This window comes from Prenolepis imparis, unplaced genomic scaffold (genome assembly GCF_030444845.1).
Source record: "Prenolepis imparis isolate NDT839.2.m4 unplaced genomic scaffold, iyPreImpa1.0 SCAF_89, whole genome shotgun sequence".
NCBI lineage: Eukaryota > Metazoa > Arthropoda > Insecta > Hymenoptera > Formicidae > Prenolepis > Prenolepis imparis.
Window position 1 is genome coordinate 72,511 of NW_028141247.1, and position 63,531 is coordinate 136,041.

General features: G+C 48.6%; 1 protein-coding gene across 1 annotated transcript; it reads left to right on the top strand.

Annotated features, from left to right (window-relative positions):
- The first annotated feature begins 36,857 nt into the window (after positions 1-36,857).
- LOC145947481 (uncharacterized) lies at positions 36,858-37,247 on the top strand. Its single transcript, XM_083057261.1, has one exon. It carries the CDS (start codon positions 36,858-36,860, stop codon positions 37,245-37,247), a length of 390 nt encoding a protein of 129 aa, XP_082913387.1.
- Positions 37,248-63,531: the final 26,284 nt, after the last annotated feature.

Sequence of the window (63,531 nt, forward strand, 5' to 3'; positions counted from 1 at the left end):
GATAAGGACTGCGGCCTATCTGACTCGCCTCGCGGGTATGTTAGGTCCGGTTACGTCCTTTTAATGAGGTGGCGTTCGTTATCGTCGTTGTCCAGTGGTGGTCCTTGGACCATTAGTTGTTTCGGATGCAGGGGTGATTGGCATAATTGCCGGTCATCCCTGCTCCCATTGTCTATGTGTAGGGAACATGGAGGATGCGGCCACTCTGGTCGGCTAAGGCCGGCATGCGTGGTTTCGGTTACACCTTGTGACGTGACGGTTTTACGCCCGTCACAGGGCCGGAACGGCCCGGCCGAGAAAGGGTCGAGAGGGAGGAAACGAATTTTGGGTCGGCGAGCGACGAACTTTTCTTCGTCGACTCGCCTTTAGTTAGTTAAGTCCCGTAGGTTTACCGAGTGGAAGTGAGTGGTCGGAGAAGGCTCTAATGTATCAAAGGGAGCAGCCATCGTGGGATGGCGGAATTTGCAGCAAGAGTGGACGACCTGGGTGGAAGCGGTGCGCTCGGGGACGCCGGATAACACGATCAAGTAAGGTATTTATTGTCAAATAAATAGAATAAATACGCAAGGGCCCGTTACTTCCGGATACGTTTTACAGCCTCGGATAGCGGACGGAACTAAGCGGAGCAGCACATAAAAAGGTACCGACATCTCGAGACAGGGATGGCTACTCCAGTGGGGCCGCCGGCATCGTCCCGAAGAAAGCGGAACCGTCGGAGACTGATCACCTCTCGGCGGGTTCCCCAGCAAGTCGACAGCCATTAAAGAAGGAGAGAAGCAGTTATTCGGAACGTGCAGCGAGCAGCTACATTATCCGCACCAACATTCCGAAAAGTACCGAGAGCAGTTCCGAAAATACCGGGGCCACGAGGCCCACAAGGATCGACTATCGTCGACAGAGGATCAAGGATCGATTATAGGCGGCGCGCGCAGCGCCACCGACGCCGGCTACCGGCGTGCCGTGAGTCGTACACTGTTCGACGAGACTGCGGCGTGCGAACCACGTGAGACACTGACGGACCTCCATATATTGTAAGGCCACCACTTTCGAAATCTCGGTAAGAGCGAACTCGGCGGGGACTCGCGTCTCTAGTAACACGGCAAAAATTGTTACCTAGGTTATTGTTAATTACTTTCGTTACCGAGCACTCGGGAGTGTGCAAAACGCGAGGCCCGTACCGAGATTCGCCATTAATGTAAGAATTGCGCCGCCTCTCTCTCCGTGGAGAGTCGTACCGAGTCGACAGTCCAGAATTTTGTGTATAAATGTTAGTCTAATTATTTATCGAGTTTCGTCTCTCTGATTGTCTTGTATCGAGTATTTGAGTCTTGTAATTTGGGAGATGTCTTTCTCCCTCGCCTCCTCGATTGAAATATAATACGGGATATGTTCCCCTCGGTAGCGATAAATATCAGACCACAATTGTTTTGTAATACCTCGAATGTCGAGGATCTACCGAGTCACGAGGCCGTAAATGAATAATATGAAGCATTAATCCATTTTCTTATACGAAATATATTTTCTTAATTTTTATTGAAAGATTCCGAGTTGCTGATTTAATGACTCTCCTTCTCTCCGAAGCCCCGAGTACGATTCCCCGCATTAAGAATCCCGCCCCTCTGCCAATTAAGAAACTGAGTTACCGAGCTTAAGCCGTCACTATCGTAGAATTAATTATCGTGTTATTTTGAGTGGTGCGGCCTGACCGTACCTGGCGCCCAAGCAATCTGTCGAATTTTTGTGTATAGAGATACCGAGAAAAGTGACGAAGTTGCGCGGCACTAGGAAGAAAAGTCCGTTGCAAATTTGGCGCCCAACGTGGGGCCCAAGGGAAAATTATTTTTAACCTCGGTTAATTAAGAAATTTGAGACTTGGCTTAAGCGACGGAGATAAGGAGAGGAGTCAGGAGAGAGATAGGAGATTTCTTTGCGTTGGCTATCGCCATCACGGCCGTTCCGTATTTCCCAAACATTTTTCGTTTGCCTTATTATTTCCTCAAGATTTTTTTCTGTTATCTATGTGTATTTCCCGCCTGTATTTATTGATATATTTTGAGCTGGGAAAAAGATTTTCCTGTGAGACGGTTCTTGCCGAGACGAGTAAACCCCGAATTTAGAGTGCCATCGCGTATACATTGTTTCTCCCTCGAGGCGGAGAACCGCTGCGCGGGCTCGAGCACGCATTCCATTGAAGCTCGCGCGCGACACGGTAAACACCGCGTATCGGTTACATACAATAATGTTGTGTATCCTTATACGTTTCCTTTGCGACTCGGTGTGTGATATAGATTATTCGGGTAAAACCTTTGCGGTGTCGGAGATTGTATAGATGTCGCACAGTGGTGCCATATACGTGAATCACGGAAAAAAATTATATAATTTATTAACTTTTAGAGATCGGGCTTTTTTGATGATTTTAATAGTTTTCAATTGCACACATATCAATATTGTTATATGAGAAGAAATAAAACATCAATATAGATCTGATAAAAATTAGTTATATAATATATTTTTATTTAATTAGTGATGACCAATCTAAACGCGTGTTCAAAACAAAAAAAAATATATTTTATAACAAAAGAGATATTTTATAATATCTTTGAACTGAGCCTACTAGCCCCGGTCTCCTCTAGTCTTCTCGTTATGCATTTATATTCAAATAAAACAAATATAAACATTTTTCCATTTTTTATTATAAATATAAATAATCGCACTAAATCGCAATTGTAATTAATTGCATACGATAATATAGTATGATTTTAAATTTATATAAATTTCTGATTGAAGGGAAATGTAGATAAATGGTGAGATTTATTCAATGATCAAGATTAGTAAGGGGATTTACGATTTTATAATATTATTCTTTGCATAAAAAAAATCCGATTTAAAAACGAAATAAATACGCTTTTATAAAGTTATTATGTCAAATTTGTGAATTCCGTACAATAATTTTCAATATAAGATCTTCAAAAAAAATTGTAGGAATATATGGAATAAAAGCATAAAAATTTCATATTCGATGATACTTTAAAATTTTCTTCGGAACGACTCTAATGATGTCCACAGTTTTATAAGCGTTGGACCGCTAACAATGCGAGTTCATACGATTAACAACGCCAAACTCATAAGTCTCGAATCTTCAAATGTATGCATGATGATGATCGAATCGACGTTACATCGTATGTTCGATCTCGATCCATGCATTGATGTATCTTTTGATCGATTGGTTAAAATTACCGAGACAGTCGATGTTAAATTTACACAATTTTCAAATATCGCGTCCAATGTAACGAGAATCCTAAAGAAGTATCAAATGTAATACGCGCTAGCGACGCCTTCAATAAACATCAACTCATCGATTGTGAGCTGACAGCTTTCATTTTTAGTCCATAATATGTAAGAAAAAATATATAAATAAAGAGTTTTTAAAGTCTAAATTATGATGTAATTTTTGCATGCATTTCCATTCTCCATCTTTCTCCCACCCGTAAGCAGCTCTCATACATAACTTGTTGCGGGGTCCTTGCGGGGTCTGACGTCATACGGGGAAGGGGAAACGCCAGGCTAGAGACTGAGAGGTAGCGTGAGAGAGAAGAAAGAGATAGCGCATGTGAAGGAGAGATATGTCGCGGCGAGGTACACGAAAGAGTGACAGATAGCGCGAGACTAGGAACCGTGAGAGAGATAACGCGAGAGAGAAGAAAGAGATAGCGCGAGGTGCATGCGAAGGAGATTTTTTTTTTAAATATTTTTTTCCAATATTAATAATAATAATTCTTTTATAATAATATTCTTAATATAAATGGGAGGAAGGAGAGGAATTATTCTAAAGTAAAATATGTGTTTTTATGTTTAAAATAATTTTTTTTTTATTCATAAAATAGGTATGTGTAATATTTATAATTTTGTGTGTGTGTGTGTGTGTGTGCGTGTGTGTGTGTGCGTATGAATATGTGTGTATGTGAATTTAAAATTTAAAATATAAGAATATATAAGAATATAATAATATAATATGAATATAATATAAAAATATAAAAAATATAATAATATAATATGAATATATAAGAAAAATACAAATAATAAGATAAATAGATAAACAATATAAATTTAAAATACAAAATATAAAAATTTTTAATGCGTCGGCGGTTGAGTAGCGGCTGCGAGGTGGTAGGGCGGTGGCAGCGAGGCGGTAGAGGACCATTATGGGACAGCAAGGGGTCCCTTCTGCATAACAGAAAATTTTTTTTTATTAATTTATAAATATTTTAATTTATTTAAATAAATACTTACAAGTATTACATACTACCTCCATGACAGGTTAGGGAGAATATGGTTCCTCAATATCTCGGTCTGAAAAATTATAATGGTTCCTCAATATCTTGGTCCGAAAAATCATAATCTGATGATTCGCATAATGCCGATGGTGATGGCATATCCATTCGACCAATATATGGGTCCTCAGATCCTTTAAAGTAAACCACACAGCTTTTATAGCGACGTCGAAAGCATTTGATATTGTTGTGTGCTCTGAAGCATTTAGATAAACCTCCAGTTGTTTTTAAAATATCTTCATGAATTTCTATAAAATGGGCCAAATCTTTTGTTTGGGGTTTCTGTACACCGAGTTCACGATTTCGTAGAAACTGTACCACCGAAGACACCTTCGATTTTTTCTGACTCGCCATTTTCACAACACTTGTAGAATTCTCACTTTAAGTGTCCCAGCACAATCTCCAAAAGTTTATTTTGTGCAAATAGGACACATATCACATGGAAATATCTGACACAATGATTTTCTACAATAGCAACACCATCGACAATCCACTGCATTGTGTAATTTAATCACATGCTTTCGTACAGCATACATGTGTCCGAAATCTTGAATAGAGATCATACATGAAGTACATAAAGCCAGAGCACCACCCGTAGAATAATAAAAGTATATGGCGCAAACTTTTGTACGTCCGTTTAGCGCAAGGATTTGTGAATTAGACACTACCTTGTCGTGAATATCCGTAAGGTCCTCACTGCGATCACTAATATAATTACTGTCACTCAACAACAATGATCTTCGTCAGATTCGTCTACATTGTTATCCGACAACTCGTGATCTTCATCAGATGACTCGTCTAATATTCTCTCGAAATTATTATTTTCCATTTCTTTTTAACTCACTACACTGTGCCACTGACACTTCGCATAGGACACTTTAACTCGTCGAATGCTAAAGACTTTTTGACGCGGAGACAGACTCTCTCCATAAGTTTCAACTCCCATCCCTCTCAAAATTATCGCAATTCTTCCTTAAAAAGATATTTAGGAAGATGTTTCGCTCTCGTTTACGACCGATTTTCTGCGAGGGTACAAAGCAGCCGAACGTTGGCGCCGATACGTTGCATTCTTCCTTAAAAAATATTAAGAAAAATGTTTCGCTCTCGTTTTTATGGGAGATTTTTCGCGAGGGTACAAAGCTGCCGAACGTCAACGCAAATAGGTAGAGGCCTATTAAATCACGTTTGACATGTTCGTCGCAGCGTCGGCTTAAAATCTTCATTCCTTTCCTAATGATAAAATGTCCATAAAATGAAAAACATAGTTTTAATGAACTCTAGAACGCTCCGTTGACAAGTTCGAGCAGCCGGACATCGGCGCTTCCGTAATAAAATTATATTAACGAGGGTACAAAATTGTTAATCATCGGCGCTTGTTCTATACCTTTTTGGGGAAAATGTCTAAGAACCCTCATAAAAAAGTCGTAAAGATACCATCTACAAATATTGCACTCAGAAAACTCCCCCTCCTTTGTCGAAACATCCCCCTCCACCCGCGTGACGTCAGCCCCCGCGCCTACGAGATACCCCCGCCCCGCGTGACGTCATACCCTCGCCACGGAGAACCCCCCGCGCCCCGCACCCCCCTCAGAGGACCTGAGTTAGAACTCTCATAGTATCCCTACTGACGGCCAAATATTTAAAGCGTACTGGTTCCGTCTCTTATCGCTCGGCGACGTCCATACTGGGTTTAATAACGAGAGATGCGCGTTGATTATCGACAATATTTCTTTCTCTCGCGATATTTCGCAACAATGACCACTAAGAAGAGCCTGGGATGGATATGCGCTCTTAAGGTGGACGAACTAAAGAAGGAACTCGCGGCTAGGGTTGTTGGGAACAATTGTCAGTAAAAGGGATTCTCCCCACTCTCCGGAGTAGACTGCTTAGATTCGAGGCCGCGAACTTAGCCGGGAAGGAACACGTGTCTACCCCCGAAATATCCGATAATTCCTCCGAAGACGAACCGAAAGAGGAAGAGGGGGCGATCGGGGGGGAGCCTAGGCAGATACCGAGACGACCCCTGACACGGGTGGAGGTCCCGACACCTCCAGAGCAGTGATGCAAGATTTCACGCGCGACAGCCACTTCGCGACAGCCATCTTGCAGTGGAGGGGGTAGGTCGGCAGCGCAGAGCGCACCGAAAAGATGAGAACCCTTGTCCTTCGAACATATGTAGAAGAGGACAGGTATATATCTTTTGTCCTTTATTTTCTTTTGATAGAATAGAGCTCTAACCCCCCTACAGAATTATCAAGGCGAGAAAAATATAGATCCGAAAGTCGCTGAATCGGGAATCGAACCCGAGACCTTTCGCTTGCCGGGCGACTGCTCTCACCATCTGAGCTATTCAGACCCTTCGACCCTATATTTTTCTCTGCCTTAATAAAATAACTATTTGTAAATAACGCCTTTTTCTCGCCTATAATTCTGTAGGGGGGTTAGAGGGGATCTTTGGAATTAAAAATCTCGAATTGAGATTGTTCCTTAATAAAGTCTTGGCGGTGTACCAAGCAAAATGTGTGCCCCGTGCACAATTAGTTAATTCCAACGAAAAATTAATTTTCGTTGGAATCGACGCACCGACATCCGCGTATGGCTCGAATAGCCAATCTAGTCCCGATTTATATTTGATATATATCGAGCCTTTATATTCTTAGTGTTTAATTCACGCCGGCTGAAAAAGGCGTTATTTACAAATAGTTATTTTATCAAGGCAGAGAAAAATATAGAGTCGAAGGGTCTGAATAGCTCAGATGGTGAGAGCAGTCGCCCGGCAAGCGAAAGGTCTCGGGTTCGATTCCCGATTCAGCGACTTTCGGATCTATATTTTTCTCGCCTATAATTCTGTAGGGGGGTTAGAGGGGATCTTTGGAATTAAAAATCTCGAATTGAGATTGTTCCTTAATAAAGTCTTGGCGGTGTACCAAGCAAAATGTGTGCCCCGTGCACAATTAGTTAATTCCAACGAAAAATTAATTTTCGTTGGAATCGACGCACCGACATCCGCGTACGGCTCGAATAGCCAATCTATTCCCGATTTATACCAATAAAAAAATCGCGTAAATCAATATTTAAAAAAGAATGGTTAGATATTGAAGAATTTAAACTTTGGTTGCGTGAAGTGCCACATGACGAAAGTTTATTTTTTTGTTTGATTTGCGATAAATCTATCGCTAGTAGTTTATCGCAAATCCATCGTCATGCAGAATCCAAAACACACATAAATATATATAAAAAATATCTAGAAAAAAATCAATCAAATTTAGAAGATTTAAATATGCAAAATAAATCTCTTTTGCCATTTAATGAGCGTAAAAAATCCGCGGAAATCAGATATGCAGCATTAATTGCTGATAAAAACATTTCTCATCAAAATACAACAGAGATTCTTACATTTTTTCAACAAATAGGAGAAGATTCTGACGTATTGAAAAGCATGAGCATGAGTCGAACGAAATGTAAAGGCATTATTACAAACGTTTTGTGTCCGATTTAGACGGATCGTGTCGTCAATAAAATTCAAAATACAAAGTTTTCAGTTTTTATTGACGAAACATCAGACAATGGATGACTTTTTTTGTCCGATGCGTTGATTCGGAGACATTAGATGTTCGCTCGCAATTAGTCAAATTAATCGATATTGATGCCAAAGATCCAAGCGCAGAAAAGTTGTTTCAGGCATTTAAATGTGAAATGTGGAAACTGCAGATACCATTTCCAAATATTGTCGCCTTATCGTGCGATAACGCATCTGTGATGACAGGGAAATATTTATCGTTCAAAAAAAAGTTGGAAGAACTATGTCCACGTTTACTAACTTTAACATGCCCTTGCCACTCCGCTGCATTAGCAGCGCATACTGCATGTAATAAAATACCTGCGTATTGCAATGAATTTATTTAAAAAATTTCTAATTATTTGAACAGCAGCCCAAAACGTACAGCAATTTTCAAAGAATTTTGTGAATGTTTCCAAGAAACAAATCGCAAAATATTAAAATTATGTGATACACGCTGGCTGTCTCATTATTTATGTGTCGAACGACTTCTTGAATCTTGGGATACAATTAAATATTTTCTTACCGAAATGGTTGTAAGGGAAAAAAAAAATTCTGGAGAATATCTACTGTCTATGATGAACAACGTTGAACTAAAAGCTTATTTTCTTTTTTTAAAATATACTTTAAATTTCTTTAATGCATTTAATGCATTTTTTCAAGTATTAGAAACCAGAATTCATTTATTACAACTAAAATCCAAAAAATTTCTTTTCCAAATCTGCAAAAATTTTTTAAAAGAAGAGCATTTAGAACCATTTTCTGAAAATATTGCATTCTCTCTAAAGGAGAACCAAAAAGATCTTAATGAAGTTACTTTGGGTTCAGAATGTGAGGAATATCTTAACGAATTACTACTGGAAGGTCACGTAGACATTGTTAAAATTATTCGAGAAAATTGTTTAACATTTTATGTGACTGCTGCAGAAGAAATTCGTAAAAGATTACCAATAAATGACATATTTTTATCACAATTAATAGTTTTTCAACCATTTGTAAGCTTTTATAATAGAGAAACATCATTCAATAACGTTTCTTTCGTCATTAAAACTATTAGCGGTTTTGATGAAGATGCTTTAAAAAAAGAATGGATTGCATTAGCATCAGATTTTACAATGGTAGAAAAACAAAGCCTCACTAAATTAAATTTTGATAATGCTTGGAAAGAAATTTTACAACGTCGAGACACCAATAATAATGCTAAATATCCTAATTTAAAAAATGTTATAAATACTATTAGATCGCTTCCAAATTCTAATGCCGATCCGAAGAGAATGTTTTCTCTTTTAAATAATGTAAAAACAAAAAAACGTAATAAATTTTCGTCGGCTTCTGTTAATGCTATTTGTGTATTTAAATCTGCATTAAAGACGAGGGGAGAAACAGCTATAAACATGCAAGTTAATGAAAAACATTTGTTTCTTATGTCGGCGGACAAATTATATGCTACTGCTGTAAAAAAAATAAAAATATTTTAAAGCTACATGCTGCAGACGCTGATGTTGCCGACATACCTGGTCCCTCGTCTTATTAATAAACATTTTATTTGAAAGACGTCATGCTTAAAAGCATGTAAGAAAATTGTGTATATAAATATATATATACACACACACATACACATAATATATTTATATTGAAGTATATTGGGATGCAATTCACTTTTTATTAATTAATTATATATAATTGACTTTTTATTTCTTTTTTATTTATTTTATTAATTTTTTTATTAATTTTTTTTTATTTTAAATATTTATTTATTTTTATTATTTTATAATTTTAATATTTTTTTAATAATGACATTTCCCAATATACATTTTAAATTTTTTGACTGAAGAAACCACCACTTTCTCGCGGTTTCCGTTGAGCAACAATATGTACGTCGTACATTTCTTCTTCTTCCTCGTCGTATCTTCATGCCTGAAGAATCGTGACATTATGGTCATGTGCAGTGGCGAACCACCGTCGTCCAACGTTGGCGGTCTTCCGCCTCTCGGAGATTCTTTTGCAATGGTTGGCCCGTGATCTCTACGTCGTACATTAATACAAAATAAATAGGGAATAAAAAGAATAAAGTCTTAAACAATATTTATAAATTAAAATATTATTTTATTACAATTATTTCTTTAAAGATAAAAAATCTTTTTTAATAGAAAGGCGTAAGTAGTGATATAAGGAGAGTTCTAACCCATGGAGCAATGAGAGGGGTGAGGGGCGAGGGGAACCCAGGGCGCGGGGGATGACGTCACGCGGGGAGGGGGAATGACGTCACGCGGGGAGGGGGAGGCGTCCGCGGGGAGGGGGAAGCGTCCGCGATTTTGGTGCCTGGTCCGCGAGGGGTCCGCGGGGAGGGGGAGGCGTCCGCGAGGTTAGGGTCCGCGAGGGGTCCGCGGGGAGGGGGAGGCGTCCGCGAAAGACCGCATGAAGCTTTTTGGATAAGGGGTCCGCGCGGAGAGAGGAACGCGAAGGAGAGCGCGAGGCGCACGCGAGAGAGATGACGCAAGAGCGAGAGAGATAGCGCGAGATGACGAGAGGTAGCGAGATGACGCGAAGGAGAGCGCGAGAGCTGATGCAGCGAAGGAGAGCGCGAGGTGCACGCGAGAGAGATATCACAAGAGCGAGAGAGAGATGTTGCGAGACGATGCGGCGATGGAGAGCGCGAGAGCTGATGCAGCGAAGGAGAACGCAAAGAAAGAGGTGGACGCGAGAGAGACTTTTTTTTAATAATATTTTTTTTTTAAATTAATATTTTTAGGATGAGGAAGGGGAGAAGATCTAATCTAAAATAAACTATATATTTTTAATATTTAAAATAATTTTTATTATATAACTATGTGTGTGTGTATATTTTACAAAATGTTTGTGTGTGTATGTGTGTGTGTGTGTGTGTGAATTTAAAATTTAAAATATAATAATAATAATATATAAAATATAAAATATAAAATATAATATAAAATATAATATAAAATATAAAATATAATATAAAATATAATATAATCATAAAATCTAAAATATAATATAATAATATAAAATATAATATTTACGACAGCAACACATGGTTAAGCAATGCCTGTCTGAACGAGAGTGTCTGGATATGATGAGGCGGTCAAATGTTTGATGCAGCGCGAAGCGGAGGCGACGGCTGGGCGGGGACTCCTGCATAACAGAAATTTGTTATTAATTAATTTAATAATTTATAATTAAAAAGAAATACTTACTAGTTCCAATTTTCCACCACAGGTTCTGGTGGATATGGCTCTAGGCCAAACAGTTCCCGAAGAGCATACATGTTCTCCCATAGCCAACTGTTATTGGCATCCATTTCCCGCGCCTCTGCAGTTTCGCACCACATTTCTGCAAACATTTATCGATGTTCCCACCTCAGCATTCTCACCCAGTTCAGTTAAATCTTGCTCCACCACGTGTTGCGGCCGTAAATTTTGCACAATGTTATAGATCATCTGAAAAATATGAATATTTAATATATATCTAAACATATTGCAACATTCTGTACAATAGTTTTAAATAAATTGTACAACTTACTATTTCGGGAAGCGTACGGCGCAGAAAACTTCCAGTCATTTTTTTTGTTTTTTTTCACTCTTTTTTAAGATACTAACGTGTCAAACGCTAAAAACTTTATGACGAACATCGCGGAGACAGACCCGCTCACGTTAAAAAGAGTAGGGGAGTAGTATGACATAATAGCTTGAACGCTTACTCGGCACATGAGATAAGAAAACAGATGGTCCGAGACAAAGATTCCATGATGAGAATAAGCATATGAATAATATTTAAAATTGAAACCACCTTCGAACGTCAATAGAACCACGTTCGAATCACAATCGAACCTCGATCGAACCACGTTCAAACATCAATCAAACACCTTCGAACCACTTTCGAACCACATTCGTACCTCGATCAACCACGTTCGAACATCGATTGAACGTCAATCAACCACCTTCGAACCACTTTCGAACCACGTTCGAACATCGATCGAACGTCAATCAACCACTTTCGAACCACTTTCGTACCTCGATCAACCACGTTCGAACATCGATTGAACATCAATCAACCACTTTCATACCTCAATCAACCACTTTCGAACCACCTTCGAACCTCGATCAAACATCAATCAACTTCGATCGAACCACCTTCGAACCTCGATCAAACATCAATCAACCTCGATCGAACATCAATCGAACCACGTACATACATCGATCAACCACCTTCGAACCACTTTCGAACCATGTTCGTACCTCGATCGAACATCAATCAACTACAGTCAAACCTCAATCGACTACATTTAAAAAATTATAACATAAGAATTCTGTCACATGCTGAAATTAATACGAGCACGTGACATATAATACTTGTATGCGTATGAGGAAAATGAGCGAACAAAGATAATATTATTTCAATATTAATTTATTCAAAAAAAGTGTGTGGCGAATCATTGTGATGATTTGACTACCAATTAAATATTTTAAATACATTTTCTAAAGCACAATTTTTTACATGTTTATCGCAACGTAGGCTATAGGTAGTATCTAAGTTGTTTAATGCAGGAATATCTTCATAGTTGCATCCAAGGTCTCAATAATGAAACCGTTTCTCGCATCGTCCATTATATTGGTCAACTATTCTCGCTTTTCATGGCCTTTTACGTACACAAGAGAGGATGTCTCTTCTTCTTCTTGTATCATACCAGCGATAGCTGTTGTAATCAAACGCTGAGCCATGCAGTATGGAACGCTTCCATCTTCCCATTGCAATCCATGATGATTTCGAGTCAACCAACGAAGCTTGACGTCTCTCCGATTTTATGAGCATGATGATTTCGAGTCAACCAATGAAGCTTGACGTCTCTCCGATTTTATGAGCACACCCCATGGTACGGGGCATGCGAAAAAATAATGTGAAACAATGAATCCTCTTCTCAGAATCGCCGCTTCCTTCACGATAAATCGTTTATTGAGAATAAATCCTTGCAGATCCACAAACGTCGGTACAACCATTTTGTTGCAAGAATGTTGGACGACTGATGTAGATTGTTAAATCTCAATCATTTAAATCTCAATCATTTATATTACATCGGAGGAGGGGATAATTGCTGATTATGTAATTTTACGAACTACGTTGGACAAAGGACAATATTCGACAACACGATCAGCAAGATGAGACAATATGCTGTAGTATTTGCCGGTACATCTTCCTTACATTCAAACTCTATTCTCATGTCCACGGTAGAATTTTTGACAGAATCATTTTGTCGCGAACAATCAATAACTGCGAGAGGACCGCAATGTAGAAATTTCGCGATAGTTAGTACATTCTCAATATCACACCCGTAATAAGATTTACGAAAACGAGAGTACATATCAAACAAGAGGGCGAATCTATTTTTTTCAAAATCTAAATTTAAATCATCATAGGGATAAGATTCAGAGTTTAGATACAGCTTTACGTTGGCTAATTTACAATGATCGAATACAGTAACATCTTTTGTCATAATATTTTTTCTACCAGTCTGCAGTGCAAAGATCACATATCGCGGCTTTTCCAGCTGAGAAGCAGTTTTCACAGTCCATGAATGCTTGGTTGTACTATGTAGCAGAGGAAATTCGTATAGATCCCATGCGCGAAAACTCATGTTTAAGAATTGCCCGCTTTCCAATGCCAATAGCAAGGACAGTTTATTAACCTCATTCAATAGTACATGAGGCATACGCCATTGTATCTTGAGTAATTCAATAGCAGCTTCAGCAGGTCCATACAGACAATTGTTGTCGCTGCGCGAACGTATCAAAATTAATTCATGGCGAGCATTAATCACAACACGTTTGTAATCTTCGCAAAATCTCAATAGCATGTTGAGCGGCACGCAAAAGTTGAACATACAAATTTCATTACATGACCCATTATGTGTCATATCCCATCCAGCATTCTTCAAGATTTTACTTCTCTCGGTTGTTAAAGAAACATAATTTTTCATCGTTGAAGTTATTCCAACGTTTCTGTTGCGATCAATCTCCACACCATTGAGTTCATATCGAATTTCATCAAACATGAACGCAACACAATTATTTGTTAATATCATCGTTTCATTTGCATCTATTTTAGATGTCATCAACTTTCCCTCGACATACAAAAAGCTTTCGCACGGCAACGTGTACAAATCCTGGTGGTGTATAGGTATCCGTATCTCGTCGCTATGTCCAAGCGATGTGTTAGCATATGGATTGTATGTATGTGTCTCAACCTTGACGATACGATCATCAAAGACTGGTTCACCACCAATATTCAAAATATCAATCATCTTTTCGTACGATGAATCCCAATGATTTTAAAAATTCGCGATTCAATGCGCTGAGTTTCTTTTTAGTGTAACGAGATCTCTGATTATTGTCGCTCACTGCCGCAGCTGCTCTCGCAAAAGTATTGTCCCTCGTAATGTCCCTCGTAAAATTATTATCTCTCACGTGCTCCGTATCATTTAGCACGAGCATCACACGCTAATTTTGTCGACGCCGTACGTGCAATCTTACAGTAACTTCCTCTCCTCGAAAATCCAACAATCGTCCTTCTTGATCAACAATGCGTATCGTTAGATCAGTAATGCTCCGTACGACGATCGGGAGATAAATGATCTGTGCAGGCGTTTCCGATATCTTATATCCTGGCGGCACGCTCGGTGAAAATTCATGTATCGTGTGTACGCGCTTGTCATTACTGTACGCACCAGTGGTGACGCTACATTCTATACGGATAATATTCACGCTAATAATATTTATAGGTAAATCCGAATCATGCCATTTGTGAGGTTGCAATATACGATTCGACGAGAATCCCAACAACGATCCTATATTGTATGGTTTATTAAAGTTTATTCTATAGATGCATTTGATTTCGCTCTTTAGAGTATTATGATTGGCGCCAAGCGCTATTGCATCTTCATTCTGCTCTTTATTGGAAGGATATTGTGAAATTGCACGTCTCAGATACTCATCTATAGCATGTATTTCGTATGATCCTTCGGGTATTGTAATTTCCTTGTCATCGTTATCAAAGTAAAATTTATTATTCTTAGAATTTACATTCGGAATCGTATGATAAGTTTCAAAATCTGTTAAACCGAGCTCATAATCACCATTCGATAAATCTATAGCTGGAAAGTAGCTTACAGTGAGAACGCTACTTTTGCCAGTCAACGTTAGTGTTAGCAACATGTTGTCAAACTGAATCGTGATGATGGATTGACAGGTTTTATATCAACCGTTTGAAGAAATCGTAAACACAATTGTCCACAATTATTCTGATTATTTTGATAGGATGTGTGATTGTATTCTATTTTCGTAACATTTAAATGTTGCACCAATTCTTTGGGTGGTCGTAGATTACCAAAACTATCGAAATATATTGATCGATTTCCCCTCTTTACATATGCTACCCAATGGGTACCGGAACCATCAACGTCATCCAAATTTACAATACCGCTTTCATTTTGTCGTATACCGCTTATCGGTAAATTATTGCGCATGAAAACACCTCTAAAGAATGGTATACGTATACATCTTGCCAGTTATTCTAATTGTACATTAGTTGTTACACCCACAGGCATTTTTAGCGTTTTTTTTTACGTTTTTTTTTCTTAGTTGAGAATCCCTGTCCACGCTTGTATGGAGCGAGATAAACTCCACAACCTTCCATAGCGCGATTATGACGTTGCATTTCTTCAAGCTGACGTTGCGCAGCCTTGCTATCATTCACAGGGATACAAGGACTCAGATGCCTGGTTTACTTAGACGACATTGTCATCTATGGATCCCAATAGAATGTCATTTTTGGGATATTTCAATTTTGTATACGGATGCTGTTTTGTAATTGCCTGCAGACGTTTGTACCGCTATCCGTTTTGTTTGTACTTTTATAGGCGTAAATATACCGAACTTTGTTAATTGATGTTACAGCTAATAGTGTCATTTTTTAAGAAATTTTAATTCTGTAAACAAGTGTTTTGTTACCGTCTGCAGACGTTTGTATTGCTTTCCGTTTTGTTTGTACCCTTACAGGTGTAAATATATCGAATGTTCAAAATTGATGTTAAAGCTAATTTTGTCATTTTTGGGATATTTCAATTCTGCATACGGGTGCTGTTTTGTAATTGCCTGCAGACGTTTGTACCGCTATCCGTTTTGTTTGTACTCCTACAGATGTAAATGCACCGAGTTTTAAAAATTGATGTTACAGCTAATAGTGTCATTTTTTAAGATATTTTAATTCTGTAAACGGGTGCTGTTTTGTTATCGTCTGTAGATGTTTGTATTGCTTTCTGTTTTGTTTGTACTCTTACAGGTGTAAATATATCGAATGTTCAAAATTGATATTAGAGCTAATAGTGTCATTTTTGGGATATTTCAATTTTGTTTATGGGTGCTGTTTTGTAATTGCCTGCAGACGTTTGTACCGCTATCCGTTTTGTTTGTACCTTTATAGGTGTAAATATACCGTATTTTGTTAATTGATGTTACAGCTAAGAGTTTTTCAAGTGTCAGTGATCAAATAAAAATGCTGGTAAGGAGGCATACTCTGTCAGTATATTTGTCAGAGGTTCAGCAAGAGCATCTCAAATATGGCACAATTGGAAGCAAGTTTGTTGGAGCAAGCCACAAGGGTGAATTCGGTGGAAGAATATATTGTGTGGGAGCAGCAATGTGACGAATACATCGAATCACTAGAAGAACAAAGTCGAATAAAATAAAACGACCACGATTACCGATCGGAGTTCGACAATCGCTTGTCTCCCAAATCGCGCGTCTCGAAGGGTTGAAGAATTCGGTACGCGGACGTTTTGTACATGCAGATGCCGGAAGCAGTTCGCGAGACATCGGACTCATATGGCGAGAGATTGATACGGCGTTCGAGAGCCGCATCTTGACTGGTGCGGTGATAAACAGCAATCACATTGAACCTCGTCAATTTCTAGAGGAGGCCAAAGACATTGTGATCAGACACGTGCAAAAAGTGTTGCAAAAACACACTAGTGTGAAAGTGAACACTATATTTAATGGCGAGTTCATGTCGGGCGATAAGCGTGCTAATAAAAGTATCAATACGAAAAACTTTGAAATCTTTCGCACCTCCGATTTACATGATTGGTACAAACGCCGCGTTATCGACCCCACACTAGCATCGCTAGAAGAGTTTCAAGAACGCGATAGTGGTTGGGCATTGTCGCGAATAATCAATTTAATTGTAAATATAAACAAGTATAATGCAATGCGTGCGGGATGCCACATTAAATTACCGCGAGAAATAATGAACAAAAGAGCAGTGGTTAATGTGCAATCAAAAGACAATGCATGTTTTGCATGGGCGGTGGTCGCAGCTCTATACCCCGCAGAAAGAAATGTGGAACGGGAATCTTCATATCCGCATTACACAACAGTGCTGAATCTCCAAGACATTGAGTTTCCAGTGACTGTGAATCAAATTAAAAAGTTTGAACTATCAAACAACATTTCGATAAATGTGTACAGCATCGAAGAAAAGAACATTGTCTCGATACGTCTCAGTGAGCAGAAGAAAGACAGACACGTCAACTTGCTGTACGTGGAAGACAGCAACAACATTGGACATTTCGCATGGATCAAGAATCTCTCCCGGCTCGTGAGCTCGCAATTGAGCAAAAACAATGACAGAAAATATATCTGCGATCGGTATGTATATTTAATTAAAAACGCAATATATATATAATATAAAAACGTAATATATAAGTTATATATGGTGTTACGTCCAGACTCAAGGAAGAAAGAGTCGAAAGGAAGGACGTAACTAAATTTATCTTTTCGAACGACGGCAGACTATCCGTCTGTTCGACCCGAACGAACGTCTGGGCCCAAATAGGTCAACGACCGCAAGGGTCGCTCTTACTCTATTTAAAGGGCCGTTCGCTCGGTGGTCCCTTTTTGGCAAGAGAATTTAATCTCTTTTACGCAAGATGGGACCTTGTGCGATCTTAATTTACGGGAATGAGTGGGAACAGGTTATTAATAAATGAAAATCATTTGTGTTGAAATTTATAAATTTATTCCTAATATAGAGACGAAAGAATTTATATACATAATAATATAATCGACGGACTTAGTTGCTAATGAAGAGTGAGTGTATGTGTATGGGTCGCGGGTGATACATTAGTACGGAGGTCTTCAATCGGGGCAGAAAGGGGTAAAAGTTATTGTTTAAATTTTAGAGTCCCAATTGGTGGTTACAATAATCTAAATGCTAATAGATGTATAATTTTGTGTCCATGTTTGTGCGTGTGAGAGAGAATGCTAGGTTATGAAAGTTCGGTAATTTCGACGGTGGAAGGGAAAAGGAAAGCGCGGAGGATATCGACGGGGAATCCGATGGGCTTGGGATGGATAGGAGTAAACATAGGGATGAGGGCGCCGGGGAGACTTCCCGCTACAATTCTCATGAACTGCTCTTCATCGGGAACGTCTGGCCCGCAGGTGTAAACACCTTCTGGGAGTGGGAGCTCTAGTATAGGGAAATTAGAAAGGAGCCATCTATTCGTCTTCGCGTTGGAATGGAATTTGCCCGATGTGTCTCCTTAAAAAGGAATAGGCCTCGTTATAAATGAAGGGGATTTCTACTGCATCTTGGCAAGTGCAACCTTCGTCACACTCTATATTAAGTGGCGAGGGGGAGGGAGAATGATTGAGACGAGGAGAGGGAGGGTGAGAGAGAGAGAGAGAGAGAGAGAGAGAGAGAGAGAGAGAGAGAGAGAGAGAGAGAGACGGTAATCACGAATCTCGCCGTTATCACGGGAAATCCTGAGTGATTTTTTGGAGATGGGTGAAATCACGGATTTCGCCGTTATCACGGGAAATCCTGAGTGATTTTCGGAGTGAAGGAAATCACGGATCTCGCCGTTATCACGGGAAATCCTGAGTGATTTTTGGAGATGGATGAAATCACGGATCTCGCCGTTATCACGGGAAATCCTGAGTGATTTTTCGGGATGAAATAGAGAGGGAGAAGAAGGTTTAGGGTTGGATATGATAGCACTTGCGCAAAAGGAGATAAAGAAAATGGCTTTATCTTAAATCCAAGAATTATTTTGATACGGGGTGAAAATTGTACTTTATCTTTTTCCCTTGTTATATACATATATGTGTGTCTTGACTTACTGTTAGTAGAGTGCGTTGTTAATAATTGCTGCAGGGTTCTAGTCTGGTTGTGTGGTCGTCCGGACTTCCACTATGTCTTTTTTCTTCACTTGCACTCTAACGAACGTCGAAATTTGAGTTGAAAGCGGATTTCGAAATTGAAAGTATAAAAGTCCGAAGAGTATAGATACGATCTCGGATAGCTTATACACGGCAAACTGCGCTCGAAAGTTCGGACAAAAATCTCACCTCTCGAGGGATATCGCGGGTATATAAATCTTCTTGCTCCTCCTTCCCGTTAGTTTGTTAACATTTCCTGACGAATAAGAAATTTTTCAATGACGCCCTTTCAGTCCCGGATGCGTCTCTTGACTTTAAAAGTTTATCGGGATTGGTCAGGGCTTTTGTTTAGGGCCCTAGGTTTTGACCAATGGAGAATTTGTTGAGGTTTATATTTTTATTATCCTCTCGAGATTATCTCGGTGATCTGTCAGGCGGCATTTGTTTGGATTCGGTTATCGTTGTTAGTCTGGTAAAATTTTATTCGTTTTCAAGTGGAAGTTTTCTTCTAAATTTTTATTGATTTTCAAGTGGAGATTTCCTTCTAAAAAGTTTTTATTACCTTTTAAGTAAAATTTTCCTTTAAAAGAAAGATTTTTATTGCTTTTCAAGCGCGAGTTGTCAACTAGTCAAAGCGAGAATTTCAGACACCGCGAGTTACATCTGGTATGTATCTCTCCCTTTTTTTTATTTTTATTTTTACGATTAACCGTCTCCGGTCAGCTGCTTCGCCTGCCAAATCATAGTCTTATTCCCACGCCTGTGATTTTTCAATCATCGCCTTGCATTCTTTGAAAGAAAAGAATCGTGGAGTCCACAGGACGTAACACCCCCCGCCTTAGATAAATGTTGGGGTGTAAAACACGACATTTGCAAAGAGAATTATATGGAATAATCCGATTCTTTTCTTTCGGAGGAATCACGACTTGTTGATTGGAAGGGCTCACATTTAATTTTTATTTTATTAAATGTATTACCTTGAATTATTAATTGTCTTCTTAATTGTGTAGAGAAGGAGGAAAGACAAGGCGACCTCCAAAACCCCTTCCTTTGTTCTTTCGTCCTTCTTGTGTCGTTTTATTCTTTACTCATAGCTTATTTTTAATTGTACTTATTTATTTAAATTTATTACCGCTAATACATGTAACGCAGGTGTGGAGCCCTTTTTCTATCGTATAAAAATTCTAATGAAAATAGAGGGATACATAACATATATATATATATAAGAAAATATATATATGTTATATATAAAGAAAAAGAAAAGAACTAGGCACGTTTTTATCTGCCTGATTTTCGTCAGTAGTCTCTGGTGTCAAGTAGCAGGTCCCTTCCTTTTATTGCTCTTCTATCCCTCTGGGGATCACAGCTTGACCCCAACCTTCGGCCTAGTATGTCTGGTCAACGTATAGATATTCTTCTATGCAGTCCCTGCAGTTTATCGCCGGTTTGATTGTTACTATTACTTTATTGCATTTTATTCTCGTCGTAGTGTAGATTGCGTTGCGTGGTTTTCCAAACAACTACAAAATTTAGCGATACGCGTAAAGAATATTTTGGCAACTAACGTCCTCATGGTAAATTTAACATCAGACGAGTGGGAAAAATTTCATAGCGCGACACATTGTCATATATGTGAGAAACCATTCACGCAAGATGACGATACACGCGTACGCGATCATTGCCAGCTGACCGGGCGGTACAGAGGTCCAGCACACTCAAATTGCAACTTAAATTATAAAAACTCTTTTTGTATTCCAATAGTATTTCATAATTTATCCGGTTACGACTCACATTTCATAATTAAGGAAATAGCTACAGCTTTCGAAGGGGGAATCGATTTACTTCCAATAACTAAGGAAAAATATATATCATTTACAAAAACTGTCAATAGTACCAACGATGACAAAGATTGGAAAGCTTGCATAAAATTATGATTTTATCGATTTATATAAATATCTCAATACTAGTCTCGACAAATTGGCATCATTTCTAAGTAAAGAAAAACTCAAAATTTTACATTCGGAATTTCAAAATTTATCAACCGAAAATTTCAATCTATTAACACGGAAGGGCGTCTTTCCATACGAATATATCAACTGTTTTGAAAGGTTGCAAGATACGTGTTTACCGCCCCGCGAATCATTCTACAGATCCTTGACCGGCGACACAGTATCCGAGAGCGATTACGCGCACGCCGAAAACGTATGGGAGCGGTTCTCCATTCAAACGCTGGGCGAATATAGCGACTTATATTTAAAAACTGATGTCTTGTTATTAGCTGACATTTTTGAAAATTTCCGGGATAAATGTATCGTGAGTTATGGGCTCGACCCCGCGTATTATTATACTCTCCCCGGGTATACGTGGGACGCCATGTTAAAGCATACAAAAATTACGTTCGAATTACTTACAGACGTTGATATGGTAATGTTTATCGAACGGGGTATACGCGGCGGTCTGAGTCAACGTTCAAACAGATATGCACACGCTAATAACAAGTACATGCAGTCGTACGATTCATTGAAACCATCTTCGTATCTAATGTATTTCGATGTAAATAATTTATATGGATGGGCAATGTGTCAACCATTGCCTTATGCTGATTTTCAATGGGTCGACGATGTATCTAATTTCGACACATCATATATCGCGCTCGATTCACCCACAGGCTACATCCTCGAGATAGATTTAGAATATCCACGACATCTTCACGACACGCACACTGACCTACCGTTTTGCACTACATACACTACCGCAACCTGCAGCAATGTACGCGTCACGGCCTTCGCGTTGCAAAAATACATCGCATATTACAATTCGCGCAATCTCCCTGGCTTCAAAATTATATCGAACTTAATACGCAATTTAGAACACACGCGAAAAATAATTTTGAAAAAAATTTATATAAAATGATGAATAATGCAGTATTCGGCAAAACGATGGAAAATGTGCGTAATCGGATTGTAAAACTTATCACACATTGGGAAAGAAGATACGGTGCAGAGGCAATGATTGCGAAACCAAATTTCCACAGTAGAAGCATCTTTTCGGAAAATCTTATTGCTGTAGAATTACGTAAACTCGAAGTAAAATTTTACAAATCAATCTATGTCGGCATGTGCATACTCGACATCTCCAAAACATGTTTATACGAATTTCATCATGAGTACATGTCACCGCTGTATCGTGACAGATGCAGGGTAATGTACACCGACACAGACAGCCTAATATACCACTTCGAATGTGAAGATGTGTACGAGAATATAAAGCGCACCCCCACAAATTTGATACGAGCGATTACGCTGCGGACAATGTGTACGGTATACCGCTCGTGAATAAAAAAGTACCTGGTCTAATGAAAGATAAAAATAACGGTGTGATATGACCGAATTTGTAGGGCTTAGAGCAAAAATGTATGCGAGTGGATGGCAAGAAAGATACGAAAAAAGTAAAAGGAGTCAAGAGTAACGTTGTCGCGAGAACGATAACGTTTGATGATTATACGCGGTGTTTGAATGAAGAGATTGAAATGACACGTAGTCAGTCATGTATAAGATCGAAATTGCATGAAGTATACACCATTCGCGAGACAAAAATTGCTCTAAGTCCTCACGATGACAAGCGGTATATCATACCTGAAACCACTGATACATTGCCATGGAGACATTATAAAATATCTTTGTAAATAATATTTGTTGTAAAATATTTTGTATAAATATGTATATTATATGTATATTTGTATTTATAAAATTATTAGATAAATATATTGTAAAATAAAGAGTGTACATATATTTTAAGTAAATGTTTATAATATATTATTTTTATGAATCCATGAGTTGTGAGATTTATCCAGTCCCAACCATTTCACATAAACATCATCACCTCTTTTCCGCAAAACCTTTACCACGCGATATACATCGGGATTTGCAACATGATGTAACTCGTACTCGTAGAATCCTCCGGCGACGGAATTTCCGCGCGAATCTTCAAGTATATATGTCGCAGGATTAGTTTTCTGCACTTTGATAATTTTAAATATTTTCGGTAATCCAATTTGGTGTAAAACCTTTTTCGAAGATGGTCTTGAATTTACTCACGCGTACCTGACAGCCTACTTTGAATCTTGCCGGAGCAGCAATTTTTACGTTACTGTATATCGTATTTAAAAGTTTTTCGGTGACTTTGTATGTGACTGCAATTTGTCTTCCGAACCGAAATAATGCAAGCATCTGTAAAAACAAATAATTAGTTTTTTTCCCATATATAACTTATATAGGGTGTCCCATAATTCGCGAACCACCCGTCAGTTGTAGGTAGAGTAGGTTAAACTGAGTCAAAAAGTCCTCTACCATTTTGCGATTTTCTCAATAATTAATGAGAAATAAATTAAAGAAAATCAGCCAATTCAAGCGATGATAAGCGTGCAGCGAGAAGAGACAGCCCACTCGGGGGTCCAGAGTTAGCGCTACTCGTATGTAGTTACTGTCTTTTGTAAAGCGCTCCTCCCCGCTTCATCGCGCGCCTAGCAACCGTGTAACATTATACTGTTTCTTTTCGCCGCATGCTTAGTAACGATGTGAAACTGGGCTGTCTTTTCTCGCCGTCGTCACGCGAATTGGCTGATCTTCTTTAATTTATTTCTCATTAATTATTGCGAAAATCGCAAAATGGTAGAGGACTTTTCTATTCAGTTCAACGTGCTCTACCTGCAACTGACGGGTGGTTCGCAAATTATAGGACACCCTGTATATTACATTTTTATATTATATGTATATATATATATATTGCGTTTTTAATTAAATATACGTACCGATCGCAGATATATTTTCTGTCATTATTTTTGCTCAATTGCGAGCTCACGAGCCGGAAGAGATTCTTGATCCATGCGAAATGTCCAATGTTGTTGCTGTCTTCCACGTACAGCAAGTTGACGTGTCTGTCTTTCTTCTGCTCACTGAGACGTATCGAGACAATGTTCTTTTCTTCGATGCTGTACGAGAGAAGGGGGGGGGATCTCATGTGACGGGGAATATTCCTAATTCTGGGGGGGACACTAAGGACCTGGGTCTAAGGTTGTAGGTAGGAAGTCCGCGAACGCCGATAAGCGGCAATCGCGGGCTTCCAAGGGGTCTGCGGCTCCGACAGCCGGGGAGCAGACAGGCTCTGGTCAAGCGGCAAAGCCAGACAGAAAGCGCCGCAAGACAACAAAGAAGAAAAGGAAGAAGGGCCCGAGAGCTCCGGCGACCGCGGCTGTTACAGTCACCATCGCGGAGAAAGAGGGCAGTGGTCTGACCTACGCCCAGGTGATGAGCGAGGCGAGGGAGAAGATCTCCCTCCAGGACCTCGGCATCGTAGGGTCGAGGATCAGGCCATCAATGATGGGGGGACTGGTCATTGAGATCCCCGGTAGGGACCGGCTCTCTAAAGCTCGGCAGCTGGCTGAGCGGATGAGGGAGGTTCTCAAAGAGAAAGAGGAGGTGAAGGTCACGCAGCCCCAGAAGACCGCGGAGTTGAGGGTCCGGGGCCTCGACGTGGCCTCCACCTCTAAGGATGTCTCCTTGGCAATCGCCGCGGAGACGGGATGCCTAGAGGAGCTCATCAGAGTGGGGGAGATACAGCGCAGCACCGACAACGGCCCAGGCTCAGCCTGGGTCTGCTGCCCGGTCTCGGCGGCCAGCAAACTGGCCAGAGAAGGAAAGCTGCAGATCGGGTGGAACAGAGTCAGGGTGGAGACTCTAAAGGCTCGACTTGTGTTTTGTTTCCGGTGTCTCGGACATGGCCATGTCCGGGCCCGGTGCAAGGCAGCGGTTGACCGAAGCACCGCATGCTACCGCTGCGGTGATCTCGGTCATAGTGCGAAGGGGTGCACGGCGCAACCCAGGTGCCTGGCTTGCGCCGACCTGGGTTTGCCAGTTGCGCACCGAATGGGAGGTAGAGGGTGTAAACCCAAACCTCCCTCGAGAAGAAAAGAGGACGTGCCGCTTGCGGAGAGGATAGCCACGGCTTCCTCGAAGCAAGCGTCGACAAAGGCGAAAAAGCCCGGTACACTCGCGGCGAAGCGAGTCCCTGCCGGGCCAACAACAGCATCGTCCTCTGGCCGGCAGAAACCGGCCAGTAGTAGGGAGGCGGAGGCGATGGAGACCGACACTTAGTCGGCCTCGTAGACCACCATCCTCAGTTCGGAGGATGGAGTAAATCCCACAGTCAAGTGGGATTTACGGGGACTGCAGATCCACAAGTCGGGGGACTTGTGGGTCATTGCACGCTGTCCCCCGTGAGGAGGAGAGTGTGGCGCGACACCCACCTCTCCTCATGAGGAGTGAGACAAACGTCTCCCTCCTCGCGAGAAGGGCGCGAGTTAACGCGCAGCCTGAGATGTTCTTGGACGTCATGCTTTAGCGGTTCCCGAGAACATCTCGTAAGGCCGAGTGTCGCCGTCTGGTTTTTAGTGGGTCGGGGGTCGTTTATATACCCCCAGCCCCACATAACCCACCTTGCCTCCCCCGAGGCGGGTGGGTATGCGGTTGCGCATTTTCCAGACGTTAAAAAAAAAAAAAAAAAGGTTAGGTTAGGTTAGGTTAGGTTCCCTCTCGTGGGATGCGGCCTTGCCGTGGCGAGAGGGCTCACCCCTTGCAAGAGGATAGTCTTGCAAGGGGTGCTAACTGACTCTCAAAGGACGACGGTCCATGTGCCAAACCCTCCTCCACGTGGTGAGAGTTGGAAACGTCGAGGTACCCCCTCGGCGGCTAACGGGTCACTGGCTTCGGGCAGAGCGCATATATCGCTATGTGTCTCTGGACACTGGCGTGATCGCTTGATATCCCTTCGAATGCTGCGGTCACAGCCGAAAACTGGGCGAATGCCCGGTCGATAGGCTGGGGGTAATTATCCTTAAGCCGTGGCAGGGGATGTCGGGTGATCGCAAAGGTGTCATCGCGGCGCATTAGGCGCAATCTCGAGGAAGCTTGTTCCTCGGGATGGCCGACCTGAGGAGGAAGGAAATATAGCTTGGCTTGTTTCCGAATCTGAGGGAGAACCGGCTCGGGTGCCTTGCTTGCGGGGTGCTCACGGAGAGGTGGCGGCTTGGTGGGAGGCGAGGCACGCCTCGACGAGCCTACTGGGAACAGCCATCCTCTCCGCTAGTAGGTTGCGCCTCCGGGGTCGGAGATGCTCGGGCAGGAGCGGCCTCACTGCGCGTCCTGGCTGACGGTGATGTACCGGTGGGCTTTGGCCGTGCCGGGGTGATCTGTTGGCTGGGATTCGCGGATCGCCTGAGGTCTGCACGCGTTACCCGCTCCGCATGGGGCTCGAAAGAGACCCAAGTAGAGTGGGTGATGAGGGTTGTGCTTCACCCTCCGGAAATACGGAAGCACACTTACATCGAGTCACTTATGTCGAGACACGGATGCCCACCGGGGCGCGGTGATGTCAAGTGAAGGGGGATCCCGAAGCCTGACATCGCCAGCAACAGGGGTCCGCCTCCCCCTCGTATAAAAACTCGGAGGCAGGGACACGGGTAGAGATGATGATGGTTCTCTGGGTCTTTACTCAGAGGGCAATGCATCATACAAACAGGGGTCCGCCTTTCCCCTCGTATAAAAACGCGAAGGCGGCCGGTGCTGGGATGTATTCGAAATGGAAACATCCTGGTTAAATGGCATGGTCTGACCGGTGGACGGGCACGTGCTCCTGCGATTTCGGTTGTTCCTTGTGTCGGGGTGGGTCCCTGGTGAGCCCCCTCACCCCATATGACACTTGGAGCGGCCCACCTCCCCTCTTCTGTCAGAGGCTAGGTGCCAAGAGGGGTTTCGCAGGAGAGGCGACTCCCTGCCAATACAGACGTCTGTCTAGTGGGGATCACTCGGTCCACTATAAACATTCGGCGAGTGACACGCGATCGGGGGGGGATGTCTGTCTAGCAGGTGTACAGGCTCCTCCCCCAAACGAGAGGTATGTCCGGGCAGAGGGACATTTTGGGGTGGACGGTCTCTGCGGGGACCCGAAATCTATCGCACCCTCCTGGGTGGCACTCTCCCGTCGGTCGCCACCTTGTCGTGGTGGGAGGGCTCACCCAGTACACTGTCGTACTGGGTGCCAAGAGCGACCAGTACCAGGATTTCCTGGTACAAGGCCTTTCCTTGATTGGAAAGGCGGTATGCGTGTGTGTGTGGATGAATGAATGAGGGCAGGACGGGCTCTATAGGGTTGGTACCCAACCGTCCTATGGGTGGGATCCCCAGAGAATAAAGCCAACTTCTTTTACACTACTCATGATGGACACTAAGAACGAGACGATCATTACTGTCGCAGCGGGATCGGATACCGCAGCGGCCGGTGGGAGAGGCTGTATTGTCCCGGCAGCCTCCTCATCGTCATCGTACGTCGGGCCTCCACGGGAGTTGGAAGCGAGCTCCCGTGGTGAATTGGCTATCCGCTTCACCAAGGGTGGGCTTAAGGCCGTGCAAGTGCGGGGGAAGCCTAAGGCTAGTCCTAAGGCTGGCACCTCTCAGCCAACCGTACGGCTTACAAGAGTGGACCGAGGCGGAAAGATTTCCGCAAGCACCGCTCCCTTAACCAAAAGGGAGAGCGGAAGTAAAGCCACCACTGGGACGATGAGGCAGGCGCATGTCTCCCCGGACCCCCAGTGGGAACATTCCTCCTCCTCCTCCTCGTCTTCTGACGAGGAGGAGGACATGGATGTGGACGTGGAGGAGGTCCATAGCGATCAGAGGAAGGCTACGGAGGCGGTGGAGAGAGGCCGAGGTCGGCCCCCAACTACCCAAGAATATACTGGCATGACGGCGGCCCGCGCCGACCGCCTTGCCATATTAGAGAAGGAGGTCCGCCTGAAGGAGGCGCTCTACGTCCTTGACGCGAACGCCCCTCCAAAGCGCACCAGGGGAAGGGACAGCCTTCCCACCGAGGAGGAGATGAGAACTGTGCTCTCAACACAGAAAACATCGGAGATTTACGCGAAGGCTTGTCGGCATCTTATGGCTGTCGACAAGACCTCCGACGTTTCAAAGGGGCTGCAGTCGACCCTTAGCACGGCGCTAAGGAGAGCGGCGCGGGAGGTCCAGGTCGCGCTGGGCGTCCTGATGGAGAGAGCGCGCAGCGCCTCGGAGGAACCGGTCCCCTCCCAGGAGCTGAGCGCCCTGAAAGCGTACGTTCAGACGCTTAAGAGTGGTAAGGAGAAGGCGGATGCCGAGATCGATGATCTCAAGAGATCACTCGCGGCAGCCAAAGCAGAGCTGGCCACTGCGAGGGCATCCGTCTCTCCGTCGCGCCGACCCCCTGCTCTGAAGCGCAAGCTCAGAAACAGGGACGTCGACATGGAGAAGGAGGAGGAGTCCGACCCGCCTGCACGGGATTCGGAGTGGTGCCCGAACATTCCGGCACCAAGCTCTGCTCTGAGAACAGTGGACAGGGGGACCTCCCCCTGCCCAACCGTAGTGGAGGACAACGCGGCCTCTAGTGGGCTTAGCCCACAAGAGGTTGAGGCTCTTCTGTGCAGGATCACAGAATTAAAGCAGGAAGTCGACAACACGCGGGCCGAGATGGCGGAAGTCCTGGACTCCTCCATCTCGGCAATGCAGAAATGTCGGGATGAGAATAGAGAGCTGCGTGGGCAACTAGAACTCCGGGGGAGGAATAAACCTCCATCAGCCGGGGTTCCGCGGGGGGTTAAAACTACGGGGGGTCCGTCGTCTTCTGGGAAGGGGGGGGGATCTTCTGGGGTGAGGGACTGTATTGGCTCGGGGGGGAACACGAACGAACTATGGTCGAAGGTCGTAGGAAGGAAGTCCGCGAGCGCTGATAAGCGCCTACCGCGGGCTTCCAAGGGGTCTGTGGCTCCGCTAGCCGGGGAGCAGACAGGCGCGGGTCAAGCGGCGAAGCCAGATAAGGGGCGCCGCAAAACATCGCGGAGGAAAAAGAAGAGGGGCCCGCGAGCGCCCGCAACCGCGGCCGTAACGGTCACGATTGCGGACAATGCGGGCAGTGGTCTGACCTATGCCCGGGTGATGGGCGAGGCGAGGGAGAAGATCTCCCTCCAAGACCTCGGCATCTCGGGGTCGAGGCTCAGGCCATCAATGATGGGGGGCCTTGTTATAGAGATCCCCGGAAAGGACCGCCTGTCCAAAGCTCGGCAGTTGGCCGAGCGGATGAAGGATGTGTTCAAGGAGAAGGAGGAGGTGAAGGTCACGCAGCCCCAGAAGACCGCGGAGCTTAGGGTCCGGGGTCTCGACGTGGCCTCCACCTCCAAAGATGTCTCCCTGGCTATCGCCGCGGAGACGGGGTGCCTGGAGGAGCACATTCGAGTGGGGGAGATCCGGCGCAGCTCGGACGTTGGCCCAGGCTCAGTCTGGGTCTGCTGCCCGATCTCGGTGGCCAGTAAGCTGGCCAGAGCAGGTAAGCTGCAAGTCGGGTGGAGCAGTGTCAGGGTGGAGACACTAAAGGCTCGACCCGTATTTTGTTTCCGGTGCCTCGGACACGGTCACGTCCGGGCCCGGTGCAAAGCGGCAGTGGACCGCAGCACCGCCTGTTACCGGTGCGGGGAGCTGGGCCACAGTGCCAAGGGGTGCACGGCGCAGCCCAAATGCCTGGCTTGCGCCGACCTGGGTTTGCCAGCCGCGCACCGATTGGGAGGCAAAGGGTGTAGACCCAGGCCTCCCTCGAGGCGGAAGGAGGACATGCCGCTCGCCGAGAGGGTAACTACAGCTTCCTCGAAGCAAGCGTCGTTGACGAAGGCGAAAAAGCCCGGTACACTCGCGGCGAAGCGAGTCCCTGCCGGGCCACCAACAGCATCGTCCTCTGGCCGACAGAAACCGGCCAGTTGTAGGGAGGAAGAGGAGATGGAGACCGACACTTAGTCGGCCTCGCAGACCACCATCCTCAATTCGGAGGATGGAGTAAATCCCCCAGTCAAGGGGGGTTTACGGGGACTGCAGATCCACAAGTCGGGGGACTTGTGGGTCATTGCACGTAGTCCCCCGTGAGGAGGAGAGTGTGGCGCGACACCCACCTCTCCTCATGAGGAGTGAGACAAACGTCTCCCTCCTCGCGAGAAGGGCGCGAGTCAACGCGCAGCCTGAGATGCTCTCGGATGTCATGCTTTAGCGGTTCCCGAGAGCATCTCGCAAGGCCGAGTGTCGCCGTCTGGTTTTTAGTGGGTCGGGGGTCGCTTACACCCCCAGCCCCACATAACCCACCTTGCCTCCCCCGAGGCGGGTGGGTATGCGGTTGCGCATTTTCCAGACGTAAAAAAAAAAAAAAAAAAAAAAAGGGGGTGCTAACAGCATCCCGTACCCGAGTAACGTCGGGTACATCAACTCCCCGAGTCTGGGGAGTTTCCCCAGTCCTGGGGAGCCCTCCCTGTGGGAGGAGGGGGCCCACTTCCCCTATAGAGCTTCGGCTCGTATGTGGTAGAGGATGGCGACCTTGAATTCAAACGCCCGGTGGCATGGCACCGTTAGGATTGGGCATTGCACGGCGCTTTGGCGCTTGCCCTCCCGCCATGTATTTGCGGCCCGGGCCGCGGGGTTCTTGCGTCGTTTTCTCGGGGGGGATGTTTTCGGGGGTTTTCTCCCGGGGGTGTTCCCCCCGGGGTCTCGGGGTGGGGTCTCGTGCGGCTGGGGCCGCGGGGGTGGGTGACCATCCGTGACTACCCGAGGGGCTTTGCCCGGAGGGTTTACCCGAGGGGCATCGCCCGGAGGGAGTCACGGTGGTCGGTCGCCGGGGCCGCTCGGACGTATTCCGAGGCGGGGCCCGGCGACAAGTGCGGCCTCAGGGTGCTGGTTGGGGGTCTCCAGGCTGGGTAGCCTGGGTCCCCGTCCCAGCGTCCCTGGGGTCGGCCGCGCCCGGGCCATCGCCCGGAAGGTACCACGCGGGCCTGCCGCTGGGGCCGCTCGGACTTATTCCGAGGCGGGGCTTGGCGGCGAGAGTTTGTACTCCTGGCCGGTCGGGACCGTTTCCCGTTCCGAACCGGCCGGCCGGGAGAGGTGGGGTCCCTTCCACTGGATGTGATTACCGGTGGGGGGACGGCTGGTCGCCACGGCGGGCAAGGTGTGGACGGGGAGCGGCGTCCTCACCCCAACCGTCCGTGGGGCCCCCCGGGTGGCGCCACTTGCCGCGGTGCCCCCTCTGTCGGAGGAGGGGGACCCCTGAAAACCCACAGGAACGTTAAAATTCCTGTGGGCCGGTAAGGGGCTCGGAGTCCTGTGCCGGGGTGCGCGTATTCCCCCCGGCCAGAGGCATAAGCCGGCCCCCCGGGAGTCCCGGGGTTGTGGGGGGCGACTCCGTCGTGATTCCGGTCACGTTTCGGGTCACGCTTCGGGTCGTCTCCCCGGCCGGCGGGAGATTCGCCGGCCGGTCGAGCCGCGGCAAGGAGTGGGATACATTACAATGAGCATCAACAAATCTACAATCAAAATTGGGGAGAATGAGGAGGTGAGGGAGGATGCGCAAGAAGATGCGCAAGCAGTGAGCGACAGCCTTGCTCCTGCAAGAACGACGGTGCAGCAGGTTCTGCAAGATTGGTTGCCGGACGGTGAACCATGGGAGACATTGCCCGCCAACATAGTGGCGAAGGCCGGGAAAAAAACCGACGGGGAGGATGCCTCCCTGATTCGATCCTTGGTGAATCTTCAGCGAAGATTGAGTCAATCACCGGTCCATAATCAATCGGAACGGGATACACGCTCAGACACAGAGCCTATGGAAGAACCACAATCTTCTGTGGTTAATAACAACAATGGTGATGCGGTGACAATCGATGCACCGGAACAAAGTGTAATCGATGTCTTCCCTCAGCATTTTCTTCTGAGCAAGGGAGAGTTAGGTAACCTTAGTGTAAACAATCAGGTTACTGGATCTGAAGTTAGCTATAATCCATCGCAAGAGATGGAGTTTGAAATAGACAATGCCTCAGTGGCATCATCCTCAGCTCAAGTTCTGGGGAAAAGGAAGAAACCGGATCGGGATAGTGATACGGACGATCCGACTCCACAAATCAGGAGGAGTTCGAGAACGAGCAAAGTCCCATGCGTTGCCACGGACGAAGAAACTTCCAGTAAGAGGATCACGCGTGGTACAAATGCGATCACTCGGAGTACGCATATCAATGTGAATACGGACTCTGAACCGCAATCACAATCGTGTTCCGAGGCAGAGGGTAGAGGTGCCAGGAAACCTCCTAAGAAACCTGGAAGAAGGAAGAGGAGCGTTGATGAGCCGACAATTGAGCAGAGGCTCCGCCCACTCCCGCAAAACATTGAGGAATTGGACCCCCGTCTCACAGATAAGAGCGTCGGCCATTGAATGGCTCGATGACATTGAAACGATTAGGGTTAATAGTAGCTATTAGGGTTACCTGAGTGGCCAAATAAGAAAGAGAGTCAGTGTCATCAAGGAAATCTTAAGAGTCTTTGGTGAGAAAATTGAAGATTCCGGTGATCCTGGTTATTTAAGGAGACGGAACACAGAGTTAGCTGCGGAACTCGCCTTATCGAAAAGGGAGACCGCCAAGCTGAGACGGGACGTGCAAGATCTCCAAAAGATAGTAGGAGATCTAAAAAAGGCTGTAGACGGAGGTCGATTTACTGAAAAATCAGAAAAAGCAACCTCCCCGATCGAGATCCCCAATAAGGGTTCTAAATCCAAATCTAAATCTAAGGAAAGAAAGGACATATCTGCAAGTCCTAGTGTAAATGTGGCTAATATGCAACTTACAGATGTGGTCATGAGACCCCCGTTAAAAGGTATCTCTGTGCCGATCCCAGCAGTTGAGAGGAGTACGCTGAAAGCGTATCAAGACGTTGATGCAGAACTATCACGCCGCATTGTAGAGTTAACCTCACAAAGAAAAGAGCTGAGGCAATCCCTTAAGGAACATGGTCAGAACTCCGCTCCAGGAGCTGTTCCTGCTCAAGTTGCACAAGTGGCTGCAGCGAACAGACCTAAGATAATTAGCAACGTTCAAGTTGTTGCCCCCAAGGGAAAAGTGACACAGACTTTACTCGAGACACAATCAAGTGATTCAATGGTTGTAAACAGTAAAAAGGACGAAGCCTGGCAACAGGTAGAGTCGAAAAAAGACAAGCGACAAAGAAGGAAGAAGGCTAAACAGGCTGTCTTGGATAGCCAAAAGTCCGGCACTGAAAAACCGAAAGGAGCCAATAGCGGTGAAGCTAAGAGGAGGAGACCTCCCAGAACAGCTGCAGTCGCAATAAGAGGAGTAGCAGATGGCTTCTCCTACGCTGCTGCCCTGAAAAAACTGAGAGAGGAAATTTCGCTCAGTGACCTACAGATAGACAAGCCATCCATAAGGCACTCGGCCAATGGTGGCATTGTGATCGAGGTACCTGGCAAAGATAAGGCTCTTAAGGCTGAGGCCTTAAAAGAGAAAGTTGCCGGCGTATTAGGTGAAACGGCAATAGTCACAAGACCCGTAGTCAAGGGTGAAGTTAGACTAATTGGAATAGACGACTCGGTCGTCACGGATGAAGTTGCGGACGTCATCGCTATTGCGGGAGAATGCAAATCCGAGGAGGTGAAAGTTGGCATAATAAGACCCATGTCCAATGGTTTGTTCACGGTCTGGGCTCAATGTCCCTTAGCGGCTGCGATTAAAGCAACCCAACAGGGAAAAATAAAGATTGGCTGGACAGTAGCCAGAATAGAACTTCTTAAAGCCAGACCGACCCAGTGCTACAAGTGCTGGGGACACGGACACCTGAGAGGAAAGTGCACCGCCACTGTGGATAGAAGCAAGACCTGTTTCAGATGTGGCGAGATGAACCATTCTGCACTGGCGTGTCAGAACCCAGTTAGATGCATCCTCTGTGTAGAACAAGGGAAAGATCCCAACCACAGAGTGGGTTCAAACCAATGCAAGGCAGACTTTAAAACAAAGCCCGTTGCTGGTTTGGAAAAGAGACCGGATCGGAGGCCGGTAGCGATGGAGATCGAGGATGAAACGGAAAATCCTCCAATGTAATCTGGGCAGAGGCTGGCAAGCCCAGAATCTGCTGGATCAATACATGGCGGAGTTAAATGTCGCCATTTGCGCGGTATCTGAACCACGCAATATACCGGACAATATCTTCTGGTATGGAAGCTGCAACAAGTTAGCAGCCATACATTGGAGACCTGTGGGGGCTTTTCAAGCCTGCTCCTTAGTCTACAAAGCTCGGGATTTCGTCGTAGTGGAACACGGTGGCATCAACATTATATCGTGCTACATATCACCAAACAGCTCCAGGGAAGAATTCCTTGCGTTCCTTGATGAGCTGAGCGTGGCAATCAGAATTTTGAGTGGAAGGACCCTCATATGTGGGGACTTTAATGCAAAGTCCTCACATTGGGGGTCAAAGCGCACCGATCATCGAGGCGAGTTGGTTGACGAGTGGGCCGCGGAACATGATTTGCGACTAGTAAATTCAGGTACCCTTCCGACTTGCATCAGACCACAAGGATGGTCGATAATCGACCTCACATGGTCAACTGCGGATATCCGCAGTATCATTAGTGAATGGAAAGTTATGCGTGATATCGAATCTTTATCGGATCACGAATACATACAAATGTTGATCGGTCAAGATGACAAATGTTCGAGTATAAAGAACAAAGATCATAGAAGACTAATATACCCGAGGTGGAATGTTAAGAAACTGGACGAACACAAATTTCGAGCAGTTGTGTCCTGGAACTGTGCAAACGCCAGTGAACTGGATGCCGAAGAAACGGCCGAACAAATGGCTAAACGGATCGAGCAAGCTATCCATCAAGCCTGCGATGCAGGAGCAAACAGGATAAAGAAGCATCCATTGAAAGAGCAAACGTATTGGTGGAGCTCGGAAATCGAGAGATTTAGAAAGATCTCGATAATGAAAAGAAGAGCTTGGTCTAAAGCCAAGCAAAGAGGCAGACGCCCGGAAATGACAAAACAACTCAGAAATGAGTATATAGACGCCAGAAGGGTTCTGAAACATGAGATCGATAAGGCCAAATTTCAAGCTTGGCAAGAACTCATTCAGACGATTGAGGATGATCCCTGGGGGTTACCCTATAAAATCGTTCTGAAGAGATTAAGGAGGTCATCTCCAAGTCTCACCGAGACCTTAAATGAGGATATAGTTGAGACCCTTTTGGAGTCTCTATTTCCCAGTGGCAGAGAATCTAACCCAGCGGAGGCATGGATAGATTGGCGATGGAACGAGGAGGAAGAAGAGGTCAACCTCATAACTGGTCGGGAAGTTTTCGAAGTCATCAAGCGTAAAGCTGGTGGCAATACCGCGCCAGGACCTGACGGGATCAAGGCTAAAATCCTTGGGAAACTGCCAGGAGAAATGATCCTCGACATTGCCGAATGTTTCAATACATGTCTTAAGGAAGGCACTTTCCCCGTGCGATGGAAAAGAGCTATGCTGGTTCTAATACCCAAAGGCGGGGACAACTCAATCGAGGAAATGCCGAAAGTCCGCCCGATATGTCTCCTCGATGAACTGGGCAAGGTTTTTGAAAAGACCATTGTAGATCGGCTTAACAAATGGATGAAGGAAAACCCAAGGTTCCAGCTCTCGGAGGACCAATTTGGCTTCAGAGAGGAGAGGTCAACTTGCGACGCCCTTGCACAGGTTCAGACCGCAATAGAGGAAGCGATTCAGCAGGACGGTGTGGTAATTGCGATAAGCATCGACATTAGCAATGCGTTTAATTCACTCCCGTGGCCTGTTATTAGGAAGGCACTCGAACAGAAAGGCTTTCCCGAGTACTTACGAAGAGTCATTGACAGTTATTTACATCAGAGAACTGTCGAATATGTAGATAAACAGGGCGATATTATTACCAGGCCAATGACTGCCGGAGTACCTCAGGGATCGGTCCTCGGCCCGACCCTATGGAACATTGGGTACGACAGCGTGCTTCAGGACGGCTGTGAGTATGGGTGTCGGACCATTTGTTACGCGGACGACACTCTTATCCTGGCGACTGCCGACACGATTGCTACGGCCACAGCGAGGGCCAATACACAGACGGCTCTTATTCTTAACAGAATAAAAAGATTGGGTTTATCGGTCTCAGCTAGCAAAACCGAAGCGGTATTGTTTCATGGACGGAGGAAGCCAGATCAACATCCGAGCGTTGTTATCGGTGACGAACTAATCCCAACCGGAACGTCGATGAAGTATCTTGGAGTTATCTTGGACAACAGAATGATGTTCAAAGACCACTTTGAGTACGTAGAGACCAAAGTCTCCAAAGTAACTCGAGCATTAGGCAGGCTCATGCCCAACCTAAGGGGCCTCAGAGAAGCTAAAAGAAGACTCTACGCCAATGTTGTGATATCAATTGTGTTATATGCCGCGCCAATTTGGTGCGACGCCCTGACAACGGCGAGACGTAATCGCGAGAGGCTCGATCGGCTGATAAAAATCACCAATTTGAGGGTGATATCGGCATACCGGACAGTCTCTCTCGACGCGGCGAATCTTGGCGAGAATGCCACCGCTCCACCTGATGGCAGCAATGAGGAAACGAGTATATGCGAGGACGGTCGATCTGAGACGGCAAAATGACTGGTCTCCGAAGGCAGCAGAGGAGATCAGAGTTTCCGAGGCTCTGCTGACAAGGCGACAATGGGAGATTTATCTCCGAAGACCTATGATCGCTGGAATCCGCACCAGGGACGCCGTCCTGCCTAACTTCTCAGCTTGGTTAGACAGGAAACATGGGAGAATGGCCTTCCATCTGACCCAACTGATGACGGGACATGGTTGTTTTGCCTCCTATTTGTATAGAATAGGTAAAATGGGATCGCTAGTGTGTGAACACTGTGACGAGAACAAGGTGGACACAGCTGAACACACCTTACAGGAGTGCGTGAAGTGGAACGTGGATAGAGATGTCCTGAAGTCTGTTATTGGGAATGACTTGAAACTGGAAACGGTGGTGAAGGCTATCACCTTGGAAGAGACAGCCTGGAGAGCGCTGACTCAATTTGCTGAGTCAGTTATGCTCAATAAGGAAAATCGGGAAAGGGAGAGACAAGCGCGCGAGGCACTGATCCCACCCGAGTCCAGCGATGAAGAGGAGTCTGACACTTCCACAAGTGATTCGTCACAATAAGGAAGTGTCGAATAGTGATGATCTAATCTGTATATAGTTTAGGTGTAAATAAGAGAGGAAAGATCATGCGCGTATGTGTATATCGATATATATATATACTAGAATAATCTACATAGGGATGGCTTAGTCTAGCTAATAGTTGGACTGGATTGGTTTAGCTCTAATTAGAACTAAGCATATAGGGATGTGCGCAATACTGCTTGGTATGTGTGCAATGTGTATATAGGTTTGCAGATATATGTAAATACGTTATGTATATATATGTATTATTGGGAGCTATACTCTATGTACCGTATAGCTATGTATTTAACTTAGCTCTGAGTGTGTATGAGTGTAGTGTATGTGTGTGTGTATGTATAACGAAGATATGTGTATGCATATGTGTATGTAAATATGTGTGTGTATATATGTATTTTAAGGAGATTACCGTGAGGAGGGTTTCGCAGTGAAACGCGAAGCTGGGTTGGGTCTGGGAACGTAATGCCGACAGCAGTTCTCCTGGGCCCAACATTGACCAGGAAGGAGGAATGCCTTCCGGTCACGGGCAGGGGTTTAGTGGGTAGGGCCGACCGTGGCTTGTTGTCCCTCGTGGGGGATTGGGTATTAACCCCGATCGACCACTTGAGACGTGGAGCCGCGACCGGAGGAGTCCCACATAACCCATGGGGCCGGCCCCATGGGTATCCGTAATGGATTCCCCTGCCCAGCGCCGTATCGCTAAATTAAAAAAAAAAAAAAAAAAAAAAAAAAGGTTAGGTTAGGTTAGGTTAGGTTAGGTTAGGTTCTCTCCCGTCCCCTCTCGTCGGTCGCCACCTTGTCGTGGTGAGAGGGCTCACCCAGTACACTGTCGTACTGGGTGCTAAGAGCGACCAGTACCAAGAATTCTTGGTACAAGGCCTTTCCATGCCTGGAAAGGCGGTATGCGTGAAGTTCTCATGATTGTCTAACGATGATCCTGACGGGCCATGCCGGCGGGGTTCGCCCCGGTAGGGCCACCCATGCCGGACGGGCCGTCGGGGGAGTAGACAAACATGGGGGCTATGTATGAATGAGTGTATGATGGCAGTGGGCGGCTGCCTAAGAGCCTAGGCCCACCGCCCTAGGGGAGCTCACCCCGAAATAAAAACACAAATATGGGAGGCAAAAAGACAAAGAAGGTAGTACCGGCCCAGAAGAACTCGGATGCTTCAGGGCCCGGCAGGGAGGGGGGTATAGTCCCGGCCTCTACCCTGTCGTCATCGAACGACGGGCAGCAAGAGGCAAAAAAGAGGGAACAGCTTGGGGCCCTTCAGATGGAGGAGCTCTTTGGACCAGAAATGGGTACTTGGTACGAGGAGTCTCTGGCCGATCGTCCTTCGCGCGATATTACCGCGAGATGTGTCGATGACCGATGTGATGCGGAGGAATTAATCCACAAGCTCGTGGAAAATATGGACATTACGGTGGACCAAGGTAAAATACTAAACGCATTGACGGATAAAATCAATGACATAACGGAGGGGACGATGGAGCTGGCTCGCAGGGCATGCTTGTTTGAGAGCGAATGCGAGCGGCTCAAGCGTCGGCCCGAGGTGAGGGTTTGTGATGCGGCCACGATGACGGAAGAAGTCATCGGTCGGGCCGCGTCACCGGAGACTCCGCCTCGGGACAAAATGAAGGATGGGCTGGAGTCCAGGCTGGACGACATAATGTCCAGACTGGATTCCAACATGGAAAGGCTCGCCTTGCTCGAGAAGGGGATCGCTGAGAACAAGACGGGTGCGAGGAGGAAGAAAGAGAGGATGGAGAGGAAGGAGCCGGACTTGTCCGGTTCGTCCTCTGATGGGGGAGATAAGGGGGAATGGGTGGAGGTTGTGGGGCGAGGTGGTGGAAAAAAGAGGAGAAGGGTTGTGGGGATTGTGGGAGCGGGGGTTGGCGTTGGCGTCGGCGTTGGCGCTGGTGTCAGGGGTAGTAATGGAGATGGAGTTAGGGTTAAGGGTGTTGCGGGGGCCGTGTCCCTCGGCGGGGCCACGGCCGCCAATGCAATGGGGACGGCGAGGTGCTACCGGTGCCTGTGCCCTGGGCACGTGCGGTACCGGTGCACCTCGTTGGTGGACAGGGGCGGACGGTGTTATCGCTGCGCCGCCCCTGGCCACAGGGCGTCGGAGTGCGTGGGCGGCCCTCGGTGTCCACTGTGTGTGGACCTCCGACGACCGTCTGCGCACCAACTTGGGGGGCCGGGATGCGCTAGGGCGGCGCCCTCGCGCATCCCGGGGGGAATGAGGAGAGAACCCGGCCGCGGGCTCGGGGGGGTTCCCTCGGCGAAACAGCCGAGGTGGAGGCCCCCCGGGCGCGTGGGCCTGACTGTCTCCCCCATTAAAGGGGGAGTGGGGGGAGGAGGGAGGAGCGCTGTGAGTTCATAGTGAGTAGAAGGAGGGACGGGGGCGCTTGGCCGCTTGCCCGCCCGCCGGCGGCTCGTAAGAGTTGGCCGGTGGGATGGCGGGCGGCCCTGCGTCCCCGTCCAGCCGGGGCGTCTCCTCGGAGAGGCCTCGGCGTTAGTGCCGGACGCCACTGGCCGAACTCCTAACCCCTTTGGGGAGGGGGGGAGTCATGGCGTCTGGCAGTGGGAGGGTGCCGCAGGGGGTCCAAGCTCCGGCTTGATCCCCATTGCACGCGGTTCCCCCCCTGCGAGGTAGGCGGTGGTTTGTGGCCCTTCCACCGGGAGTATACCCCCTAGGGGTTCTCCCGGGGGGAGGGAGCGGCCGCCGTCGAGAGAGGGGGCCTCCTTTGTTGTCGCCAAATCTAACCCCCCTTTGGGGGCGGAGGGAGCGGCAACATTGGGGGCCGGGGGGGGCGGCAGGGACTTAGGAGCGGGGGCTCCCGGGTCCCATTGCACGCCGCCTCCCCACGGAGGGGAGAGGAGTGGTGGTGGTCCCCACTCCTCTCTGCCTGATAGGACATTGTCCTATCAAACGGAGGGGACGCACCAGAAAGTGGTGCGTCACGGCGCTTCGGAGGCCCCGTGTGCATGCGAAAGCGATTCCCGGGGCCTCCGAGTAGCGCCAGGAGGACCACCGTCAGGTTTAGCGGGTCGGGAAATGGGCCTTCCGCCCTTTCCCATCCCCGCATAACCCGAAGCCTCCCCCGAGGTGGAAGGTATGTGTTTAACACATTCCTGACGCAAAAAAAAAAAAAAAAAAAAAAAAAGGTTAGGTTAGGTTAGGTTAGGTTAGGTTTAACAATAAAACTAAAAGTACGAATACAAAGAGGGAGGCGGAAATCCCTAACAGCAAAAGGGATGAGTCGGGACACGACACCGAGAAGATGGACACGGAGAGTGACCATGGCTCGGGTCGGGATACACCGGCTATCGGTAAGGAGGAGAGACGCCCGTCTTCCGCGAGCATGAAGTCCTCGGGTAAAGTCGAGGAAATACGCTCCAGGGTTGGGGCCAAGGAGGCGATGAAGTTCAGCACGGAGCTGAAGGATGCTGCTGCATCGACTCCTCTTCCCCCGGACGCGGACTTCCGGATGGAAGAAGTTATCCGGATCAGTGGAGCGAAGGGAAGAATGAAGAGCGGCAAGGGAAAGAAGAGAAGGAGAATCAGGTCACCTGCTCAGTATTCCTCTACGGAGACAGAGGAGGTGGAAGTGGAAGTAGAGGACGTGGAGGAAGCCGTAGAGACGGCTAAGGGGCCGATAGATGTTCCCAAGAGAGGAAGGGGATGGCCTCCCAAGGAAGGGTACGGCCTATACATAGGACGCGCTAAGGCGAAGGAGGAGGAATACCTCCAAGTCGAGAGGGAACTAGAGGAGGAGTGGACCGAAGCGGCCAAGACTCGGTCGATGAAGGTTCTCAAGGGTGAGATCATCGAGGACGGTGAAGAGGCGGAGGTGGAGAAACGGGAAATCCCTGATCTCCCCGCCTCCGAAATTATAGCGGAGGTCAACAAAGTTGTCCAGGTGATTAGGAAAATTTCCTCTTTCACCAAAGGGTACAAGGGGACCTCCCGCAAAGTCCTCAAGGAAGCGGCAGAGGTGGTCACAACGGCTACTAAAGAATTATGTCGCCGGACGGCAAATGAGGAGAACCTCAAGCTGAGGGAGGAAAACCGCCAATTGAAAGCGGAAATAGCCTCCATGATCGGACGGTTCAAGGATTTCGGGTGGAAATTCGGAATCTGAGGGAGGAATTTGTCACCTCCGGAAAAGGGGGTGACAATCTGGCCGCCAAGGAGGACACGTCTCTAGCCAACCTCAAAACGAAGGGAAAGTGCAGCGACAAGGGCGTTGCCCTTGGACCGACTTTGATAGGACAATGTCCTATCAGGCAGAGAGGAGTGGGGACCACCGAGATCCTGTCAACAGGAGAGCGAACTTGCAATAGGCAACATAGAGGCCTCGATCATCAAACAAGTAGGTGAGATGATCAATGCAAGATTCGCGGCGGTCGAGGAGAGGCTCCCACCGGAAAGGAGCTTTCGACCTCCGGTGGGAGCTTCTGCCAATAAGACAGTACCGGCAGGGGCGAAGGCTCCAAAAACATATGCTGCAGCAGCGGCTGCAAAATCCGGCGACGAGCCCAAGGAGAAGAGGGTGCTGAGGAGCAAGACTTGTCAACCTCCGCAACCCCCAAAGAACTCCGCTCCAACAAAGAGCGGGCCAAAAGTTGGCGTGACGGCAGTGCAGAAACCGAGGATTACTTTAATCCAAGAGGTCTGCACTGACGTCAAAATACTCTCTGCTCCTCATAACAGGAAAGAGGAGCAGGAGTGGATGGTGGCGGAGGCGAGGAAGAAGGGGAACAAGAAGAAGAAGGGGACGAAGAACTCCGAGAATCCTCCTCAGCCTATCAGGAAGGAGGCAAGAGCTCTACCGATAGTAGCGGCAGCGAATCGGGGAGCAGCAGCGAAAAAGGGTACAGCGGCAAAGGAGACCAGTGGAGCGGCTGAAAAAGGATCCAACCAAAGGTCAACATCCGCCCCCCCAGGAGAGCGGCAATCCTAATTAGCATGCCATCTCATGGGGGAAACGAGATGGAGACCACGGACGCCGACGGAGTGGCGACCCAACGGTCTTTGGGCGAAGCGATGGCCGGAATCCAGAAGGAGATTCGTCTGCAGGATTTCGGCATTTCGTCGTTGAAACCAAAGAGGGCCGCCACTGGGGGCCTATTGTACGAAGTGGCCGGGGAGGGGAATGCCGAAAAGGCGAAACTGTTGGCGGAGGCCTTGAAGAAGTCCCTTGAACCCAAGGGAATCAGGGTCTCCGTCCCTGTAAAGAGGTCGGAGATGCGTATCTCCGGCCTGGACGACTCTGCGACAGCAGAAGGCGTCTTGGCCTCATTGGCTGGGGCAGGAGGCTGTCTCGAGGGGGATATCAGGATCGGGAAAATATCCAGGTCCCCCCGGGACGGCCTGAGTTCTTGCTGGGCGCAAGTCCCGTCTATAGCGGCCAGTAAGATAGCGAAGGCTAGCCCACTGATGGTTGGTTGGACCACAGTGAAAGTGGAAGTACTGGAGGCCCGCCCGCTACAGTGCTTCAGGTGCATGGGCGCGGGTCATACTCGCGCCACATGTAAGGCTGAGACAGACCGCAGCGGTCTTTGTTACCGCTGCGGTAAAGATGGGTGGATGCACAGAGCGGCCTTGCTGCCCGTATTGTAAAGATCACGGGCGCAAGGCCGACCACAGGTACGGGGGGAGGGCCTGTGCCTATGCGAAAATAAAAAGGGGAGGGAACGGAAGCAAGCAGGAGCAGCCGAAGAAAAAAGAAGAAGGGGGGTTAAGGGGAAGCAAGTACCCGAGAAGCCAGCTCAAGTAACTGCTGATGTTGGGGAGGCTGGCCTGGAGGAGGTGAGCAAGGTGTAATTATGCCTCGTGACAATGCTCATCTCCTCCAGGTTAATATTAACCACTCGGCCAGGGCACAAGACCTGCTCATGCAACACCTGGCTGAGTGGGGCATCGACCTGGCGGTAGTGGCGGAGCCGTACCAGATCCCACAGCAGGGAAACTGGCTGGGGGACACTTTGGGCTCCGTTGCCATTGTTGGAAAAGGAGAAAGGGAAGCCCTACCATTATCCCTAATGGGGAAAGGGGAGGGCTTTGTGTCCGGAAGATGGGGGGAAACCGTCGTAGTAGGGGTGTACTACTCTCCCAATAGGGATCTCACCCAGTTCGAGGAGTACCTGGGTAGGTTGGCGGACGAAATAAGCCGCCACCTCCCGGGCCGGGTCTTGGTCATGGGGGACCTAAACGCCAAATCGGACGCGTGGGGTTCCCCCGTGACCAATGCAAGGGGTGAGATCCTGGAAGAGTGGGGGGCACAACTCGACCTTCTGGTCATCAACAGAGGGTCGGAGTTTACCTGCGTGCGGGACAACGGGGGATCCATCGTAGATGTCACATGGGGATCCCCTCAAGCCGCACGTATGGTAAGTGGCTGGCGTGTGATGGTGGGGTCGGAGACCCTATCGGATCATAGAAATATAAGGATGGAGGTCTCTGACCCCTCCTTAGGACGCCGGCCACGCCCCCGAGAGGAAAGACGCGGTGCACCTCTGCCACCCCGATGGGCGCTCAAGCGCCTTGATGAGGACGCCTTAATGGCGGCCGCCACAGCCAAGGCGTGGGAAGAACCTCCCGCGCCTGACGCCTGCGACGCAAACGAGGAGGCGGCCTGGTTCCGATCGGCAATGACGGAGATTTGCGATTCCGCCATGCCGAGGAGCCAGGCCAATCATAAGAAGAGGGGAGTGTACTGGTGGTCTCAGGAAGTATCGCGACTACGCGCGACGTGTATCCGTTCGAGACACCGGTACACCCACTGTCGACGCAGGCGTCACACTGCTGACGAGGCGGCCGAATTGTTGGAGGTATATAAAGAGGCGAAGAGATCCCTCCAACGAGCCATTAAGGAGGCCAAGGCCCGGGCCTGGGACGAGCTCCTGGAAACCCTCAATAAGGATCCGTGGGGGCGTCCATACCGGATTGTAAGGAAGAAGCTGCAGTCCGGTGGACCCCCGATCACAGAGGGTCTCCAACCCGACGTGTTAGAGGAGGTGGTCACCACTCTCTTTCCTCCGGACGCGGAGGAAGAGGGCGGGGACAGACCCTTGGGTCCAATAGTCCAAAATCAATGGACGGAGGACCTAAGGGTCACCGGGAAGGAGCTCGTCCAAGCGGTTAAGCGGCTCCGGGCTAAGAACACTGCTCCGGGGCCGGACGGAATACCGGGCAAGGCCTGGGCCATGGCCCTAGGCGTCCTCGGGGGCCGTCTGAGACAGTTGTTTGACAGTTGCCTCAAGACGGGACGGTTTCCCAATATTTGGAAGGAGGCCAAACTGGTTCTCCTTAGGAAAGAGGGGCGCCCCGTAGACTCACCTGCGGCGTACCGCCCCATTTGCTTATTGGATGAGGCGGGCAAGCTATTCGAAAGAATAGTAGCTGCCCGCCTCAGGGACCACCTATCGCGGGTAGGACCCGACCTGGCGGAATGCCAATGCGGATTCCGAGAGGGCAGATCGACGATCGACGCTATTATGCGCGTCAAGGCCCTCTCGGATGAAGCAACGGCAAGGGGCGGCGTGTTGATCGGGACGAGTTTAGATATCTCGAACGCGTTCAACACGCTGCCCTGGGAATGCATCCGCGAGGCACTCCGGTACCACCGGGTGCCTCGGTACATTCAGGATGTGGTCGGGGACTACTTCAGCGATAGGTGGATATCCTACACGGGGCGGTACCAAACGCCGCATCGCAGGAGGATGAGTCGGGGGGTTCCGCAGGGGTCGGTCTTAGGACCACTCCTGTGGAACCTCGGATACGATTGGGTGTTGCGGGGCGCACTTCTCCCGGGCATGCACCTAGTGTGTTACGCTGACGATGCGCTGGTGCTTGCCCGGGGCGACAATTGGGAGGGGGCCCGCCGACTTGCATCGGTGGGTCTGGCACTCGTTGTTGGACGGATCCGCGCTTTGGGACTGAAGGTGGCCCTCCAAAAGACCGAAGTTATTCACTTCAACGGTCCAAGGAGGGGACCACCTCGGTCCCATATAGAGGTAGAGGGAGTCCGAATGGAGGTGAAGCCCCATTTGAAATATTTGGGACTCACGCTCGACAGCCGATGGAACATTTCTGTCGCTTAGCCCCCCGGATAAGGGCAGCGGTCAACAGTATTGGTTGCTTGCTGCCCAACATCGGGGGGCCGAGGGAGAAGATCCGTCGCCTCTACATGGGGGCGATCGGATCCATGGCGCTCTACGGGGCACCTGTGTGGGCGGGCGACCTGATGGTACCCAGTCAAAGACTGCTGCTAGGTCTGCAGCGAAGGCTGGCCATCAGAATCGTCCGCGGTTATCGCACGGTCCCCGTGGAAGCGGCATGCGTGGTGTCGGGGTCGATACCCTGGACCCTGCTGGCGGAGGTGTACAAGGAACTGTACGAGCAGAGGAGGGACCTTCGCCAGCGGGGCCTGGCCCTGACACCGAAAGCGGCAGAAGTGGCCCGGCAAAGGGCAAGACAGCGCGCAGTGGAACGATGGTCGGAGGAACTACTCCGACCGAGGGCCGGTCTGCGCGCTGTCCAAGCAATTCAGCCGGTTCTATCGGATTGGCTGTCGAGAGATTTCGGACTCTCTTATAGGGTTGTGCAGGTGCTCACCGGGCACGGGTGCTTCGGTGAGTACCTGCACGATAAGGCGCGGAGGGAGCCAACGACGAAGTGCCACCACTGTACGGAAGTCAGGGACACGGCGCAACACACAGTGGAATTCTGCCCAGCATGGGCGGAACAGCGCCGTGCCCTGACCGATGCAATAGGGGGAGATTTGCAGCTCTCCAGCATCAAGGCCATGCTGGAGAGCAAAGAAAAGTGGAGCGCCGTCGCCTCCTTCTACGAGGACGTCCTAACGCGGAAGGAGGTGGCGGAAAGGGAGAGAGAGGAAGACCCGGACGCCGACCCGATGCGTCGCAAGAGGGCTGGCGTCCGGAGAAGGAGATTCGCCGCAGCCGCGGCGAGAGGATAGCGGGAAGGAGTTGTGCGAAGAAGGCGGGATCGGGAGAACAGTGTTCCCCAGATCCCGCCTCGGAGGGGGGGGAGAGTCGTTCCTCTAGGGGGACGGCTCTTCCCCTCGCGAGGAGGTTCTCTCGGGGACCGTGGCCGAATCCCAACCCCCTCTGGGGGCGGAGGGAGCCCGATCCCCGGAAGAAAACCAAAAGAGAGGCGGAATGGAGGGGACACGATCCTCGCCCCACGGGACGAGGTTCACGGGCCCCTCCCTCCCGCTTAGGGATACTCCCTCTCTCGAGGGGGTCTTCCGAGAGGTGCCCCCCCCGTGTCACGGCCGAATCCTAACCCCCTCCGGGGGCGGAGGGAGCCGTGACACGGGGGGGCGGAGGGCTCGCAGGATCTTTGGAGCGGGGGCTTCGGAGATCCACTGCACGCGGGCTCTCACGAGGGGGAAGAGAATGGGTGGCCCCATTCTCTTCCTTCCAGGACCGGGGTAAAACCCGGTCCTTTTATCAAGGTTTGGAGCGCAAGCTCAGCGTGCAGCGACTCCGGCGTATGCGAAAGCGATTCCCGGGGCCGCTGCACAAGCGCTCAGAGGGCCACCGTGTGGTTTTAGTGGGTCGGGGGAGTCCCCGGGACGCATTTGAGTCCCGGTGGGCGTTGATCCCAGCCCCACATAACCCTCTCACCTCCCCCGAGGTGTGAGGGTATGCGGTCGCGCATTTCCACACGAAAAAAAAAAAAAAAAAAAAGGTTAGGTTAGGTTCTCTCTCGTGGTGGAAGGCACCCCCATAAAGGTGGGGACCCATATCAAGTACCTGGGTCTCCACCTGGACAGCCGTTGGACTTTTGGCGAGCACTTCCGCCAATTGACCCCGAGGGTGGAAAAAACAGCGATGGCGCTATGTCGTCTACTTCCAAACCTCGGGGGACCGGGTGGGAGTGTTCGTCGATTATACGCGAGTACGGTCCATTCAATGCTGCTGTACGGGGCCCCGGTATGGGCGGAGAAGGTGTGCGCCACCCGCAAACTGAGGGACTCGATCCTCAGAGTCCAGAGGCGGGTGGCGTGTAGAATCTGTCGGGGCTACCGTACAGTAAGCGGTGTAGCAGTGGGGGTAAGCAGTGGTATCAACGCAGAGTACTTGTTAGCCCGCATGTACGCCGAAGTTTATAGGTGTACACGCGGGCTACAAATGGAGGGGATTGTCATAACGGACCGTACTCGTTGTGCCATAAGAGTCCAACAGCGACGGGTCCTGATAGAGAGATGGACCGGCCGCCTCCAAGACCCGAGGCTGCCGGGCCGCAGGACCGTCGAGGCTGTCCTTCCCTGCCTGAACCAGTGGCTCGGCAGGGAACATGGGGGTGTCACGTACAGGATGACCCAGGTGCTCACCGGGCATGGATGCTTCGGTGAGTATCTGGGTCGCATAGGCAGGGAGAGGACAACAAGCTGCCACCACTGCGACCATCCAAGGGATGACGCCCAGCACACCCTCGCGGATTGTCCTGCGTGGGTGGGCGAGAGGGCTGACCTGGTGGCCGCAGTGGGGCGCGACCTGTCCCTGCCAATGGTAGTATCCGCAATAGTCGGTGCGAAAGAAAGGTGGGGAGCTTTTTCCTCCTTCTGCGAGAGTACTCGAAGGAGGAAGCGGAAAGAGAGAGGGAAAGGGCCGGGAGAAATACCTGGCCCTCAGAAGAAGAAGAAGAGAAGGATGAACAGGAGGAGATGGAAGACGGGGACGGGCCCCCTCTTTTCCCGCCATCGGCGAGCTTGCTCGTTTGTGGTGGCGGGAATCGGGGGGGGGCGCACCCCCAGTGTAAGAAGAAGGAGTAGCGAGGAGAAGGGGGGCGTGCCCCCTCCATCCCCGCCGTTGCTGGGCTTGCCCACTTGTGGCGGCGGGGATCGGGGGGGGTACGCCCTCAGAAAAAGGAGGAGAATAGGTGATGAAAGCGCGGAGGACGGGGGAGGGCCCTCTCTTTCCCCGCCATCGGCGAGCTTGCTCGTCTGTGGTGGCGGGGATCGGGGAGGGTCCGCCCAACACATACCCGCGTCACACTATGACGCGGGATGAGGTCTGCGGGTGGGGGCTGGGGACGTTTAGGTCCCAGGGCTCCGAGCGGGCACACTCGAGCCGTGACCCCGCCCCCCAAACTTATGGGAGGGCGCGGCGTGGGGTTGATACCGCCCTGCGCCGCAACCGCGAGAACCCGCGCTTACGGGGGGAAAGTGTCGCCTTCTGCGGCACTTTCCTTAGGAGGGATAAAGGCGGGGGGGGCGGCCAGACGGCATGGGATTCCAGCATCCTGGCCGTCCCCCATTAACGCCCGAGAAGGTATCCGTAGTGGTTTTAGTGGGTAGGTCTTGCGCCCCCTGACCGATCCATACGTGGATCGGCCAAGGGGGGCAAGGAGTCCCACATAACCACCCGTCCTCTACCCGGAGGCGGGGGTATCCATGAGGATTTCCACTACGAATCAAAAAAAAAAAAAAAAAAGGTTTAGCCTATATCTCTCTCGTGGGATGCGGCCTTGCCGTGGCGAGAGGGCTCACCCCTTGCAAGAGGATAGTCTTGCAAGGGGTGCTAACAGCATCCCGTACCCGAGTAACGTCGGGTACATCAACTCCCCGAGTCTGGGAGTTTTCCCCAGTCCCGGGGAGCCCTCCCTTTGGGAGGAGGGGGCCCACTTCCCCTACAGAGCTTCGGCTCGTATGTGGTAGAGGATGGCGACCTTGAATACAAACGCCCGGTGGCATGGCACCGTTAGGAGAGGGCATTGCACGGCGCTTCGGCGCTTGCCCTACCGCCATGCATTTTGCGGCCCGGGCCGCGGGGTTCTTGCTCTGTTTTCCCGGGGGGGTGTTTTCGGGGGTTTTTCTCCCGGGGGTATTCCCCCCGGGGTCTCGGGGTGGGGATTTCATGCGGCTTGGGCCGCGGGGGAGGGGACCAGCTGTGATCACCCGAGGGGCCTTGCCCGGAGGGTTTAACCCGAGGGGCGGCGCCCGGAGGGGATCACAGCGGTCAGTCGCCGGGGCCGCTCGGACGTATTCCGAGGCGGGGCCCGGCGACAAGAAGTACCCCAGGGTGCTGGTTGGGAGTTCCCAGGCTGGGTAGCCTGGGTCTCCGTCCCAGCGTCCCTGGGGGGTAGCCGAGCCCGGGCCACTCGGACGTATTCCGAGCTCGGGTCGGGCGCGGCGCGGAGGTCACGCGCGGTTACCCGAGGGGCTTTGCCCGGAGGGGTTACCCAAGGGGCATAGCCCGGAGGGTGCCACGCGGACCTGCCGCCGAGGCCGCTCGGACTTATTCCGAGGCAGGGCTCGGCGGCGAGAGCAGGTACTCCTGGCCGGTCGGGACCGTTTCCCCTTCCGAACCGGCCGGTCAGGAGAGGCGTAGTCTCTTCCGCTGGACGTGATTCCCGGCGGGGGGACGTGCTGGTCGCCACGGCGGGCAAGGTGTGGACGGGGAGCGGCGTCCTCACCCCAACCGTCCGTGGGGCCCCCTGGGTGGCGCCACCCCAGCGGTGCCCGCGCTGTCGGAGGCGCGGGACCCCCGAAAAACCCGTGTGCGGTGTCAAAGCTTCACACGGGGGAGTAAGGGGCTGGAGCCGGGCCAGGGGGGGTCTTTATCCCCTCTGGTTTCGGCATAGGTGGGCTCCCGGTGAGTCCATCGGGCCCGGCCGGCGGAGTGTGCCGGTCACGTTTCGGGCACTTCGTCGGTCGGTGGGAGATACGCCGGCCCACCGAGCCGCTGGGGGTAGTGGGATTAACTAAAAATGACGGATCTAATTACAACAAAAAAAATAAATACGGGCAGTAACCCCTCGTTTACAGCGGGGGAGAACGGAGAAGAAGGAGAGAACAGGAGGGCGACGAGGAACGGAGCAAGCTCGGCTCCCAACACCCCTGTCTCCACTACAACTGAGGGGGCCTTGACTCAGGAACGGGTCAGGAGTCTTATAGGGGATGCTTCTCCCAGAGTGGTTCTGGACCGCGTGCAAATGGGAACAGAGGAGGCTGTTGGGGGAACGTTTGTCCCTCCAACAGACTATAAAAAGCGGGAGAGACTCATGAGGGACAAACGCCGGAAGAACGTAAGGACGGAAGGCTATTCAAAGAAGAGGACGTTAGGGACATCCTTGACCCCTTTGTCTGCGGCGTTAAATAGCGACGATGAGGGGGATGCGGAGGAGAACCGGAGTAGAGATAGGTCCTCCCTCAACTCTGGTTCGGAGCAGGAGGAAATGGACATCATGGGGACTACTCCCGATGACGTCCAAAAATAAGGAAGGGAATGCCTTATAGCACAGGGCTGAAAATCGGCGTGCAAGCAGTTCGCCGCCAAATGAAGAAGGAGGAGGAAGAAGATACCTACCTCCAAGCGGATAGAGAGCTTAGAGAAAATTGGCTGGAGGGGTGTAGCACCCGCTCCATGCAGGTCCTTCTGGGATGCCCCTCTGAGGAGAGGATGGAGGACCAACGCGGGCTCAGGGATCTCACTGCCACAGAGATCGTTGCAGAGACAATGAAGAGTGTGGGGGCGATTAAGAAAATATCCACTTTTACGAAAGGCTACAAGGGTACCTCTCGTAAAACTCTCAGGGAAACTGCCGAGGTTTTTACCTCGGCAGTGATGGAATTATGCCGCCGGACACAAAGCGGCGAGTCTAGGAGGCTGTTAGAAGAAAATAACAGGCTTAAGGAAGAACTAGCCTTAACGAGGCAAAATATGGAAAAAATCTTAGGGGAGGTCCAGGTACTGAGGGGAGAAATCGCTTCCCTTCAACGAAGGGAGGCTTTCCTTGCCTGTACCCCCTCCCCCATGGAAATCTCCACCCAGTCTTCCCGAAAGGGAGAAGGAGCTGCTATGAGGATAGGGGAGGGAGGTAGTAAGCCCCCCATCACCACCCTGGGGGGAAATCCCAATTTCATCGCCATGGAGGCCAACATCTCTAAACGGATTATGGAGATGGTCTCGGCCCGTTTGGCGGTGGTCGAGGAGAGGCTTCCGGCGGATAAAGACTTCCGCCCCGAGCTCGGGAATTCCTTCTCTAAAAAGAGGGAACCGCCTGGGGCCGCCCCCCCGACATCATACGCAGCAGCGTTGAAGTCCGGGGGGAGGGTCCGGGAGGAGATGCTCGAGAGGGCTAATCCCTCTAAAGCTTCCACATCCCGAGAGGGGCGGAAAAAAGCTAAGGGCGCTGCGACAGCGTAGCCTTCCAAAGCCCCAGCAGCTCCACTAAGGAAGTCCGACACACCGCAGCAGACTAAGATAGCTGTGGAAAAGGGCAGCTTCACCAAAGTGGAATCAAGGAGGAGCAAAAGGAAGGCCAATAAGCCTTCCGTAGAAAAGGCGCAGCCCCCAAAAGGAAGTTTGCCTAAAGGGGGCAACGCCGAGAAGAAGAAGGGGACTCCTAATAAAGAGGAAGCAGTGCGCCTGAAGGCTGGGGATACCCCTCAGCCTCAGGCGAAGAAGAAAACCAAAGTCCACCCCCCCAAGAGAGCGGCTATACTGATTAGTATGGCCGTTCAGGGGGGGGACGCTATGGAGGTGACGGATTCCGCCGGGCAACCTGTTAATAGGCAACTCGGGGAGCTTGTAGCGGGGGTCTAAAAAGATGTTCGTCTCAAGGACTTCGGGATCCCCACTCTCAAGCCGAGAAGGGCTGCTACTGGCGGCATCCTCTACGAAGTAGTAGGAGAGGGGAGCGCAGACAAAGCGCAGAAACTTGCGGAGACCCTCAGGGCGGCTCTGGAGCCGAAAGGAGTGAGGGTCTCCGTACCCGTAAAGATGGCCGAGCTCAGGGTTTTTGGCCTAGACGACTCGGCATCCCCAGAGGGAATAGTCGAGGCCTTGGCCTCAACTGGGGGCCTGTCCTGAGGGGAACATCAAGGTGGGTAAAATCACCAGATCCCCTAGGGGCGATCTGGGGAGTTGCTGGGTGCAATGCCCGGCTCTTGCAGCCAGCAAGATCCTGCGCTCGGGTCCAATACAAATAGGATGGATCACGGCAAGAGTAGAAGCCCTGGCGGCTCGTCCACTGCAGTGCTACAGATGCATGGGAGCGGGCCACACCAGGGCCACGTGTACGGCCGAGGTGGACCGCAGCGGACTATGTTACCGCTGCGGAAAGCCCGGCCATACAGCTGCCGGCTGCACAGACCGGCCTTGCTGCCCGTTCTGCCGTGACAATGGGCGCAAGGCTGATCACCGGTACGGGGGAGGGGGATGCTCCTATTCCCGTGCCGGAAAGAAAGGGGGGGTCAAAAACTCAAAAGAGTTAAGCAAAGATAAGGGGAAGGAGAAAGAAGAAGGAGAGACAACTCCCCTCCCCCCCAAGGATGCGGCCCAAGTGGCCCCTAGGGAGAATTGCCAGGAGGAGGCGGCTGTGCAAACATAAATGTTGCACAATAGCCGCCTTCTCCAAACAAATATTAATCACTCCGCCAGGGCGCAGGACCTATTATTGCAGCACATGGCGGAGTGGAATATTGACTTGGCGGTGGTGGCGGAGCCATATCAGGTCCTCCCAAGAACAAATTGGTTAGGGGACACAGTGGGCTCCGTCGCCATTATTGGGGACAGGGGGTCAAATTCCCTCCCGCTCTCCATTGAGGGGAGCGGTGAGGGATATGTGATCGCAAAATGGGGGGAGATCGTCGTGGTGGGGGTCTACTTCTCGCCAAACAGGGACCTTGCCCAATTCGAGGCATATCTGGGACGGGTGGGGGCGAAGATTAACCGTTTCCTGCCCGGCTTGCTATTGGTCATGGGGGACCTCAATGCCAAATCTGGCGAGTGGGGTTCTCCCGTGACCAATGCAAGGGGCGATGTCCTTGGTGAATGGGGGACGGAGCTCGATCTCTTAGTCTTAAACAAAGGATCGACTCACACCTGTGTGCGGCAGAACGGGGGATCAATTGTCGATGTGACATGGGGATCTCCCAGAGCTGCGCGCATGGTGACCGGCTGGCGTGTGATGGGGGGGTCTGAGACCCTCTCTGATCACAGATACATACGGATGGAGGTCTCGGACCCCTCCTTGGGCAGTCAGCCGCGCTCTCCAGGCGGGGGTAGACCACTGCCCCCCCGATGGGCGCTCAAGCATCTCGACAGGGACGCCTTGAGGGTGGCCGCTATTGCAAAGGCGATGGAGGAAACTCCCGCGCCTGGTGCCTGTGACGTGGATGAAGAGGCGGCCTGGTTTCGAGCGGCCATGACCGATATATGTGATACGGCCATGCCGCGGTGCCAGGCCGACAATAAAAGGAGGAGAGTGTACTGGTGGTCCGCGGATATAGCGAGGCTCCGAGCCATATGTATCCGGACAAGGCGCAGGTACACCCGTTGTCGTCGCAGGCGCCATGAAGAAGCAGAGGCCGAGCTGTTGGAGGGATATCAAACTGCAAAGAAATCCCTTCAGCGAGCCATCAAGGAGGCGAAAGCTCAGGCATGGGACGAGCTCCTGCAGACCCTTGATAGGGACCCGTGGGGGCGCCCTTATCTGATCGTTAGAAAGAAACTGCGATCAGGGGGTCCGCCGATCACGGAGGGTCTCCACCCTCGATTCTTGGAGGAGGTCGTCTCCACTCTCTTCCCCTGTGACAGCGGAGAGGAGAGTGGGGAAGGACCAGCAGGTCCTGAGGTCCAAACTAACTGGACCGAGGACTTGCAAATAACGGGGGAGGAGCTCACCTGGGTAATCCGCAGGCTTCGGGCAAAAAATACCGCCCCGGGGCCTGATGGGATCCCAGGAAAGGCCTGGGATCCCATCGCGCTGAGCGCTCTCGGAGGCCGGATGAGGCAGTTGTTTGACAACTGCCTCAAAACGGGACGTTTTCCCCGCATATGGAAGGAGGTGGGACTCGTTCTGCTAAGAAAAGAGGGGCGCCCCGCGGACTCTCCCGCGGCGTACCGTCCCATCTGTTTGTTGGACGAGGCGGGCAAGCTCTTTGAGCGTATTATTGCGGCCCGCCTCAGACTGCACCTGTCGCGGGTAGGGCCCGATCTGGCGGACTGTCAGTACGGATTCCGAGAAGGTCGATCTACGATAGATGCGGTACTGCGCGTGAAGGCCTTCTCGGATGAGGCGGTCCGCCGGGGCGACGTGTTGTTGGCGACGAGCCTTGATATATCGAACGCCTTCAACACGTTGCCCTGGAGATATATACGAGAGGCGCTTCGCTATCACGAAGTGCCTCTTTATATTCAGGAGGTGATCGGGAACTATTATCTTAGTGATAGGTGCATCACATACAGGGGACGGTACAAACAGCTGCACACAAGGGAAGTATACTGTGGGGTTCCGCAGGGTTCGGTCCTTGGACCAATCCTGTGGAACCTTGGATACAACTGGGTGCTGCGGGGCGCCCTCCTCGCGGGCCTGCACCTGGTGTGTTATGCCGATGACACGCTGGTGCTGGCCCGTGGGGATAATTGGGACGAAGCCGCACGCAGATCGCGCGCGGGGGTGACTCTCGTCGTTCGCCGGATTCGCGCATTGGGACTAAGGGTGGCCCTCCAAAAAACAGAGATCATGTTCTTCTCCGGGGAACGAAGGGGAGGGCCACCCTGGTCCCATATCTCGGTAGAAGGGGTCCGAATGGAAGTAAAGCCCCAGATGAAATATCTGGGACTAACATTTGATAGCCGTTGGGACTGGAAGGATCACTTTCGTCGCTTGGCCCCTCGAATTAGGGCGGCGGTCAACAGTATTGGCCGACTGCTGCCCAACATCGGGGGGCCCAGGAGAGGACCCGCCGCCTCTACATGGGGGTGGTCGGGTCCATTGCGCTCTACGGGGCTCCGGTGTGGTCGGGCAGCCTGACAGTCGCCAGCGTAAAGTCGCTGCATGAATTGCAGCGGCAGCTGGCTGTCAGGCTTGTCCGAGCCTATCGCACCGTCCCCGTAGAAGCAGCGTGTGTGGTGTCAGGGTCGATACCATGGTCTCTGCTAGCGGAGGTGTACAAAGAACTGTACAATCAGAAGAGGGACCTCCGCGAGCGGGGACTGGCCCTGACACAAAGAGCGGCGGAAGTGGAGAGGGCGAGGGCCCGGCAGCGCGCGGTTGACAGATGGAAGGAGAAGCTTCCGCGATTAGGCTGGGGCGGACGCGCGTCGTGACGACCACGTTACAATGGACGGAGTTCACGCTAGTCACGGATCACAGACCGCTGGTATGGATGCACTCCGTAACAGATCCCACCTCACGACTCATCCGATGGCGCCTTAAACTCGCGGAATACGAATATAACGTAGTGTATAAGCCAGGTAAAATTAACGATAACGCCGACGCACTCTCCAGAAACCCTATTCCATCTAACTCTTTAGCTAAACGAAATAGAACAAATTCTACCCCTCGAACAGACTCGAGAGCTCTCCAGCTCAGAAGAGTCATTATTCAATGCTAAAAGAAAGAAAACCGAAGAAGCGCCTCGAGAAACCGAGGAAACCCCGCAACGAGCGGAAAACGATAATATAGATGATCCGCCGAACCCGCGATCTTCTAGCGAAACCGAAGCTAATGACGAATCGGGTGAAACAAGCGAGACCGAGAACGACAACAGTTCCGACCTTAGCGACAACGCCCCGATTTTCGACAACATAAACGAACCATTCGTCCAAGGAACTAGAATGGGACCACAAGTGGTACCTATTCCAGATAACTTCTCTACGCGAAAAGATAACCTTGTTATCTTCGTCACACAACAAGGCGTACCAGTCGACCGCGGAGCTCACATACTCCGAGAAAGTAAATCCTTGCCTATGATTAGAGGAGCAGCTCTAGCCAGGGCAAGAATAAACTGCGACGGAAATGGCCAAATTATATCGCTTGTCATTGAAGAACGCGAATCGGGAGCTACGGAAAGAGAGATACTAAAAGAATCATTTCGATCGCTTTTAGACGTCGTCAGGGAAACGGAGCTGTCGTCTATCTCGATAATCAGAGGCGACATCGATAATGTCCCTTGGGATATCGTATACTCATTGCTAACGCGCGTCTTAAGCGAAACCAATGTAAAAATATTTATTTGTAGGAATGAAATCTCCGTCCCACCGGAGGACGAAAGAGAAAATATTATTGCCGAAAATCACAACTCGGCGATTGGCGGCCATAAAGGTATTTCCAAAACATACCAACGTATGAAAAAGCGCTACCAATGGAACGGCATGAAAACCGATATCCAAACGTTCATCAAAAATTGCCGCCCTTGCCAACTAAAGAAACTGGTCCGCGTAAAAACCAGACAACCCATGATATTGATAGATACACCTGACGCGGCCTTCGACAAGGTCTCGATGGACATCATGGGTCCATTACCCGTTACGCGAACTAACAACATGTATATACTCACTGTACAAGACCTCCTAACTAAGTATTCTTTAACGATCCCTTTGCAAACGCGATTAATGTAGCAGACGCATTCACGAATGAATTAATATGCGTTTTCGGAGCACCGAAAGCTATATTAACGGACCAGGGATCGCATTTTCTAAATAGCCTAATGCGTAATATAGCGAAGAAATTTAGAATTAAACTCTTTAAAACTACGGCCTATAGGCCGCAATCTAATGGCTCAATAGAGCGCTCCCACCACGTTTTGTGGGAATACCTAAAACAGTACGTAGATAAAAATAACGAATGGGATATACATATACCTAAAATTAGCATCATTCTCCTATAATACGAGCGTACATGAGGGGACGCGATACACCCCTCACGAGTTAGTCTTCGGGAGGATAGCCAGGGCACCTTCCAGCAATCCTGACGTCGCCGACGTCGCGGACGAAAGCTATGCTAACTATCTCACAACTCTTTTTAACAAATTAACAGACATTCAGGCTATCGCCCGCGAAAACCTAATTGCCGCTAAACAAAGATCAAAAATTTATTATGACCGTAGAGTTAATACTCGACAATTCAGAGCAGGAGACTATGTATATTTGTTGAAAGAACCGAGCAAAGGAAAATTGGGCGACCAATACACGGGTCCTTATAAAATAATTAATCTTTTAGGAAATCATAATGTTAAGTTAGCTATAAGTAGAACTAAAACAAGAATTGTACACGAGGATAAATTAAAAGCCTCGCCGCATCGGGCCCCCACCGAGGAAGACCCCCACTCCGAACCAGACGACTTGGATGCCCCGGCGGAGGACCGGCCAGTAGTCGACAAACCCCAGTAGAATGAAGACATACGTAACCATCTTAGCTATAACCGTACTGTTAGCCTCAGCCTCAAACGGGCTAATAGGCTATGATTGCGGTGGCCGCGGTTTAAATATCACTACGCTCTCCCTATTGGACATAGAAGAATGCAAAGTCGACGACATCGAGCCAAAGAAGGAAGAGGTCTACGTACAATTGCTACAACGAGCTTCCCGTCACCCACCAGAATAAATCCCTTTTCCTATTACCCAGATCAAAAATACAATCACAAAATCTGGAACACTCAGGGACTGCAACGGACTTCTACCAGCGTTGTATCAAATCCGCAGCACCTGGTATCGACTGACGCCAAAACTCGTGGAATCAATGGCGCCGTCAACGATCAAACCGCTAACCAAACCATCATGGAAATACGTGAGTCCCGACTCACTCGCCTCTAGCGGCATCTACACCAGCGAGGACCTTGATCGCCTCCGCGATCATATCATGTTTCCCATGGAAAAGCCCTCTATGCTCAACACGATTGCCAGAGGAGCATTGGAACATGATCCAACATTTTCTCTTAAGGGGGGAGGTGTCACGTCCGGTCACATAAAATTTTTACTTTCACATGAAATAAATTCTAAGTCCTCTAAGCGCTGTTTGAAAAGCGCGCCAGTGCCGGCCATGATGCCTAACTCAGCCTAGTGACTAGGAGAGGCGCTGCGTAACGTCTAGGAACTTCCCACTACGGGGAAACGCCCCCGCTACACCGAGCGTCTCCCACTCTCGGGCCGCCGCAGCGCCGAGCCACCGAAAACGAAGGACCTCAGAGCGGTCCCAAAATCCGGCAGATCATATCGCGACTCCGACTAGAGCAGTCATACCTTGAACGCTCTCCTAATTCTAAATCTAATTCAATTCTAACATTCTAACTCTAATATTATAAGTCCTAACTCTAGTATTAAAACTTTAACTTTAGTTAACTTTGTATCGTGCAGTGTTAATTTAGAATAAAAGTGTGTGTTTCATTTATAATAATTCTCCACATTTATTTTAAACAATTCCAATTCCAATTTCACGCGTTTCCAATATAATATTTTGCTTTAATATTATTACTATTCTAATATTACGATTTTAGTATTTCTAAAATATTCTAAAACGAGTTCTTCCAATCTGCACGTGTAGTGAAAATCTATTATATAAATAATTTTCTTAGTGGAATCCAAGCTGCGACTTAGAGAGGACGAACCGCTCGTCGCTGCCGCACGATTTCACTTTTCTTATAATTTCTGAATTCTGTTCTGACTACTTCGAGAGGACGAACCGCTCGTAGTTACGCACTGGAACAATAACCGACAGTGAGGACCGCCGCACGTCGACTTATTGTAAAAGTGACGCAATATTCATAATGTTTTATATTATAAATCATTATGCCTAAGACACGCCGTGCAGGCAGGAAAAACCAACTTCGCCGTTTAACCGCGCGACTCTACTATCCGGCATCATCGAGTGAATATTCAAATCTCATCGGCACCTACTATCATAACGACTCAGAGTACGATAATTTATTTGACGGAACCGCGCCGTTCGCTGTTAATAATAAAGACGTTAAACTGAGAAAGTGGCCAGTGCAATTGACTCCAATCGAATTCGAGAACCCTCGTATTCCGAGAGACGACATCCCGGACAACGATCCTCGTCGCACCCGGTATTTGCAAATCAGGGCGGACATCTGCACACCCATTACGACGCGCCTATTCCAGAGCATCGGGGAACCACTGTCCACCCCCCAGAGATCCACTAAGGTAAGTCTCAACTATTATAAACAATTGAAATAAATAATAAAATTCAACGCTAAGATTCTAGTACTAAAGAATAAGACTATTTGCCGTCACAAATAGCCAAATTATCGAAATAATTTCAAACACGTGCGTGTATAATTATTGTTTAAACATATTTAAAATTAATATTTTCTACGAAATTTGAAATATAACTTTACACGTGGTCTTTAGAATATTCGTAAAGACTCTTGGAAAACTGCGTTTTCCAAGGGCCATAAAAGTGAAACTCTGTTTTTTGCCTAGGGTCATAAAACTGACCCTTAGACCCTTGATAAAAAAAAGGGATCTCGACGATTTCTCTTTTGCAAACTAAGCGCAACTAACGTAGCACACTCAATGAATATTCTAGAATTCCAAATAAAATAACGCGAACGTTTTATTCATTTATTTAATTCCATTTATTTAAATAATTCACCCATGTGCCCAATAAGGCCTCAGTACCTCATCGCCACGTACATCTTGCCTCTTCCCGAAGAGGAAGAAGATTGAACAGGGAACCCCTTACTGCCAAATATCAGTCGGGTTTATTAATAAAGAAACAAATGCCGCCCTTTGTGTAGACTGCCATATGCGTTTACGCGGTACTGCTCGAAACGAATGGTTGAACATTGCCAAACATTTGCTCGTAATCGGTAACTTACCAACCGGAATACTTTGCTCAGCGTGTAACTTCCATCGACTGTCGGTAACTCGCGACCTTCATCTCCACTGTTACCGTTGTCAGATCGCTTACCTACGGTACATCAACGGCGAAGAAACCTTTCGTATCGACACCGATGGTAACATCGTGATTACAATTTTCCACTCCGTCGATGATTCCCTCGAATGTTTTCAGGATTATATTCGATAATATCCCCATACTCCTGAGTAACATTTGCAACTCCCTCGTACGAATCTTAAGGCGACACCCTCCACTCCGCAAGACATTGAACCGTTGCGTGTAGCCTTGGCAGAACACCCTTCGTCGTGAGTATCCCCGGAAAGGTTTTCCGAAATACGACGTTGTTCAGCGCGATAATCCGAGCACGTGTACCGCGATAATTATTTCTCGCGAATTTCACGCCGCGACTGCGCTCCGGACGTAACAGCAAAAACACACTAGTGTGAAAGTGAACACTATATTTAATGGCGAGTTCATGTCGGGCGATAAGCGTGCTAATAAAAGTATCAATACGAAAAACTTTGAAATCTTTCGCACCTCCGATTTACATGATTGGCACAAACGTCGCGTTATCGACCCCACACTAGCATCGCTAGGAGAGTTTCAAGAACGCGATAGTGATTGGGCATTGTCGCGAATAATCAATTTAATTGTAAATATATGCCATGGAGATTGCGCGAATTGTAATATGCGATGTATTTTTGCAACGCGAAGGCCGTGACGCGTACATTGCTGCAGGTTGCGGTAGTGTATCACATATCGCTTCTTATCATATAGCGTTGCGAGAAGCTTATCTTCCCGCTTGCCTGGCGGCTTGTCGCGTGTCGGGCAAAACGGTAGGTCAGTGTGCGTGTCGTGAATATGTCGTGGATATTCTAAATCTACCTCGAGGATGTAGCCTGTGGGTGAATCGAGCGCGATATATGATGTGTCGAAATTAGATACATCGTCGACCCATTGAAAATCAGCATAAGGCAATGGTTGACACATTGCCCATCCATACAAATTATTTACATCGAAATACATTAGATACGAAGATGGTTTCAATGGATCGTACGACTGCATGTACTTGTTATTAGCGTGTGCATATCTGTTTGAACATTGACTCAGACCGCCGCGTATACCCCGTTCGATAAACATTATCATGTCAACGTCTGTAAGTAATTCGAACGTAATTTGTGTATGCTTTAACATGGCGTCCCACGGGGAGAGTATAATAATACGCGCATTATAATAAAACATGCATAGTCTTTTGATTGCACATTAACCACTGCTCTTTTGTTCATTATTTCTCGCGGTAATTTAATGTGGCATCCCGCACGCATTGGATTATACTTGTTTATATTTACAATTAAATTGATTATTCGCGACAATGCCCAACCACTATCGCGTTCTTGAAACTATTCTAGCGATGCTAGTGTGGGGTCGATAACGCGGCGTTTATACCAATCATGTAAATCGGAGGTGCGAAAGATTTCAAAGTTTTTCGTATTCATACTTTTATTAGCACGCTTATCGCCCGACATGAACTCGCCATTAAATATAGTGTTCACTTTCACACTAGTGTGTTTTTGCAACACTTTTTGCACGTATCTGATCACAATGTCTTTGGCCTCCTCTAGAAATTGACGAGGTTCAATGTGATTGCTGTTTATCACCGCACCAGTCAAGATGCGGCTCTCGAACGCCGTATCAATCTCTCGCCATATGAGTCCGATGTCTCGCGAACTGCTTCCAGCACCTGCATGTACAAAACGTCTGCGTACCGAATTCTTCAACCCTTCGAGACGCGCCATTTGGGAGACAAGCGATTGTCGAACTCCGATCGGTAATCGTGGTCGTTTTATTCGACTTTGTTCTTCCAGTGATTCGATGTATTCGTCACATTGCTGCTCCCACACAATATATTCTTCCACCGAATTCACCCTTGTGGCTTGCTCCAACAAACTTGCTTCCAATTGTGCCATATTTGAGATGCTCTTGCTGAACTCTGACAAAGATATTGACAGAGAGAGGCAAACCTAGGTCGCAGAAGCCAGTGGATCGAGTTTCCGAAATCCGCCGTTCATCCTAATCCTATCTTCATCATTCGTGCATGCGGTACGTTGAAATCATGAGAATTAGGCAAACCTACGTCGTAGAAGCCAGCGATTCCAGTTTTCGAAATCCGGCGTACATCCTGATCCTATCTTCATCAAAAGTGCATACGGCACGTTGAAATCATGGAAACATAACAAATCTAGGCCGTAGAAGCCAACAAATCAAGTATTCGAAGTCCGCCGTTCATCCTAATCCTATCTTCATGTGAGGTAAATGTTGTAAAGTAAATTCATGAAAACGTTGCAAACGTACATCGTAAAAAACAACAACATAAGTTTTCCGTTTGTACCCCTAAAAAAAAATATACCGAATGTTCTATTTTGAGATTAGAGCTAACATTGTCATTCCTTGAGATATTATAAATCTGTAAACGGGTGATGTTTTGTAATTGTTTGTAGACGTTTGTACCGCTTTCCGTTTCGTTTGTACCCCTACAGGTGTAAATACACCGAGTTTTAAATATTGATGTTACAGCTAATAGTGTCATTTTTTAATTCTGTAAACGAATGTTGTTTTGTAATCGTTTGCAGACGTTTGTACCGCTTTTTATTATGTTTGTATCCCTACAGATAAAAATATATCAAACCTAGGTCGCAGAAGCCCCCCCTCGTTGTCCGCCATCTTGACGTGGTGAGGGGTCTCACCCTTCGCAAGGTTTTGCGAAGGATGCTAAGAGCGGACAGTGCCACTGATAATGTCAATTTTGGGATATTTCAATTCTGCATACGGGTGCTGTTTTGTAATTGCCTGCAGACGTTTGTACCGCTTTCCATTTTGTTCGTATCTATACAGGTGTAATTATACAGAATTATTAAAATTGATGTTACAGCTAATAATGTCATTTTATGAGAAATTTTAATTCTGTAAACGCTGTTTTGTTACCGTCTGCAGACGTTTGTATTGCTTTCCGTTTTGTTTGTACCCTTACAGGTGTAAATATACCGAATGTTCAAAATTGATATTAGAACTAATAATGTCATTTTTGGGATATTTCAATTTTGTATACGGGTGCTGTTTTGTAATTGCCTGCAGACGTTTGTACTGCTTTCCGTTTTGTTTGTACCCCTACAGGAGTAAATACACCGAGTTTTAAAAATTGATGTTACAGCTAATAGTGTTGTTACGTCCTGTGGACTGCACGATTCTTTTCTCCTCCCCGATTTACGCAGATTCGCGTTCCGCGAACATATTAATTATAAGACCGAAATTAGTTATAAGAATTAAACGGAGAAAGACAGTGATTGTGAAACAACTCGATCGGTGAGATTACGAAACCTACACTTTGATCAATAAGTCATAGGTAATGTTGAAATATCACGATCGACACACGCTATCAGTAGACCAAAGATCGGAATTAGGAAAGAACTCTTCATACAAGGAAGCAATACGTTGCGTAAAGGGGATTAAACACCGAACGTATGACTATGAGTCACAAGAAAAGAAGACGCCCTTTGCCCTATAGGAAAGGCAGACGAATAGTATAAAAGCAGCGAATCTTCCAAGAACGCTCTATTAATTCCGCCTACGTCGTGGCAGTT

What these genes read in the sequence shown, in the direction of transcription:
- LOC145947481 (XM_083057261.1), top strand. Translation starts at nt 36,858, where the DNA reads ATGGCCTTCCATCTGACCCAACTGATGACGGGACATGGTTGTTTTGCC.